Source organism: Oryctolagus cuniculus, chromosome 13 (assembly GCF_964237555.1).
Source record: "Oryctolagus cuniculus chromosome 13, mOryCun1.1, whole genome shotgun sequence".
Lineage (NCBI taxonomy): Eukaryota > Metazoa > Chordata > Mammalia > Lagomorpha > Leporidae > Oryctolagus > Oryctolagus cuniculus.
Window position 1 is genome coordinate 1870292 of NC_091444.1, and position 52915 is coordinate 1923206.

At 60.2% G+C, this 52915-nt stretch overlaps 2 long non-coding RNA genes across 3 annotated transcripts; one reads left to right on the top strand and one right to left on the bottom strand.

Moving 5' to 3' along the window:
- Positions 1-11550: 11550 nt before the first annotated feature.
- On the top strand, positions 11551-31053 carry LOC103346431 (uncharacterized). The gene is made up of 3 exons (XR_011381810.1): positions 11551-11951; positions 28321-28387; positions 28900-31053. It is a non-coding gene; the product is annotated as an uncharacterized lncRNA (long non-coding RNA).
- An 8473-nt stretch (positions 31054-39526) lies between these two features.
- On the bottom strand, positions 39527-42653 carry LOC138844908 (uncharacterized). 2 transcript variants are annotated; one of them, XR_011381322.1, is made up of 2 exons: positions 42384-42653; positions 39527-39920 (listed from the first exon to the last, which is right to left on the bottom strand). It is a non-coding gene; the product is annotated as an uncharacterized lncRNA (long non-coding RNA). The 2 variants fall into 2 exon arrangements; XR_011381321.1 differs by lacking the exon at positions 42384-42653 and adding an exon at positions 40589-40934.
- Between the last annotated feature and the right edge of the window lie 10262 nt (positions 42654-52915).

The window sequence follows — 52915 nt, forward strand, 5'->3', positions numbered from 1 at the left end:
GGCATGGGCGATTCATCCGGGACCGTGGCGCACTGCGCAGATGGCTCTTGGAGATCCTGGTTTCAATTCTCCGGACAAAGGCTGGACCCTACGGCAGTCCTGTTCTTAATCTTGTGAGAAAACTCGTGTCGGTTTCTCCGTGTCCTTACAGTCTTGTGTACATGGAGCTCCTCGTGTGGTCGCTGTCCTACAGGTGGGAGGTGACAGTCATTGTGGTTTGGTGTCTTCCCAGTGCCCACAGGCCAGTTGCATGACAGAGAAATGTCCATTCGTGCTCTTGGCCCATCGATTTTTTTTTTTTTTTTTTGCTATTGAGTTGTGTGAGTTCCACGTGTGTGTATGTGTGTGTTTGTGTGTATTTAAAAAATTTATTTATTTGAGAGTCAGAGTTACAGAGAGAGAGGTCTTCCGTCCGCTGGTTCCCTCCCCAGATGGCCACAACGGCCAGAGCTGGGCCGATCTGAGCCCAGGAGCCAGGAGCTTCTTCTGGGTCTCCCAGGCGGGTGCAGGGCCCTGGCACTTAGGCCGCCTCCACTGCCTTCCCAGGCGCATCAGCCGGCAGCAGGATCAGAAGTGGAGCAGCCGGGACTTGAACCAGTGCCCCCGTGGGATGGCGGCGCTGCCTGCGGTGGCTTAGCCTGCCGCACCGCGGTGCCAGCCCCCAGCCTCTCACCAGACACCTGGTCTGCAGACACCTGCTCTCCTGTGCAGAAGCCCGCAGCCTGACGTCGCCCGCCTCTCGATTTCTGCTGCCTGAGCTCTTGGGCTGCCTCCCAGAAATCATTGTCAAGTCCAGGCTGCACAGCTGACCGTTTCCTTCTGGCGTTTCACAGATTCAGGTCTTAGCTTTCAATATCTTGTAAAAAGTTACTCATTTATCTTTTTTTTAAATTTTTTTTGACAGGCAGAGTGGACAGTGAGAGAGAGAGATAGAGAGAAAGGTCTTCCTTTGCCGTTGGTTCACCCTCTAATGGCTGCCACGGCCGGCGCACCGTATCTATTGTCCTGGTGCAGATTAATCAGCCTTTTTTTTTTTGACAGAGTGGACAGTAAGAGAGAGAGACAGAGAGAAAGGTCTTCCTTTTGCCGTTGGTTCACTCTCTAATGGCCGCCACGGCCGGTGCACCATGGCTGGCGCACCGTATCTATTGTCCTGGTGCAGGTTAATCAGCCTTTTTTGTTTGTTTGTTTGTTTTTTTGGACAGGCAGAGTGGACAGTGAGAGAGAGAGACAGAGAGAAAGGTCTTTCTTCCGTTGGTTTACTCTCCCAGTGGCCGTTGTGGCTGGCGCTGCACTGATCCAAAGCCAGGAGCCAGGTACTTCTCCTGGTCTCCCATGGGGTGCAGGGCCCAAGCACTTGGGCCATCCTCCACTGCACTCCCGGGCCACAGCAGAGAGCTGGCCTGGAAGAGGGGCAACCGGGACAGAATCCGGCGCCCCGACCAGGACTAGAATCCCGTGTGCTGGCACCACAGGAGGAGGGTTAGCCTAGTGAGCCGCGGCGCCGGCCTCATTTATCTTTAATTCACTTGAAAGGCAGAGAGAGGGAGGGAGAATGCGCCCATCGGCTGGTTTCCCTCCCCAGACGCCCACAGCAGCCAGGGCTGGGCTAGAGGCCTGAACTCCCTCCAGGTCTCCGTGTGTGTGCAGGGACCCAGCTCCCCGAGGCACCACGGCTGCCTCCCAGGTGTGCGAGCGCAGGAAGCCGGAGTTGGAAGCAGAGCTGGGACTCGAAGGCAGCTGCCCCCGTATGGGTACAGGTGTCCCAGGCAGCCGCTGAAGCCCCGTGCAAATGCCTGCCCCTTGACTTCCTGTCTCTAACTGCTGTGTGTGATGGGCAAACCGCTTTTAAAAGGTCCTGTGACCTGTTCTTGCTCGGTGGTCAACACTGCCCCGGGTCCTGACGTCCCCTGGGCCCAGCCCGTGCCCTTAGGCTGCCTGCCCTCCCCTCGCCTGGGCTCGGGCTGAGAGTGTGGCTCGTGCCGGGTGGTCCCGCTCCTCGCCGAGATGCCCACCGCAGCTCTTCGGGGCAAACATTTGTATTCGTATTTGTTTTCAACTTGGACCTTGACTCCTCTCAAGCTTAGGTGTGAATGCTGCCTTAGCTTTGTCCCCAGGGAGCCACCCTGGCCAGTGCCAACCTTACTTTTCCCCACATCGGGGCAGTGATTGGTGGACCTGAAGACAGTCCACAGCTCGTGCAGAATGTGCCCCTTTGGCACAGGAAGAGTTGGCCTCTTGCGTGTAGGGGTGTAGAATTTCCGGAAGCGCCGTCGGCCTTGCCGCTGGGACGTGACGAGCCTGCCTTCCCACAGGCGCCCACAGCAAAGCCCCCACAAAGGCAGCGGCCCCTGACGGTGGCCGAGCGGCCCCGGCACTCGAGGGTGGCCTGACTGGAGCAGGCCCAGGATGGGCATTGACTCCATGGAAGTGTACAACACGGGCGGGGGCCAGGGACGGAGGGGAGATGCGGGTCCCTGGGACTCAGGGGACAGCCAGGGTGCGCCCGTCGTGTCCCCGAGCCCAAGCCAGGACCAGGCCCTCTGCGTCTCGGAGAGGAGGGAGGAGGAAAGGGCAAAGAAAAGCCAACGCGTCTGCTGACTCAGCTTTCTCTTTCTGCTGACTCAGCTTCTCTTTCTGCTGACTTACCTTCTCTTTCTGCTGACTCAGCTTTCTCTTTCTGCTGACTCACCTTCTCTTTCTGCTGACTCAGCTTTCTCTTTCTGCTGACTCACCTTCTCTTTCTGCTGACTCAGCTTTGCTTTCTGCTGACTCACCTTCTCTTTCTGCTGACTCACCTCTTTCTGCTGACTCAGCTTTCTCTTTCTGCTGACTCACCTTCTCTTTCTGCTGACTCACCTTCTCTTTCTGCTGACTCAGCTTTCTCTTTCTGCTGACTCACCTTCTCTTTCTGCTGACTCAGCTTTCGCTTTCTGCTGACTCACCTTCTCTTTCTGCTGACTCAGCTTTCTCTTTCTGCTGACTCACCTTCTCTTTCTGCTGACTCAGCTTTGCTTTCTGCTGACTCACCTTCTCTTTCTGCTGACTCAGCTTTCGCTTTCTGCTGACTCACCTTCTCTTTCTGCTGACTCAGCTTTCTCTTTCTGCTGACTCACCTTCTCTTTCTGCTGACTCAGCTTTCGCTTTCTGCTGACTCACCTTCTCTTTCTGCTGACTCAGCTTTCTCTTTCTGCTGACTCAGCTTCTCTTTCTGCTGACTCAGCTTTCGCTTTCTGCTGACTCAGCTTTCGCTTTCTGCTGACTCAGCTTCTCTTTCTGCTGATTCACCTTCTCTTTCTAACTCAGCTTTCTCTTTCTGCTGACTCAGCTTTCTCTTTCTGCTGACTCAGCTTTCTCTTTCTGCTGACTCACCTTCTCTTTCTGCTGACTCACCTTCTCTTTCTGCTGACTCAGCTTTCTCTTTCTGCTGACTCACCTTCTCTTTCGGCTGACTCAGCACAGAGAGGCCCACCTTGGTCTCCTGCGTACACAGTGTCCGCATTGTGCAGGGGAGATGTGGATTGGGAATGGAAGTCCCCCTAGATTTCCCCCTAGTGCAAATGCAACTCCAGCCATCAGGGAAGCAGAGCACGTGTTTGCGTTCCTGCCTCCTGTCCCTCCTCTGCTGAACCCTGGAAGAGTCGCGACGGGGGCTCAGTGCCGGGACCGTGGTCAGAACGCAGTGCGCAGGGACCGTCCGAACCTCGGCCCACGCCGGGTGTTGGGACCGAATCCCAGCTTCTGCTCGTGCGGGACGCTCCGGCCGTGACCCAGCTGTGGCGTCACTGCAGGTGTACACCCAAAACACAGGGTCCCCCACAAACACACAGGGTTCCCCACGGACAGACAGGGTCCCCACAGACACACAGGGTCCCCTCAAACATGCAGGGTACCCCACAAACATGTAGGGTCCCCCACAGACACGCGGGGTCCCCACAAACACGCAGGGTCCCCCACAGACGTGGAAGCCACAGCAGAGAAGGAAGGAGCTGAGGCTGTTGTACCGAGGCCCAAGGGTCGGCCCCGGGCCAGGTGCGCTCTGCACTGCCCCCGTCCACACCCAGGGCCCCCACGGGGTGCTGGAGCCCGGGGCAGGGAGAGAGAAGAAGGCGGCAGCTGCCTGGCCGTCTGTGCTGGGCTCTGTCCTCATTCAACCTTGGTCATTCAGCTGTGTTTGCTGAGGGCCTGGACGTGTGTGTCCACGTGGACAACACACAGGCCGCCCTGCCCTAGGAAGCTCTATTGGAGGTGACGATGACGCTGGCGCGTCCCTGACGGTGAACGTGAGGCTGCAGCGGAAGCCAACGGGCGCTCCCGGTACGGCAGGCCAGGAGTCGGTGTGGGCTCGGGGCTGGGCCTCCCTGGGGAGGTGACCCCGAAGCCGGTCACACGGTGCCGTGCGGCGCAGACTCCGTGCCATGCGGAGACTCCGACCGGCGTGGCTTCCGAAGAGGGCGCGTGGCTCCTGTGTCGGGGCCGCTGCAGCCTCCGGGCGCTGTCTCCGTGGATGCACCGGGTTTCTGAGGCTCCCAGAACGCCCGAGGGACGGGGACGATGGGGAAGCTGAGAGGCAGAGCCAGGAATCAGACGCCAGGCAGGCGCTGTCCCACCTCGAGGCCGGGGCTGGAGCCTTCGGAAAGCTCTTGGGAGCTGAAATTAGGGACCTGTATCCAGTGCCAAAACGGACTTTGCAATTCACACGCGCAGAGGGCCGTGAAGAAGCTCACGGGAAATGTGTCCTGTGAAACAGCTGGCACAGGCTTTCCGAATACTTTGCGCCAAAACGTTCCGTTCCACGTTCCCGCCAACCTCCTCCCTTACGGCTGTCGGGAGAACAAGCTCTGGGTGCCGCGTAGTCCGCGGTACAGGGACGCAGGTGCCCCGTGCAGTTAGAGGCCCAGCGGTCACCAGCTCCACGCGCGAGGGCGGCGGGACCTCCGACTCTCCGACTCGCTCAGCAGGACTGCTCCGTTCCTGCTGAGTCGGGGACACCGAACTCCCTGCAGCTCCGAGACGGGGATGCCAGGGGGCCACGGCGGGGGCGGGCCATGCGGGCGCAGTGGCGCGTCCCGCCTCCCACCTCGCTCACGGCCACCTGCTCACGCTTGCTGACCCAGGCGCAGTTCCAGGAAGGAAGACTTCAAGGAGCTCCCAGGGAAAAGCAGGGTCCCGCTCCACGCCTCCTCCCTGCCTCCCCGTTCCACGCCTCCTCCCTGCCTCCCCGCTCCACGCCTCCTCCCTGCCTCCCCACTCCACGCCTCCTCCCTGCCTCCCCGCTCCACGCCTCCTCCCTGCCTCCCCGTTCCACGCCTCCTCCCTGCCTCCCCGTTCCACGCCTCCTCCCTGCCTCCCCACTCCACGCCTCCTCCCTGCCTCCCTGCTCCGCACCTCCTCCCTGCCTCACCGCCAGCTTCGCCTCTTCGCTGTGTTCTGTTCTGTGAGGGTCACAGGGGCCCCCGGGGGGTCCAGGAGCCGGCAGGGACGGAGGCTGCCTGTGCCTGGGGCCTCGGAATCTGTTTTGTAGCGCCTGTGAGTCTGTGTGTGCATGCGTGTGTGCGTGTGCGTGTGTGTACATGAATGTGTGTGTCTCCATGTCTGTCTGTGGGCATGTGTGCCTGCGTCTCTGTGTACATGGCCATGGATGTGCGCATGTCTCTGTGTGTGTGTGTCTGTGTGTGTGTGTCCTGTCTGTGTGTGTGTGTCCCTGTGTGTGTCTGTGTGTGTGTCTCTGTGTGTCTCTGTCTCTCTCTGTGTGTCTCTGTCTCTCTCTGTGTGTCTCTGTCTCTGTGAGTGTCTCTGTCTCTATGTGTGTGTCTGTGTCTCTGTCTGTGTGTGCCTGTGTGTATTACATTCTCCGGGTGCTGCCAGGGCTCCCCCCGTGAAGTGCGTCCAGGGGAGGCGTGCCCTGAGAAGCGTGCCCAGCGCAGCCTGGTGCCGTGGGAGTCCATGCCCTTTGGCCACAGGTGTATCAGCTAACTCTTGACTCTGTTACTGATTCACAGCCCTGGGGACTCCTCCAGGCGTCCATCCCAGGCTCCCTGCCGACAGCCGGTGGGGCGGCGCTGTGCGGTGGGGATAGAACGCAGCCACCTGGCGCCAGCGCGTGATTTGCCCTGGACTTGCAGGGCTGTTTCTGTAGCCCGCCACCTCCCCATCTAAGCTGGCGGCGGTGCGGAGCGCTGGGCCGTTGGGACAAGCGAGCCGCCTTCCCTCCGAGGAGTGACCTGGAGGCCTGGCCGCCGGCCTTGTTTATGGTCCCTGCGGACGGGAGGGGCAGAAGGCTGGGGACCCTCGAGCTCCTTGCTGCCCCCCCACACTGGTCCCATCAGCAGCCTCACCCCAGGGATTACAGAAATATTTGCTGTTCCCAGAGCTTGACGTGGGCGCTGTCCCAGGAGGGCTGGGTATCCAGTGGCTGCGCCCTCGGCGGCCTGGCCTCAGCCTCTGCGAGCCGGGAGGAAGTATGGCGGGCAGCAGCCCCTCCGAGGGCCACAAGCACCACGGTCAGTGGTCACCAAGCCTTGACTGAGCACGCCCTCCCCTGGGCCACGTGCCAGGGGCCATCCTTGGGGTCAGCGTGGTGTCCACGGATGCCTGCTGCACTTGCCATGGTGGCTGACACCCCGGGCCACGGCGCTTTGACAGGAGACAGCAGGGAGGTGGCAGCTGCGAGGCGAGGGACCACTGCCCCACCGCCAGCCCCGCCCGTGGCCTTGAGGGAGAAGTGGAGCCTGGCGCCCAGCAGGGCTGTGAGGTTGCCCTGGCCTCCAGCCGGGGAGCACACAGGGGTGGGCGTGGGCCCGCAGGGGGGTCTCCTGTGGATGATTCGTCCGTTCCCCAGGGGCTGTGGAGGACAGCAGGTGAGACGCGGGTGGGTAAGGGGATGGAACGTGTGTGGTGACCGGCAATCCGGCACCCACGGCCTGAGGCACGGGTAGCCACTTGCCCCGTTCTCGAGGGGGTCAAATCCTATGCACGGGGTTGCAGCTCCGTGGGGTCTGGGAATGAGCAGGTACCTGAAGGCTTTGTCGGCAGGTTTGTAACCCTGCCAGGGCCAAGGTGACCTAACTGCAGAAGAAGCCCTGAGCCCCGGGTGCCGGGTCAGCCGCAGGGGGGAGCCAGGGGCCGTCGCTGGCCAGCCTGGGCGAGGGCGAGGCAGGGCCGTGAGTTGGGACCGAGTGACTGGGTACCAGGGACGACACTGCCTCCCCACATCACAGCAGTTTCCACCATCTTCGTGCTGGGAACGCCTTCCAGCCGAGTCACCCCCTAGCCGGCGGCCGCATGCCCGGGCACAGGCCTGTCTCGCGGCCTGCGACAGCTGGCCCCATTCTGCGGCCCCGACCCTCCTCCCTCAGCAACGCGTTGGAGGAGCCAAGAGTGGGAGCAAGAGTAGAAAGAAAGTGGGGCCGTCAGAGACAACGCGGGAAAATGGAACCCCAGAGCCTCCAGCTCCGCCACCCCCACCCTGGGCCAAGTGTCCCGGAGCCCAGGCAGTGGCCATGCTGACACCCCACGGGACCGGCGCTCCAGGGCCGAGTGTCCACTGCGGGTAGAACTCCCGGCCCGAACCAGCGGCTTCCAGCTGTGGCCGAGCCATGGCTGGGGCAGCAGCCCCCACCTGCCGGGCTTCAGCCAGGATCTCAGGGGCTCCGGGACTAGACCACGCTGCGCGTCCAGTGGCAAGTTAATGTAGCACACACAAAACCGCTGAGAGCCACAGAGGCCTGCAGCTGACACTCCCACGTGCCACAATGCCGTTCCTCCAGCGGGCGTCCAGCCCACAGCCCCCAGGGGGCAGCTCGCCTGGCCCCTCCGACGCCCAAGGACCTGCAGGTCAGCTTCGTCACCAGGACACTGGGTCATTTGTCACGGGGCTGGCCCTCAGGAGGCGCTCAGGACAGCTCTGAGAGCCGACGGCAGTCCCGATCCTGCCCCAGAAGCGCAGCCCCGGCTGCTCCGGGCACTGGGACTTCCTTCACGCTCAGAATGCGGGGCGCACTCAGCGTGATTCCGTGTCCGTGGGGCTCCCGGCGGCACCGCATTTCCCTGCCCCATCCGTCCGAAAAACAAAAGCCTCGCTTTTGCGGTCCCCTGCCGGGAGTGGTCATCTCGCCTGTGTGTGCATCGCAGGCTACTTCCAGACCGACTGCAGGAGAGGGAGACGCCGACGGCGCGGTTGGTGGCGACTCCGGAGCGGGGCCTCTGACTCCGCTTAGCCCGGCAGTGACTCGGCCTGCTCCACAGCTCTCCCCCAGGTGTAGGGGACAGACAGCTCCCCCCAAGGTGTAAGGGACAGGCAGCTCTCTGCCAGGTATAGGGGACAGACAGCTCTCCCCCAGGTGTAGGGGACAGACAGCTCTGCCCCAGGTGTAGGGGACAGACAGCTCTCCCCCAGGTGTAGGGGACAGGCAGCTCTCCCCCAGGTGTAGGGGACAGGCAGCTCTCTCCCAGGTGTAGGGGACAGACAGCTCTCCCCCAGGTGTAGGGGACAGGCAGCTCTCCCTCAGGTGTAGGGGACAGGCACAGGTTACCAAGGCGTGGGGCCGCTGCAGAAGGCAAACAGCTCATGCCCAGGGCGCACTGCCGGCCCCACTCCCCACGGCTCTCACCCTGCCTGTCTGCTCCAGCGTCCGCCTCTCCCTGAAAGGCCTGGCTCACGCCGCCCCCGGCTATGCTGTAGGACCCCCCACCCCGCCCGGGAGCTTCCTCAGAGCCCTGTCCTGTGGTGTGTGCTGCCCTCCTCGGCCGCACCCCTCCCTGGGCCGACCCCCCGGGCTCACAGCACTCAGCGGTTCGGTTAATACGTTTCTGATCAATCTATGAACTGGACACATCACCGTCCAGCCAGCCTCCAGAAACACTGTTCTGAGAAGAGCGTTTCTCCTGTCCCCTGGAGGGGACCACAAAGGTCAGTCTGTGCAGGAGTTCCCGGCTGCGCTCTGGCTCCCTCGACTGCCCCGCTGCAAGCCCTGAGGCCGCCCTGAGCCTCCAGGCCCCGGGACTGCTTCTGCAGACCTTAATAGACGACAGGTTTGCTCTTGCAACGCGCTTGCTCGACAGCTGATGGCGGCTCCCTCTTATGTTGGTGTTTTACCTGAAATGCCTGTCAGGCCTCATCCGAGCCACTGCGCCCACAGCTCTTGGCCCTCTCCTTCCCGTTCCACCCACCCCGCGCAGACTGTGCACCCCGGTCCAGTCGGCTGTGCCACTCCCATGGCGCCCGCGCGCCACAGCCCCCGGCCCTCCCTGCCAGCCGCCACCTGCCCTCGGGGCTCGTCCCTGCTCCATCTCCGCGGCTCCTCCGCATTTATTTACTCGGCGGTGTCACCTGCCAGGGCGGCCGCAGCTGAGTCCAGGCCCTCGTGACACCTCGGAGGCTCCTGCCTTCCGCGCGTGGTCCCACGTGGCCTCCTGCAGGCTGCCCTCCGGGAATGCGCGCCACTGAACAGCCGCGCTGCCTCCGAAACCTCCAACCCAAAGGACACAACTTTCTCTCTCTTTATCTCTCTCCATCTCTCTCTCTCTCTCTCTCTCTCCCTCTCCCTTTCAAATAAACAAATCTGTAGAAAAATTTACCAAGTGTAGGCGGAGGAGTGGAAGGCGGGGAGAGGTGAAGCGGCGACCTTGACACGGCCGTGTCCCTGTAGCACCGAGCGGTCGGGGCCGCACACACAGCAGGCAGCCTGCATGGCCTCAGAGAACCCCCCAGGGCACGCTGGGTGAACGGGAGCCCCACCGTGGGCGCTGCGTCTGCAACCCCAGGGCCTGAGGCCCGGCTCTGTTGGCAGGCAGTGGTCCGCTGTGGCTGGTTTCCACGGCGTCTGAAGGTACGAGGTGCTCACCCCACCTGGGGCCCACGTGCATTTTCCCAGGAGATGGAGTCAATGTCACGTTTGTTTTGCTGGGAGGAATCTTTTTTTTTTTTAAATTTATTTGACAGAGTTACAGACAGTGAGAGGGAGAGACAGAGAGAAAGGTCTTCCTTCCGTTGGTTCACTCCCCAAATGGCTGCTACGGCCGGCACGCTGAGCCAATCCGAAGCCAGGAGCCAGGTGCTTCCTCCTGGTCTCCCATGCGGGTGCAGGGCCCAAGCACCTGGGCCATCCTCTGCTGCCCTCCCGGGCCACAGCAGAGAGCTGGACTGGAAGAGGAGCAACCGGGACTAGAACCCGGCACCCATATGGGGTGCTGGCGCCGCAGGCAGAGGATTAACCAAGTGAGCCAGGGCGCCGGCCCCAGGGAGGAATCTTTGAAATGCATGCGAGTGATTTGATGGTGTATTTTCCATGAACTTTTTGCAGAGCCTCGTCGTGTGTGGATTTCAACTTTTTCTGCACCGAAATGAACTTCGCTTTAATCATTTCCCCACAAGTTGAAGTGGCCCCTGTGTTGCTTCTAGGGGACATGGGGACTCCCGAAGGCGGGGTGGGAGGTGCGGGGATCCAGGGAACCGGGCCTGCCTGCGGCGGTGCTGTCGGAGTGGGCTGGGCCGTGGACTCGCCGTTGGGGCTGCTCTGAGTCTGTTTATTCGGGTCACTTGCCAGGCCGGTGCCAGCGCTTCCTCGCCTGCAGGAGAACAGAGGGGCGGTGCTGGCTGAGCAGCCGATCTGCTGCTTCCGAGTGCAGCCTCCTGCCGTGTGCACCTGGGAGGCCGCCGTGACGGCTCCGGTGCTTGGGTCCCCCACCCACAGGGCAGACCCGGGTGAGCTCCTGGCTCCCAGCCCAGTCCTGTTGCGGTCATCTGGGGAATGAGCCATCCAATAGGACTCCCCCCACCCCACCCCTGCGTTCCCCCTCCCCTTCCCACCCTCCTCTCTCTGCCCATCTCTGCCCATCTCTCTCTGCCAGATTCTGTCCCGGTTGCCCCTCTTCCAGGCCAGCTCTCTGCTGTGGCCCAGGAGGGCAGGGGAGGATGGCCCAAGTGCTTGGGCCCTGCACCCCATGGGAGACCTGGAGGAAGCACCTGGCTCCTGGCTTTGGATCGGCGCAGCGCGCCGGCCGTAGCAGCCATTTGGGGAGTGAACCAACGGAAGGAAGACCTTTCTCTCTGTCTCTCTCTCTCACTGTCTAACTCTGCCTGTCAAAAAAAAAAAAAATAGGATGAAAGTGTTGTGCAGATTAAATGAGTTATTACTTGCAAATGCTTAGAAGAGAGACTGGCGTATACTAAATTTTCAGTTAATGCTGCCTAGCACTCATGAGTTTCCTTAACATTTCTTTCTGGACTTGTAAAACGAATTTATAGACCGCTGCTTTCCGCTTCTTGGGAATTAGGAAAAGACATCTCCGTTAACTGAGCATTTATTATGTTCCCCTCTGGCTCTCGCCTAATTTGGTCTTCAGGATGACCCTGTGAGAAGGGGGTTATTATCACCAGTGTGAGAGTCAGTGTCTCGGCCACACGGAGGGGTCTGGCCTCCCACCGCAAGGCACCAGGGAAGCCGTGCTGTGTCCCAGCGTGGAACTGAGCTCAGCCGAAACAAGCGCACGGGCGGGACTGTCCCTGGACTCGTCGCTCAGGGGCAGACGGCTGCGTGTCCTGCGGGCTCTCTGCTTACCGCCCTGGGTGAGCTGGCGCCCTGACTCGCCCCTGGGCGTCTTCAACCCAAGTCACCGGGCGTCGCACTCCGCTGTGATGTCAGCGCGGGGCCTGCTGCTGTGTCCCAGCGGCCGCCGTGAGAACCGGGAGGGGCTGGCGCTGCTCCCGCTCCAGTGGGCGCCTCCTTGGAAGCCTCTTGGAACAGGAGGCAGATCTGGAACCTTGGCGGCTCGCCTGGCCCGGCTTCCTGTGGAACTGACGGCAGGGAGGGCCAGACACCAAGCCAAGAAGTTCCCGCTCCTGGGGTCTGCAAGCTAAATTTGGGAATGCGGACCAGTCCGGCCGAAGGCAGCCTGCCGCTCAAGCCTCGCTGGAGCCATGCACAAGCGCAAGTAGCAGCAAAAATAAGGTGAGTGTCAGAAACGCAGTAAAAAGTAGGCTACGCACACAGCCTTCCCACAGAGGAGGGAGAGAGCTCCCTCTGGGGGCCTTCGTGCCGATGGTGCCGTCGGCCGGGGCGGGTTCCTGGCCACGCGTGAGGATGCTGGATGCTCACTGCCCTTGCGGTGCTGTGCAGAGTGCTGACGGGCGCTCACAGCCCAGGGGCACGGGGTAGCCTGTGTCCAGCACCATGGTTTCCGTAGAGGGTGTCATTTTGGCACACGCTTTGCTGCCAGGAGCCACGGCTGTTCTTAGAGTTACACCGGCCCACCTGCCCGCCCGTTCCCTAGGCTGCAGCACGAGGGGACAAGTCAGGAGGCTGCACTGCCGCTGGCACGTCGGTGGCTCGGAGCAACCCCTCTCCCTGGCCGTGCGGAGCGCACCTTTGTGCACCAGGCCCTTCGGCAGGACACTCCAGGGTCTTCCCAGGGACGCCTCTGCTCCGCCACCACCCGCCAATCTAACCACAGCTCCCCTGTGGACAGCCCCCGCTGCCCGCGGGAGATGGGTGACGATGACCAAGGGGGTGGGGGGTGGGCTTTGTATGCGCAGATTCCGTGGGTGGCGGAGCCGCTGCATCTTATTGGCCAGAGTTTGGTCACATGCCCCCTGCCGAGTCCCGCACACGCGTGCTAAATCATGACTGCCATGGTTCTCTCAGGGTCGTGGGGATTGGCCCCTCTGCTGGGGGTGGGGTCGAGCCCAGCAGAAACAGAGGTCAGGAAGCAAGGGCGGGGGTCCGGCCAGGCCTCCAGCCCCGGCGGTTTCCTGAGCTGGACCTTCCTCCCCACTGCACGGCCCGACGAGGCCTGCTCTCCCTCCGCGTGGCCGCTCAGCGCTGCGCCGTGCTGCCCCGAGGGAAGCACCTGGCCCCTGCTGTGTTCCCAGCCACCGCGCTCAAGTCCCCTTTGTCCTTTCTGCTCTGATCTCTCGTCCTCTGGCCACTGAGGCCACGTGTGGTCCATTTTTCAAACGTTCAGCGTGTCACATAACTCATTTCCCGGAATGGAACGGACGCCTGGTGAGGGCTGGATGGATGGGATTCGTGAGTGCCTTCATGAAGGTGCATTTCTGCGTCCCCTGCACGATGAGTCTGAAAAGCGATGGAAAAGAACAGCTCTTGGTTTTTGGTGACTGTCTCCCCTGCCTGACTACAGCAGACGAGACCGTGGACGCACAGGCTCCGTGTGCCCCGCGTGCGTCGCCTTCCTGTGCACGCGGGGCACACGGGCTGCCGGCCGGCCCCCTCCACCCTGCCCCCACTCTGCACGGGCTCGGGCAGGACGCTCAGACCCAGCCCAGGCCACCGCGGCGCAGCAGGAACCAGCTGGGCTCTCGGCTCTGCGGACGGAGCCATCTGCTTCCCCAGCCCCCGTGAAAATACGTGCAGGAAGGGTGCCACGCAGCAAATCCACGGCTCGCGGAGGGCCCGCGGGGATACCGCCTGCTTTCGGGGTGAATGAAAGGCGAATCCAGCTCTGGCCACTGAGCAGGCACAGACGCCGCCTCCGCCCGGAACGCAGCCGCGCCGGTCCCGGGCCGCGCTGTCGCCGTGCCCGTGCGCGGGGCGCCGCATGCGTGCTGAGTGCCCGGAAAATTCCTGGGGGCCTCCGCCCCTCCCGCCGGTGCACCAGGACCTGGCCACAGAGCAGCTCTCTTCTGATACGGCCTGGCCAGCCCCGGGCTCCCACAGAGCCGGCCTGTGAGCCCAGGTGGCCAGCCACAGAGGAGTTCTTTGTGCCCAGTCCCAGCGAGGGGAGCCCCGCCCCTTTCCCACATGCCCCCCCACCCCCCGCCGCGGCTGCCACCCCGCATCACAGAGGGGAATTGAGAGCCGTCGCGGCTCTGCAGCCAACACAGGACAGTGGAGTCCACAGGAAAAGCCGACTAAATGGGGGTGCTGTTCCCCGGCCGCCCAGGTGCAGGCAGAGACCGAGCCGGGTCTGTCCCCCAGGCACTGGGCCCGCTGTCGCACAAACCTCCCTGGCAGGCAAAGGGCCAGCACCCCCCCCCCCCAGGGGCTTCTCGGACGGATCGGTAAACACAGCAGGGTGCGTGGGGGGCCACCGGCTGCCCACGAAGAAACAACACGGAGATTTTCTCCCTGGCGCCAGGCCCCAGAGCCCGTTCCGCACTCGTGCTCCCACCCTGGAGGGCACCTGGCCAGCCAGCCCGGGCTCAGGGGAAATTGTTTTGTTCTTGTGTCTATCCAGTGGCACACATACCTTCACCTCGGGACAAGGACGTTTTTCACAAGCCCTGGACCGGCTCGGAGACGCATTTCAGCCCGGTGTCCTCCTGACAAACGCACCCCAGTTAGGCCCACCCCCGCCCAGAGGCTGACGGATCCTCCCAGCAGTGGAGTGAGGGGGGATGTGCCCACCCTCTGTGGAGGGCCCACCCGGGGCAGCGGCTTGAAGGCTGATGGGTCAAGAGGTCTGGGGGTCAGGGCCGGAATCCAGGGGAAGCGAGGCAAAGGGGCGAGCCTTGGAATTCGAGTTCCTTCGAATGTTTGTTTTTTGCATCTACTCGAAAGACGGAGTGAGAGAGCGGGAGCTCACATCTCCCCTAAATGCAGGCAAAAACCAGGACCCGGAGCTCCACCCAGGCCTCCCATGGGGGCGACAGGGCCCCCCAGCACACGATCTGCTCCCAGCCACGTGAGCCCGGAGCTCGGTGGGGAGCCAGGCAGGCGACCCAGGATGGGGCGCAGGCGCCACCCGCGGTGCGTCAGCCGCAGCACCCGGCAACACGCCCAGCCCTCCCCTCTCTTTCCTTTGACTTTTTCGGCTAAGGTCCGCCTCCTGGCCCCGTGGAGCAGGAATGGTCTCAGGAAATTATCCCGTGTTCGGCATTAGCGCCGCGCTGGTTCCCTCTGCCTCTCACACGTGCCAGCCCCGGGCGGAGGAGGAGCGGCTGTCCGCTGACCTCCCCTATCGCCAGGCTCTCTGCTGGTCCTTGTCCTGCCTGGCCGCCGTGGCTCACCATGCCTGGGGCCTCTCTGTATCCCCGGCAAGTGCCAGGTCAGGAAGGCGAAGAACTTGATTTTACACATGAAGAGGAAGACGCTTTCTTTTTCAAAAAGTTGGGAGCCGATGAAGGGAAGGTTTTCTGAGCTGTAAGAGCAACCGTGAAGTGACCACGTTACTACGAGAATTTCTTCTCAGGCTGCCGCTCCGAGGCCGCGCTCCCAGGATTCAAAGCCGCAGGAGCCCGATGCAGCAAAGCCTGGCACCGAGCTGCACCCGGAGGCTCCGCCGGCCGGAGGTGACCCTACAGCCAGGCCATCCGGGCCGCAGGTGCTATGGGCCATCGGGCTCTGCTGAAGCTGTTGGGCTCTGTCCTGGTGGCTGATGGAGAGGAGTGGGTGCGTCTGTGTCCCGGTGACACCTTACTCACGAAACGGGCTGCAGATGACCGTGAGCCACGGCTGGCTGCCTCGGCCGAGGGGAGCCCTAACAGGCGCTTGGCTACGCGGTGACCGGGAGCACGCAGCCGTCACAGCGCGGCCTCATCCGAGACAGCAGCGGCCTGCAGGGATTTGGTCTCTCGTTTGCTTTCCACCACGGAGGTGACGCGTTCACTGCTATGAGCAGCTTACGGCGTGCATGGCGCCCGTTGGAGCACGCGGTTCCGGGAGCACAGGCGGAGGCGCTGACTGCCCGGATGCGTGTCTGAGCAGCAGTTACGTCGTGCGGGCTGAGTGGGACGCAGAGCGCCCTCCCCAAGAACATCGGCTACGGAGACCAGGACTTCCCGGCACAAAGGGGGGAACATCAGGCAGGGACGAAAGCAACTTCGCCCTGAGGAATTTTCTGATCCTGGAGAAGTGTCCACTCTGACTCCCTGGGGTACGCGGCCCGGGAGGCTCAGGGCCTGCGTGAGTGAGACGTCCGCACGGAGAAATCACCCCTCGGTCGGGGTTGGTGTTGAGAGCAGCCAGAAGCCCCTTCTGGGCTGCCGTGTCCTGTCGGACCCTGGTTTGCGTCTGAGCTACCCTGCTTCCCGTCTGGCTCCCAGCCGATGCGCACCTTGGGGAGCAGAGACGGCTGAGGACTGGGCTTCACGTGGGAGACCTGGAGGGAGCTCTGGGCGCCTGGCTTCAGCCTCAGCCCTGGCTGCTGCAGGGATTTGGGGAATGAGCTGATGGGTGAGAGATCTTCCTCTGTCTCTCACGCTGTCCCTTGGCCTGTCAAATAAAATGGCGGGGGCAGGGGAGAGGGGAGAAAGGCAGGCAGGAAACACTCTTAGAACAAACTTGAACCTCAAAGGAGTAACCGCGGGCGTCAAAAAGCCATGAGGCCACAGCCTCCCAGCAGACGAGCAGGTGGATCGAGGACCCTCAGCCTTGACCTTGGTGTGAGGTGACAGCTCTTCCAGACGTCCTTAGGAAGCTACCATAGATCCTCGCTGGACGCAGACACACAGTCAATTCATTCGGGGCCTTAAAGGCTCCTACAGATGATTTTCCGAGTGCAAGGATAAATCTAACAGTCAACAAAATCAGGTGCACGAGTAGACAAAGCACGACAACGGCAACCGAGACAGATTTCAAAGGATGGAGCTACTAGTTACCAGACACGGGACACAGAGCGAGAGCAAAGGGCGGGTGGGCAGCAGACTCCAGAAAAACGACAGCCAATTCTTCTTCTTTTTTTTTTTTTTTTTTTTGACAGGCAGAGTGGACAGTGAGAGAGAAAGACAGAGAGAGAAAGGTCTTCCTTTGCCGCTGGTTCACCCTCCAATGGCCGCCGCTGCAGCCGGCGCACCGTGCTGATCCAATGGCAGGAGCCAGGTACTTATCCTGGTCTCCCATGGGGTGCAGGGCCCAAGCACTTGGGCCATCCTCCACTGCACTCCCTGGCCACAGCAGAGAGCTGGCCTGGAAGAGGGGCAACCGGGACAGAATCCAGCGCCCTGACCGGGACTAGAACCCGGTGTGCCGGCACCGCAAGGTGGAGGATTAGCCTAGTGAGCCACGGCGCCGGCCCCGCCAATTCTTCTTTTAAGATCCAGCAGAAGTCGCGTCTAAGAAGGGAAAAGGATACAACCAAAAATTAAAATTTAATCAGTGTTTTTAGTAGCAAATTAGACACGCCAAAGAGAATTAGACATTAGTAGCCCTGTTTCGGAAAAGTTCCTAATGTCCCACAATGAGCACGTGCCCTATAAATGATCCATGCCCGTGCATGATCAGCCCTGTGGCGATGTGTGGTTGAATCGCCAGGGCTGAGGGGAAACTGACCTTCCTTCTTCCCTCACTGCGCTGAGAATTCTCCGCCCGTGTTGGGGACTGCCCAGCACTGCTGACTGCTAGGCCAAGTGCCCACCCTCCGAGTCGCGCGTTTGGTTTGATTCCATTTTTTGACGTTAAAGATGCCTTTGCCTTTCGTTCTGGCTTGTACGCTCCTCCAGGTACTCACTGATGCCCCCTCCAGGTACTCACTGACGCCCCCTCCAGGTACTCACTGATGCTCCCTCCAGGTACTCACTGATGCTCCTCCAGGTACTCACTGATGCCCCCCCCAGGTACTCACTGATGCCCCCTCCAGGTACTCACTGATGCTCCCTCCAGGTACTCACTGATGCTCCTCCAGGTACTCACTGATGCCCCTCCAGGTACTCACTGATGCCCCCTCCAGGTACTCACTGACGCCCCCTCCAGGTACTCACTGATGCTCCCTCCAGGTACTCACTGATGCCCCTCCAGGTACTCACTGATGCTCCTCCAGGTACTCACTGACGCCCCCTCCAGGTACTCACTGACGCCCCCTCCAGGTACTCACTGATGCTCCCTCCAGGTACTCACTGACGCCCCCTCCAGGTACTGTCTCACTGATGCCCCCTCCAGGTACTCACTGACGCCCCCTCCAGGTACTCACTGATGCTCCCTCCAGGTACTCATTGACGCCCCCTACAGGTACTCACTGATGCCCCCTCCAGGTACTCACTGATGCCCCCTCCAGGTACTCACTGATGCCCCTCCAGGTACTCACTGATTCCCCCTCCAGGTACTCACTGACGCCCCCTCCAGGTACTCACTGATGCTCCCTCCAGGTACTCACTGATGCCCCCTCCAGGTACTCACTGATGCCCCTCCAGGTACTGTCTCACTGACGCCCCCTCCAGGTACTCACTGATGCCCCCTCCAGGTACTCACTGACGCCCCCTCCAGGTACTCACTGATGCCCCCCCAGGTACTCACTGATGCCCCTCCAGGTACTCATTGATGCTCCCTCCAGGTACTCACTGACGCCCCCTCCAGGTACTCACTGATGCCCCTCCAGGTACTCATTGACGCCCCCTCCAGGTACTCATTGACGCCCCCCTCCAGGTACTCACTGACGCCCCCTCCAGGTACTCACTGATGCCCCTCCAGGTACTCACTGATGCCCCTCCAGGTACTCACTGACGCCCCCTCCAGGTACTCACTGATGCCCCCTCCAGGTACTCACTGATGCCCCCTCCAGGTACTCACTGATGCCCCCCCAGGTACTCACTGACGCCCCCTCCAGGTACTCACTGACGCCCCTCCAGGTACTCACTGATGCCCCTCCAGGTACTCACTGACGCCCCCTCCAGGTACTCACTGATGCCCCCCTCCAGGTACTCACTGATGCCCCTCCAGGTACTCACTGACGCCCCCTCCAGGTACTCACTGACGCCCCTCCAGGTACTCACTGATGCCCCTCCAGGTACTCACTGACGCCCCCTCCAGGTACTCACTGATGCCCCCTCCAGGTACTCACTGATGCCCCTCCAGGTACTCACTGATGCCCCCTCCAGGTACTCACTGATGCCCCCTCCAGGTACTCACTGACGCCCCCTCCAGGTACTCACTGATGCCCCCCTCCAGGTACTCACTGATGCCCCTCCAGGTACTCACTGATGCCCCCTCCAGGTACTCACTGACGCCCCCTCCAGGTACTCACTGACGCCCCCTCCAGGTACTCACTGATGCTCCCTCCAGGTACTCACTGACGCTCCCTCCAGGTACTCACTGACGCCCCCTCCAGGTACTCACTGATGCCCCCTCCAGGTACTCACTGATGCCCCCTCCAGGTACTCACTGACGCCCCCTCCAGGTACTCACTGATGCCCCCTCCAGGTACTCACTGACGCCCCCTCCAGGTACTCACTGATGCCCCCTCCAGGTACTCACTGACGCTCCCCTCCAGGTACTCACTGATGCCCCTCCAGGTACTCACTGACGCTCCCCTCCAGGTACCCACTGATGCCCCTCCAGGTACTCACTGATGCTCCCTCCAGGTACTCACTGATGCTCCCTCCAGGTACTCACTGATGCCCCCTCCAGGTACCCACTGATGCTCCCTCCAGGTACTCACTGATGCCCCCTCCAGGTACTCACTGATGCTCCCTCCAGGTACTCACTGATGCCCCCTCCAGGTACTCACTGATGCTCCCTCCAGGTACTCACTGATGCCCCTCCAGGTACTCACTGACGCTCCCTCCAGGTACTCACTGACGCCCCCTCCAGGTACTCACTGATGCCCCTCCAGGTACTCATTGACGCCCCCTCCAGGTACTCATTGACGCCCCCCTCCAGGTACTCACTGACGCCCCCTCCAGGTACTCACTGATGCCCCTCCAGGTACTCACTGACGCTCCCTCCAGGTACTCACTGACGCCCCCTCCAGGTACTCACTGACGCCCCCTCCAGGTACTCATTGACGCCCCCTCCAGGTACTCACTGACGCCCCCTCCAGGTACTCACTGATGCCCCTCCAGGTACTCACTGACGCCCCCTCCAGGTACTCATTGACGCCCCCCTCCAGGTACTCACTGATGCCCCCTCCAGGTACTCATTGACGCCCCCTCCAGGTACTCACTGATGCCCCCTCCAGGTACTCACTGATGCCCCCCTCCAGGTACTCACTGACGCCCCCTCCAGGTACTCACTGATGCTCCTCCAGGTACTCACTGATGCTCCTCCAGGTACTCACTGATGCCCCCTCCAGGTACTCACTGATGCTCCCTCCAGGTACTCACTGACGCCCCCTCCAGGTACTCACTGACGCCCCCTCCAGGTACTCACTGATGCTCACTCCAGGTACTCACTGATGCTCCTCCAGGTACTCACTGATGCCCCTCCAGGTACTCACTGACGCCCCCTCCAGGTACTCACTGACGCCCCCTCCAGGTACTCACTGATGCTCCCTCCAGGTACTCACTGATGCCCCCTCCAGGTACTCACTGATGCCCCTCCAGGTACTGTCTCACTGACGCCCCCTCCAGGTACTCACTGATGCCCCCTCCAGGTACTCACTGACGCCCCCTCCAGGTACTCACTGATGCCCCTCCAGGTACTCATTGACGCCCCCTCCAGGTACTCATTGACGCCCCCCTCCAGGTACTCACTGACGCCCCCTCCAGGTACTCACTGATGCCCCTCCAGGTACTCACTGATGCCCCTCCAGGTACTCACTGACGCTCCCTCCAGGTACTCACTGACGCCCCCTCCAGGTACTCACTGACGCCCCCTCCAGGTACTCATTGACGCCCCCTCCAGGTACTCACTGACGCCCCCTCCAGGTACTCACTGATGCCCCTCCAGGTACTCACTGACGCCCCCTCCAGGTACTCATTGACGCCCCCCTCCAGGTACTCACTGATGCCCCTCCAGGTACTCACTGACGCCCCCTCCAGGTACTCACTGACGCCCCCTCCAGGTACTCACTGATGCCCCCTCCAGGTACTCATTGACGCCCCCTCCAGGTACTCACTGATGCCCCCCCAGGTACTCACTGATGCCCCCCCAGGTACTCACTGATGCCCCTCCAGGTACTCACTGATGCCCCCTCCAAGTACTCACTGATGCCCCCTCCAGGTACTCATTGACGCCCCCTCCAGGTACTCACTGATGCCCCCTCCAGGTACTCATTGACGCCCCCTCCAGGTACTCACTGATGCTCCCTCCAGGTACTCACTGACGCTCCCTCCAGGTACTCACTGATGCCCCCTCCAGGTACTCACTGACGCCCCCTCCAGGTACTCACTGATGCCCCCTCCAGGTACTCATTGACGCCCCCTCCAGGTACTCACTGATGTCCCCTCCAGGTACTCACTGATGCCCCCCTCCAGGTACTCACTGACGCCCCCTCCAGGTACTCACTGATGCTCCTCCAGGTACTCACTGATGCTCCTCCAGGTACTCACTGATGCCCCCTCCAGGTACTCACTGATGCTCCCTCCAGGTACTCACTGACGCCCCCTCCAGGTACTCACTGACGCCCCCTCCAGGTACTCACTGATGCTCCCTCCAGGTACTCACTGATGCTCCTCCAGGTACTCACTGATGCCCCTCCAGGTACTCACTGATGCCCCCTCCAGGTACTCACTGATGCTCCCTCCAGGTACTCACTGATGCTCCTCCAGGTACTCACTGACGCCCCCTCCAGGTACTCACTGACGCCCCCTCCAGGTACTCACTGATGCTCCCTCCAGGTACTCACTGATGCCCCTCCAGGTACTCACTGATGCTCCTCCAGGTACTCACTGATTCCCCCTCCAGGTACTCACTGACGCCCCCTCCAGGTACTCACTGATGCTCCCTCCAGGTACTCACTGACGCCCCCTCCAGGTACTCACTGATGCTCCCTCCAGGTACTCACTGACGCCCCCTCCAGGTACTGTCTCACTGATGCCCCCTCCAGGTACTCACTGACGCCCCCTCCAGGTACTCACTGATGCTCCCTCCAGGTACTCATTGACGCCCCCTCCAGGTACTCACTGATGCTCCCTCCAGGTACTCACTGATGCCCCCTCCAGGTACTCACTGATGCCCCTCCAGGTACTGTCTCACTGACGCCCCCTCCAGGTACTCACTGATGCCCCCTCCAGGTACTCACTGATGCTCCCTCCAGGTACTCACTGATGCCCCCTCCAGGTACTCACTGATGCCCCTCCAGGTACTGTCTCACTGACGCCCCCTCCAGGTACTCACTGATGCCCCCTCCAGGTACTCACTGACGCCCCCTCCAGGTACTCACTGATGCCCCCCCAGGTACTCACTGATGCCCCTCCAGGTACTCATTGATGCTCCCTCCAGGTACTCACTGACGCCCCCTCCAGGTACTCACTGATGCCCCTCCAGGTACTCATTGACGCCCCCTCCAGGTACTCATTGACGCCCCCCTCCAGGTACTCACTGACGCCCCCTCCAGGTACTCACTGATGCCCCTCCAGGTACTCACTGATGCCCCTCCAGGTACTCACTGACGCCCCCTCCAGGTACTCACTGATGCCCCCTCCAGGTACTCACTGATGCCCCCTCCAGGTACTCACTGATGCCCCCCCAGGTACTCACTGACGCCCCCTCCAGGTACTCATTGACGCCCCCTCCAGGTACTCACTGACGCCCCTCCAGGTACTCACTGATGCCCCTCCAGGTACTCACTGACGCCCCCTCCAGGTACTCACTGATGCCCCCCTCCAGGTACTCACTGATGCCCCTCCAGGTACTCACTGACGCCCCCTCCAGGTACTCACTGACGCCCCTCCAGGTACTCACTGATGCCCCTCCAGGTACTCACTGACGCCCCCTCCAGGTACTCACTGATGCCCCCTCCAGGTACTCACTGATGCCCCTCCAGGTACTCACTGATGCCCCCTCCAGGTACTCACTGATGCCCCCTCCAGGTACTCACTGACGCCCCCTCCAGGTACTCACTGATGCCCCCCTCCAGGTACTCACTGATGCCCCTCCAGGTACTCACTGATGCCCCCTCCAGGTACTCACTGACGCCCCCTCCAGGTACTCACTGACGCCCCCTCCAGGTACTCACTGATGCTCCCTCCAGGTACTCACTGACGCTCCCTCCAGGTACTCACTGACGCCCCCCTCCAGGTACTCACTGATGCCCCCTCCAGGTACTCATTGACGCCCCCTCCAGGTACTCACTGATGCCCCCTCCAGGTACTCATTGACGCCCCCTCCAGGTACTCACTGATGCCCCCTCCAGGTACTCACTGATGCCCCCCTCCAGGTACTCACTGATGCCCCTCCAGGTACTCATTGACGCCCCCTCCAGGTACTCACTGATGCCCCCTCCAGGTACTCACTGATGACCCCCCTCCAGGTACTGTCTCACTGATGCCCCATCCAGGTACTCACTGATGCCCCCTCCAGGTACTCACTGATGACCCCCCCAGGTACTCACTGATGCCCCCTCCAGGTACTCACTGACGCTCCCCTCCAGGTACTCACTGATGCCCCTCCAGGTACTCACTGACGCTCCCCTCCAGGTACCCACTGATGCCCCTCCAGGTACTCACTGATGCTCCCTCCAGGTACTCACTGATGCTCCCTCCAGGTACTCACTGATGCCCCCTCTAGGTACCCACTGATGCTCCCTCCAGGTACTCACTGATGCCCCCTCCAGGTACTCACTGATGCTCCCTCCAGGTACTCACTGATGCCCCCTCCAGGTACTCACTGATGCCCCCTCCAGGTACTCACTGATGCTCCCTCCAGGTACTCACTGATGCCCCTCCAGGTACTCACTGATGCTCCCTCCAGGTACTCACTGACGCCCCCTCCAGGTACTCACTGATGCCCCTCCAGGTACTCATTGACGCCCCCTCCAGGTACTCATTGACGCCCCCCTCCAGGTACTCACTGACGCCCCCTCCAGGTACTCACTGATGCCCCTCCAGGTACTCACTGATGCCCCTCCAGGTACTCACTGACGCTCCCTCCAGGTACTCACTGACGCCCCCTCCAGGTACTCACTGACGCCCCCTCCAGGTACTCATTGACGCCCCCTCCAGGTACTCACTGACGCCCCCTCCAGGTACTCACTGATGCCCCTCCAGGTACTCACTGACGCCCCCTCCAGGTACTCATTGACGCCCCCCTCCAGGTACTCACTGATGCCCCTCCAGGTACTCACTGACGCCCCCTCCAGGTACTCACTGACGCCCCCTCCAGGTACTCACTGATGCCCCCTCCAGGTACTCATTGACGCCCCCTCCAGGTACTCACTGATGCCCCCCCAGGTACTCACTGATGCCCCCCCAGGTACTCACTGATGCCCCTCCAGGTACTCACTGATGCCCCCTCCAAGTACTCACTGATGCCCCCTCCAGGTACTCATTGACGCCCCCTCCAGGTACTCACTGATGCTCCCTCCAGGTACTCACTGATGCTCCCTCCAGGTACTCACTGACGCTCCCTCCAGGTACTCACTGATGCCCCCTCCAGGTACTCACTGACGCCCCCTCCAGGTACTCACTGATGCCCCCTCCAGGTACTCATTGACGCCCCCTCCAGGTACTCACTGATGCCCCCTCCAGGTACTCACTGATGCCCCCCTCCAGGTACTCACTGACGCCCCCTCCAGGTACTCACTGATGCTCCTCCAGGTACTCACTGATGCTCCTCCAGGTACTCACTGATGCCCCCTCCAGGTACTCACTGATGCTCCCTCCAGGTACTCACTGACGCCCCCTCCAGGTACTCACTGACGCCCCCTCCAGGTACTCACTGATGCTCCCTCCAGGTACTCACTGATGCTCCTCCAGGTACTCACTGATGCCCCTCCAGGTACTCACTGATGCCCCCTCCAGGTACTCACTGATGCTCCCTCCAGGTACTCACTGATGCTCCTCCAGGTACTCACTGATGCCCCTCCAGGTACTCACTGATGCCCCCTCCAGGTACTCACTGACGCCCCCTCCAGGTACTCACTGATGCTCCCTCCAGGTACTCACTGATGCCCCTCCAGGTACTCACTGATGCTCCTCCAGGTACTCACTGATTCCCCCTCCAGGTACTCACTGACGCCCCCTCCAGGTACTCACTGATGCTCCCTCCAGGTACTCACTGACGCCCCCTCCAGGTACTCACTGATGCTCCCTCCAGGTACTCACTGATGCCCCTCCAGGTACTCACTGATGCTCCCTCCAGGTACTCACTGACGCCCCCTCCAGGTACTCACTGATGCCCCTCCAGGTACTCATTGACGCCCCCTCCAGGTACTCATTGACGCCCCCCTCCAGGTACTCACTGACGCCCCCTCCAGGTACTCACTGATGCCCCTCCAGGTACTCACTGATGCCCCTCCAGGTACTCACTGACGCTCCCTCCAGGTACTCACTGACGCCCCCTCCAGGTACTCACTGACGCCCCCTCCAGGTACTCATTGACGCCCCCTCCAGGTACTCACTGACGCCCCCTCCAGGTACTCACTGATGCCCCTCCAGGTACTCACTGACGCCCCCTCCAGGTACTCATTGACGCCCCCCTCCAGGTACTCACTGATGCCCCTCCAGGTACTCACTGACGCCCCCTCCAGGTACTCACTGACGCCCCCTCCAGGTACTCACTGATGCCCCCTCCAGGTACTCATTGACGCCCCCTCCAGGTACTCACTGATGCCCCCCCAGGTACTCACTGATGCCCCCCTCCAGGTACTCACTGACGCCCCCTCCAGGTACTCACTGATGCCCCCCTCCAGGTACTCACTGATGCCCCTCCAGGTACTCACTGATGCCCCCTCCAGGTACTCACTGATGCCCCTCCAGGTACTCACTGACGCCCCCTCCAGGTACTCACTGATGCTCCCTCCAGGTACTCACTGACGCTCCCTCCAGGTACTCATGACGCCCCCCTCCAGGTACTCACTGATGCCCCCTCCAGGTACTCATTGACGCCCCCTCCAGGTACTCACTGATGCCCCCTCCAGGTACTCACTGATGACCCCCCCAGGTACTCACTGATGCCCCCTCCAGGTACTCACTGACGCTCCCCTCCAGGTACTCACTGATGCTCCCTCCAGGTACTCACTGATGCCCCCTCCAGGTACCCACTGATGCTCCCTCCAGGTACTCACTGATGCCTCCTCCAGGTACTCACTGATGCCCCCTCCAGGTACTCACTGATGCCCCCTCCAGGTACTCACTGATGCTCCCTCCAGGTACTCACTGATGCCCCCTCCAGGTACTCACTGATGCTCCCTCCAGGTACTCACTGACGCCCCCTCCAGGTACTCACTGACGCCCCCTCCAGGTACTCACTGATGCTCCCTCCAGGTACTCACTGATGCCCCCTCCAGGTACTCACTGATGCCCCCCCAGGTACTCACTGATGCCCCCCCAGGTACTCACTGATGCCCCCCCCAGGTACTCACTGATGCCCCCCCAGGTACTCACTGATGCCCCCCCAGGTACTCACTGATGCCCCCCCCAGGTACTCACTGATGCCCCCCCAGGTACTCACTGATGCCCCCCCCCAGGTACTCACTGATGCCCCCTCCAGGTACTCACTGATGCCCCTCCAGGTACTCACTGATGCTCCCTCCAGGTACTCACTGATTCCTCCTCCAGGTACTGTCTCACTAAGCCCCCCTTCCTGTACTGTCTCACTGATTCCCCCTCCAGGTACTCACTGATTCCCCCTCCAGGTACTCACTGATGCCCCCTCCAGGTACTCACTGATGCCCCCCCCAGGTACTCACTGATGCCCCCTCCAGGTACTCACTGACGCCCCCTCCAGGTACTCACTGATGCCCCTCCAGGTACTCACTGACGCCCCCTCCAGGTACTCACTGATTCCCCCTCCAGGTACTCACTGATGCCCCCTCCAGGTACTCATTGACGCCCCCTCCAGGTACTCACTGATGCCCCCTCCAGGTACTCACTGATGCCCCCCTCCAGGTACTCACTGATGCCCCTCCAGGTACTCATTGACGCCCCCTCCAGGTACTCACTGATGCCCCCTCCAGGTACTCACTGATGACCCCCCTCCAGGTACTGTCTCACTGATGCCCCCTCCAGGTACTCACTGATGCCCCCTCCAGGTACTCACTGATGACCCCCCCAGGTACTCACTGATGCCCCCTCCAGGTACTCACTGACGCTCCCCTCCAGGTACTCACTGATGCCCCTCCAGGTACTCACTGACGCTCCCCTCCAGGTACCCACTGATGCCCCTCCAGGTACTCACTGATGCTCCCTCCAGGTACTCACTGATGCCCCCTCCAGGTACCCACTGATGCTCCCTCCAGGTACTCACTGATGCCTCCTCCAGGTACTCACTGATGCTCCCTCCAGGTACTCACTGATGCCCCCTCCAGGTACTCACTGATGCCCCCTCCAGGTACTCACTGATGCTCCCTCCAGGTACTCACTGATGCCCCCTCCAGGTACTCACTGATGCCCCCTCCAGGTACTCACTGATGCTCCCTCCAGGTACTCACTGATGCCCCCTCCAGGTACTCACTGACGCCCCCTCCAGGTACTCACTGATGCTCCCTCCAGGTACTCACTGATGCCCCCTCCAGGTACTCACTGATGCCCCCCCCCAGGTACTCACTGATGCCCCCCCAGGTACTCACTGATGCCCCCCCCAGGTACTCACTGATGCCCCCTCCAGGTACTCACTGATGCCCCTCCAGGTACTCACTGATGCTCCCTCCAGGTACTCACTGATTCCTCCTCCAGGTACTGTCTCACTAAGCCCCCCTTCCTGTACTGTCTCACTGATTCCCCCTCCAGGTACTCACTGATTCCCCCTCCAGGTACTCACTGATGCCCCCTCCAGGTACTCACTGATGCCCCCCCCAGGTACTCACTGATGCCCCCTCCAGGTACTCACTGACGCCCCCTCCAGGTACTCACTGATGCCCCCTCCAGGTACTCACTGATGCCCCCCCCAGGTACTCACTGATGCCCCTCCAGGTACTCACTGATGCCCCCTCCAGGTACTCACTGACGCCCCCTCCAGGTACTCACTGATGCCCCCTCCAGGTACTCACTGATGCCCCCCCCAGGTACTCACTGATGCCCCTCCAGGTACTCACTGATGCCCCCTCCAGGTACTCACTGACGCCCCCTCCAGGTACTCACTGACGCCCCTCCAGGTACTCACTGACGCCCCCTCCAGGTACTCACTGATGCCCCCCTCCAGGTACTCACTGACGCCCCCTCCAGGTACTCACTGATGCCCCCTCCAGGTACTCACTGACGCCCCCTCCAGGTACTCACTGATGCCCCCTCCAGGTACTCACTGACCCCCCTCCAGGTGATCGTCTCTGTCTCTGGGTGCTTTGTGATCACGGCTTACAGAGAGTTAATCATCAAAGAGCCTACCTTGGGGCCCCTCGTGTTCACCCCGTGTGGAGTTCGTAGAACTTCTCTGACAGCTTTCGCCAGTCGTGGAATCCGAGCCGGCGTCTCCTCAGACTCTGCGGCCGCTGCCCCTCCCCCCGCCTCCCGGGACCCAGCGTGCGTGTGCTCCCGGCCGCCTGTGCTGTCTGCATGCTTCATGCCTGACGTGTCCCCCAGCCCAAGACCCTCTGGTTATGTCTCATACGCAGCAAACCCCCGCGAAGGTCTTCGATTCTGCACGTTCCGTCTGGTGCTTCACAGATTCCGGTTCTCCAGGTATCTATTGTCCTGGTGCAGGTTAATCTGACTTTTTTTTTTTGACAGGCAGAGTGGACAGTGAGAGAGAGAGACAGAGAGAAAGGTCTTCCTTCCGTTGGTTTACTCTCCCAATGGCCGCTGTGGCCGGCACTGCGCCGATCCGAAGCCAGGAGCCAGGTGCTTCTCCTGGTCTCCCATGGGGTGCAGGGCCCAAGCACTTGGGCCATCCTCCACTGCCTTCCAGGGCCACAGCAGAGAGCTGGACTGGAAGAGGGGCAACCGGGACTAGAACCCGGTGCCCATATGGGATGCCAGCGCCGCAGGCGGAGGATTAACCAAGTGAGCCACGGCACCGGCCCCTAATCAGGTTTTTAAGAATATATGCCTAATCCTGAGATCTGGCCTCACTATGGATGTGTTTCTATTGTTATTTTTAATTCTGCTCACAAGTCTAGTAATATTTTATCGAACACAGAGTATTGCTTAGGAAAAATTGCACATCTTTAGGCAAATGTTGACTTTCTCCACAGAGGACCCACCCCATCTTCAGACGGCCGCAGCCAAGATCACCTCCACGAGCCGGGCACTGCGCTGACCCGGAGCTGTAATCTCGCCGCGAGGCTTCGTGTGCACCTGCCAGCTGAGCACCTGGGGTCTCCCCAAAGCTGCCCTCCTGGGGGACTCTGAGCGGCGTTGTGCATCGCCTCCCCTCCAGGACGCTGCCCCAAACCCCACCTCCCTTTTCCCCTTCTTTCTGCTTTATTTGGAAGCCCCTTGCCTAGGTGCCCCAAGAACCCAACGAAACCAGAGTGCCCCCGCAGCTCTCCTCCCTGGGGCCGGGGCCGCTCAGGCTCGGGCTGCCCGCGGTCCTGAGCTCCAGTGTTTGGCTCCAGAAACTGTGACGCAGCGGAAGGCCCCGTGGCTCCCTGCGTCTCAGCATCCACCCTCTGCTCAGTCTTGCTTTCATGCCAACAGCTGGAAAAGTCCCTGAAGGCGGCGCAGAGTACGGGGCTCATCTCCATGAGGTCCTGCCCTCCCTGGGATCCTGATGCTGCAAACTCTGGCCATCCTGGCCGCTCTTGGCTGCCTTGTGAAACGTAGTTTGCGTTTTGTGTCCCGGATGGGTTTTCCAGGTGTTTTTGGAAGAGGACTTGTTGCAACATATTCCAGCATAACCAGAGTGGGTGCGTTTCTTCTGGTAAAAACATGCGCTTTTCACCTTTCACTGGGCTCAAGGGAAGTTGGCTCTCGGTCCTCTCAGACACACGCGCATCTCGGTCCAGTGCGGCTCGGTGATCGGTGGTGCCGGGAGCTCAAGGCCGAGTCCGCCCCCATTCTGGCTGTCTCGGCTCTTCAAGGGAGAGCGTGTGGCGTCGCCTCTTCCCTGGGCTGCCAGCGTCCCGGCTGCCAGCGGGCGACCTTTCCCTTCAGTCGGATTCAAACTTCACGATCGCATCTGCGGACTTCAACAGTTTTCTGTTCGGGAGTGGGGCTTCCCTCTTAGCCCATAAACATCTCTTTGGCCCGAAACGTTTCTCGGTGAGAACCCGCGCTTGTGTGCAAATGCCTCGAACCGAGGCGGGTGCGAGACGGCTCCGCGTGGATCAGTTATGCCGGTTGCTACCTTTTCCTTCCCTTTTTGTGGTTCCTTTAAGAAATATCTATCAACTATATTTAGCATCCATCAGGAAGGCCCATCTATGATGAGCCCATTAGGCATCAGTTAGTCAATTCAAATACATCACTCAGCCGACATCGCACGGAGCCTGATTTAAAATGCATGTGCTGGGGCCATGATGGATGGCGCCTGTCAGACACCTCGGCTCCTCATCTGCTGCTGATCAAGACGGAACTGGTTTTGGAAAAGTAGAAGCCATCTGCAGCTGCTTCTCAAAGTCAACTGACATTTCGTTAATTAGCATTTATTTACAGCCGTTGAATAACGGTATCAAGCGCCAGCGAGGAATGAGCAGTTAACGTTTCTGCAGAAAGCTGCTGGCCCCAGGTTCCATCACTGGCACCGAGCTGACGGCACACATTCTGAGAGGAGGGGAAGGAGAATGCGACGGAGACAGGGGGCCGAGGTGTGGCTCCGGGCTCACGCGCAGCAGAGGGGCGGGCCAGCCCAGTGGCCAGGACCACGCAGACCACACCACTTCCTTTCAACCCCCACCGGCCGTCCCTGGGATCCCGGCGGTCGGCCGACTGTGGACGACTTCGCTGTGGTTCTGCTCGGGTCCCTGACTCGCCGGCAGCCTCTGCTGCGACGTGGGCAGGGGAGGAGGGAAAAGAGAGGAGCGTGACTTCCTTAGAGGAATTTCAACTCGGAAGAAGTAGATTCCGGGGAATCGCCCACAGTCTGCATTTCCGGCTCCCCTTCCTCCCTCCCTCCCAGTGACTCCCGGGAGTGGGATGTCCCTACTGGAGACGCCTTCACAAAACTCCGGTCGCAGTCAGCCTGTGGCCATCCGTGGCGCCAGCGGCTGCTCCACTTCCCATCCAGCTCTCTGCTAAAGGCCTGGTAAAAGCAGCAGCAATGCCTCAAGTCCGTGGGCCCCTGCACCCACGCGGGAGGCCTGGAAGAAGTTCCTGGCTCCTGGCTTCGGCCTGGCCCAGCCCTGGCTGTAGCAGCCATCTGGAGAGTGAACCAGCAGATGGAGGGTCTCTCTCTGTCTCTCCCTCTCTCTCTCTCTCTGTGTGTCTCTAACTCTTTCAACTAACTAAATAAAACCAGCCGACGATATGGTATCAAACTCCCCGCTTATGCTAAGTGCTTCAACCAGTGAGTACATAAACACAGCCACGTCCCGCCCGGCCCATCTGGAAGTCCCCCTGCCCGCAGTCTTCGCCTCCTGTAACTGGCACTGATGCTACACCTCCACCGACCGCGGAGGGTGAAGTTCTGTGTTGTTCTATCTCGAGGGAGAGACGGGGTCTGAACTCCACGCGGGAAAGAGATGGCCCGCACTCACCACCCTCCGGAGCCCGATTCTTTACTCCAGGAGGGCGACACCGCGGGACGCCGAGCGTCCACAGCCAGCGACCGCTCGGCCCTGGAAGGAGGAGACCACCAGCAGCTGGGCGGAAGCAGGGACTCGGCCTGTCTCAGCGCGTGGACAAACAGGCGCACACACCAGAACGTTTTCCTAAGAACAGAGAACGTGAAGTTGTCTGCTCTGCCTGGCCCTCCCCCTGGGTGTAACATCGACTTATGTGCCAGCCACGGCTCCACGCTCGTTCTCTGGAAAGAACAGTTACGAGGGGCTGCGCGGCCGGGTGCCGAGTTCTCGCTCCACCGAAGCCGCTCCTTGTCGCTGTGATGGGCACAGGCACTGTGGTACAGCAGACTAAGCAACGGCCCGCGACAGCGGCACCCCATGTGAGTGCTGGTTCGAGTCCGGCTCAGCCACTTCTGAACCAGCTCCCTGCTAATGCACCTGGGAAAGCAGCAGAGGACGCCCCAAGTGCTGGGGCCCCGGCCTCCACGGCAGGTGCAGATGGAGCTCCTGGCTCCCGGATTTGTCCTGACTCAGCCTGGCTATTGCAGCCATTCGGAGAGTGCAGCACTGGATAGAAGCTCACTCTCTCCTGCTCTCTCTCCATTGCTCTGCCTTTGAAATAAGACAAATCTTTGAGAAACAGTGGCTGTGGGGCTGGCACTGTGGCGTAGGAGGCTGAGCCGCTGCCTGCAGCACCAGCATCCATAGAGGGTGCTGGTTCTGGTCCCAGCTGCTCTACTTCTAACTCCCTGCTAATGGCCTGGGAAAGTGCAAAATGGCCAAGTGCTTGGGCCCCTGCACCCACCTGGGAGACCCGCTTGCAGCTCCTGGCTCCTGGCTTCAGTCTGGCCCAGTTCCAGCTGTCGAGGCCATTTGGGGAGTGAACCAATGGATGGAAGATTCTCTCCTCTCATTCTCTGAGAAGAATTCTCTCGCTTTCTCTCTCACTCTGCCTTTCAAATAAAATAAATAAATCTTTTTAAAAGCAGCGACTTTGTTTTAATTCTTAATCTCACTTTCAGCAGACGGGTCCTCGGCGTGCTGGCCAACAAACTGTGCTCAACAATTAGATTTGGAGAATGGGCCCAGCAGGGTGTGTTCAAAGCTGATTCACCAAAAGCATTTCTAAACTGTGTGTCTATCGAGGTTACGTCAGCGAGTGCATGGAAAAATGGAATTAAAAGATGATGTGGAGGAGCGGTGCTGTGGCACAGGCATCCCATGTGGGCTCCAGTTCTAGTCCCGGCTGCTCCACTTCTGATCCAGCTCTCTGCTGTGGCCTGGGAAAGCAGTAGAAGATGGCCCAAGTGCTTGGGCCCCTGCTCCTGCATGGGAGACCCAGAAGAAGCTCCTGGCTCCTGGCTTCAGATTGGCTCAGCTCCAGCCATTGTGGCCATCTGGGGAGTGAACCAGTGGATGGAAGACCTCTCTCTCTCTCTCTCTCTCTCTCTGTGCCTCTGCCTCTGCCTCTCTGTCACTCGGCCTTTCAAAAAATAAATAAATCTTAAAAAACACCCAGCCCAGGGTGGGGACGCAGCTGGAGCTTCAGGAATACTCTTCAGTGGAGACAATCCTGCTCCTGGCAGAGCAGCGGGGACTTCGGTGCACGAGGGGGCTTTCTGCGCCACGGCGCTCCCGTGCGCGTCCCCTGATGTGCCCAAAGCGACGGAGCACTGCACGGGCCCCGGGGCTGCCAGCCCAGAAGGGGCTGGTGATCTTGAATAGGCTGAGGGGCCTGTGTGGTTAGAATGATGGGAAATAATTGAGTCCTTCCCAATGCTAGCAGATTTGTAAGCATAAAACCCCAGGAGACAGAGCCAGCTTCACCACCTACACCAGTGCAACACCACGTACGGGGGACAAGGCCATGGCCACCTACACCAGTGCAACACCACGTACGGGGGACAAGGCCGTGACCACCTACACCAGTGCAACACCACGTACGGGGGACAAGGCCGTGACCACCTACACCAGTGCAACACCACGTACGTACGGGGGACAAGGCCATGACCACCTACACCAGTGCAACACCACGTACGTACGGGGGACAAGGCCATGGCCACCTACACCAGTGCAACACCACGTATGGGGGACAAGGCCATGACCACCTACACCAGTGCAACACCACGTACGGGGGACAAGGCCATGACCACCTACACCAGTGCAACACCACGTACGGGGGACAAAGCCATGACCACCTACACCAGTGCAACACCACGTACGTACGGGGGACAAGGCCATGACCACCTACACCAGTGCAACACCACGTATGGGGGACAAGGCCATGGCCACCTACACCAGTGCAACACCACGTACGTACGGGGGACAAGGCCATGGCCACCTACACCAGTGCAACACCACGTACGTACGGGGGACAAGGCCATGACCACCTACACCAGTGCAACACCACGTACGTACGGGGGACAAGGCCATGGCCACCTACACCAGTGCAACACCACGTACGTACGGGGGACAAGGCCATGGCCACCTACACCAGTGCAACACCACGTACGTACGGGGGACAAGGCCATGGCCACCTACACCAGTGCAACACCACGTATGGGGGACAAGGCCATGACCACCTACACCAGTGCAACACCACGTACGGGGGACAAGGCCATGACCACCTACACCAGTGCAACACCACGTACTGTCGCTCCCCCTCTTCACGGAGGAACGACACTAAACCCTGCCTAGGCTTCATATCCGAGTCACGGCACCATTATGTCGCTCCCCCTCTTCGTGGAGGAACGACACAGGACCCTGCGCTGTTCTTTTGTCTGCTGGGCCCTTCCCGGGTTTGCTGCTGGTTCTTCCCGGGTTGGCTAGCGACCCTTCCACCTCCGTGGAAGGGCGGTTCCCCCTAGCCACTTTCCCCACTTCCGCGGGGGAGCGGCACACCGCCGGCCGGCTCTCTCGGGGGCTGCACAGGTATTCCTTCAGATAGATGTTCCTCTTAGATGTTCCTGGTGCATGTTGTCTCTCTCCTCCTTTATAGTCCTCTTCCACCAATCCCAACTCTGCTACCCACACGCCGAGTACGCTGCTCTCCTCCAATCAGGAGCAGGTCCTACAGTTTATTGGTTGAACTGGAGGCAGCTGTGTAGAAGCTGTTACTCCCTTCTCAGCGCCATATTGTGGGAGAGCAGATGCATAGAATAAGTCTTAATTCCAGTAACTTAGTCTAGTCCAAGTTGCTCTCAGTTGCTCCCCACAACGTACGTACGGGGGACAAGGCCACGACCACCTACACCAGTGCAACACCACGTACATACGGGGGACAAGGCCATGACCACCTACACCAGTGCAACACCACGTACGGGGGACAAGGCCATGGCCACCTACACCAGTGCAACACCACGTATGTACGGGGGACAAAGCCATGACCACCTACACCAGTGCAACACCACGTACGTACGGGGGACAAGGCCATGGCCACCTACACCAGTGCAACACCACGTACGTACGGGGGACAAGGCCATGACCACCTACACCAGTGCAACACCATGTACGGGGGACAAGGCCATGGCCACCTACACCAGTGCAACACCACGTACGTACGGGGGACAAGGCCATGACCACCTACACCAGTGCAACACCACGTACATACGGGGGACAAGGCCATGGCCACCTACACCAGTGCAACACCACGTACATACGGGGGACAAGGCCATGGCCACCTACACCAGTGTAACACCACATACGTACGGGGGACAAGGCCATGGCCACCTACACCAGTGTAACACCACGTACGTACGGGGGACAAGGCCGTGACCACCTACACCAGTGCAACACCACGTACATATGGGGGACAAGGCCATGGCCACCTACACCAGTGCAACACCACGTACATACGGGGGACAAGGCCTGGCGTCCCTGGGCCTGAAGTCACACGCCCACGCCCATCCCATCCTGGGCGGGCAGTTTGAGAGTGAACAATGGGGGTTTACCCTGGGGGCTGTGGGGAGTGGGGACCCCAGCCTCTTGCCCTGGGATGAGTGCAGGTGAGGGAGACGGGCTAAGAGGGAAGCAGAGTGCGGGCCGGGCCTCCGCAGGCCCGGGGGCCGAGTGCAGCCTGTGCTGGGCCGTTCCTCTTACCGAGAAAGAAGCAAACCCAGATGATGGCGTACGAGGGAGGAGAAGGCCAAAGACCGGGATTTCTTCTCTCCACGGCGTGGGAATGAAAACACACACAGTCATCCAGGGGTGCTTTGGCAGGAGCAGCGTCTCAAACCACACGGCCCCTCGTTCTAAAGCCACCTCGCCCCCCGCACTGTCCCCCCACCCCCCGCTCCACCCCTGCTCCCCGTGGCCTCCTGCCCCCCTGAGCCATTGCCTCCAAGGAAGGAATCCCCACTAGAAGCCCCTACCCCTGAGGAGGAGGGCTGCAGGAATGCGGCCCGGCCCCCGCAGGCAGCCTGCCCCTGCGCCCCCGTTCCGGGCAGCCCGGAGAGGCACCGGTGCTGTCTCTGGCTTTGGCGACTTTGCCCCAAGAGAGGGGGTCCTGTGCATGTGCCGGGACCCTCGGGCGTCCTGTGCGGCAGGGCTGGTGGGTGCTGAGCTGCTCACAGGAGCAAGTGCCCTGGAGGAGCTCCCCGCCCAGTGCAGCCCTGCGCCGTGGCCATGGCTCTGTGGTGGAACTGCTCCGTGCTGATTGAGAGGAACAAACACGCCAAACCCTTGGCAGCTGTTCGGCAGGCCAGGTAGAGAACAAAAGGAGCGGGTCGGTGGGGCCCCCGGTGACGGAGCCAGCATGGAACACACACGGCTAAACCCTGCGAAGCCGGGAGCCGGGCGAGGCGCTGGCCACTTCTTGTTCTCCTTTCGTCTGGGGATACCGGCGCCAAAATTAAACTTCCAGGATGGGGGGAGGGTTACATTGCTTCTCCTTCTGCCCCAAACCGCAGCCCTCACGCCAGGAAGCAGCTTGGGCTCTCAGCACCTGCCGGGCCCCCTGCCCCGCCTCCCTCCGGCCCCTCTGTGTGTCTGGTGCCACTTCCTCCTGGGTCCCTGAGACGGAGCTTACGGGCAATCCGCGGCTCCTCTCCTCCCTCTGCTGTCCGTCGGGTGGACGGGCCCCAGGAGCCCTTCCCAGAGCCGGGGTGCTGACCTTTGACCCCGGAGGGAAACCACTGGCCTCATCAGCAGGCGCTGGGTCAGGCGGCCAGCAGGTGGCTCTGGTTGGAAGCACCCCCTCCCCGACAGGCCGATTATTCTAGAGAGGTCCCCTCCCCCACGTTGGCCTCAAGAATCAGGTGGATGCTGTCGGGAGGCGCGAGGTGCGGACAGAAGCGAGCTTGCTGGGGCGCGGGCGTGGGCTGTGCGGGTGGGCGGCCGGCAGGGGGTGTGAAGAAGCAGCCTGCGGATGAAGCGTGAGACGTGGCCCACGGCGGAGGAGGGCCCCAGGCAGAACCCGCCACCCCCCCACCCCCGGCCTCCAATCCCCGGAGACTCTTGCCCTGGCGATCACTGGCTCCCACCCCACGCGTTTCCGGCAGCAGGGCTGCTCCAGGGCCCGCCGCGCGCTAAGGACCCTCAGTCTGCATCCAGGATTTAGGTGACAACTGGACGGAGGAATAAGGACCTCCTCAGCAGGTCAGTGACACCTGGCAGGGTTAGGCTGCCACGAGCCCCGGCTGTGCAGGTGTGGGAATGGTGGGGAGGCAGGAGAGAACGCAGCCCGGGGAAGGCCCTTCTGTGTGGCCTGCACTGGCCGCAGGGCCGCCGTGGAGACGGATTCACGAGAAAAGCCCACCCCTCTGGCCACGCCCCTCCCCCATGACCGAGCCTGGACTGAGGGCGCGCGGGGCCCAGCAGGGTCCTGGGAGGCCGCCCATCCCGAAGAGCAAGCGGGTGGTTCTAGAACGTCCGGAGCCCCCGCTTGACCCCCTCGTCTGGGAGGTTCAGGAGTCCCACAGGGCCCACGTCTCAGGCCTGAGACAGGAGGGCAGCTTTCTGTCTTTGCTTCCTGTCCTTGTCTGAGCGTCCATAGTGGTCCCACCCTGAACCAGGCTCTCCAGCCTGGTCATGTCCGCCCGTCCTTCCAGGCTCCCACCACTCGCCCCCGGCCCAGAGGCCTGCCCCCAGCCTCATGCTAACGCAGACCCCGCGGGCCGCGGTGGGGGGGGCCTGGGTCCCTGCTGCCCACGTGGGGGCCCTGGACCGGGTTCCCAGCCCCCGGCTTCAGCTCCACTGCTGCAGGCTGCTAGGGCGTTGGGTCCTCGTGAGAGCACTCTGTCTCTCTGTGTCTCTGTGGGGATACAACAGGAAATAAAGTATCACTCGGTACTGAAGAGTTGGAGTTGGGAATTCAGAACTGTGTCCTTCATGCCGGCAGAATTACCTGCAGGGCGGGCAGGCTGGGGGAGAACGTGGGGGATGTGAGACGAGGTCTCTGTTCCTGTGACGGATGCAGCAGTGGGCGTCCTGAGGCCGTGGGCGTCCTGAGGCGTGGGGGGCGCTCTCTCAGTGCCCTCAGGCAGAATTCCGTGCCGGCAGTTCCGGAGTGGGTCAGCTCAACGCATTCTGATTGGTGAGAGCCTGGGCTCTGTGAAGTGTGGCTGGGACCCACAGGGCATCTGATAGATTGCAGAATCTGTTTTAAGGTTGGGGGCTGCGCCAGGCTGCAACTTCTGATCGCGTCCAAAGTAGCCTTGTCGGCCACAGCATCATGGTGTCGTAGCATTGTCAGTTGTAGCGTCCTGGTGTTGTAGTGTCGTCAGCCGTAGCATTGTGGGTTCATGGTGTTGTTGGCTGTAGTGTCATGGTGTTGTAGCATTGTCGGCCGTAGTGTCATGTTGTCGTAGCGTTGTCATCTATAGTGTTGTGGTGTTATAGTGTTGTCAGCTGCAGTGTTGTGGTGTTGTAGCAGTGTTTGCCATAGCATTGTGGTGTTGTGCTGTTGTCCTGTAGTAGTGTCGTGGTGCCATAGTAACGTGGTGTCGTAGCATTGTGTTGTAGCATTGTTGGGTCGTAGCGTCGCAGTGTCGTGGTGTTGTCGGCCATAGTGTTGTGGTGTTGTAGCGTCGTGCTGTCGCAGCATTGTTGGCTGCAGTGTTGTGGTGTTGTAATGTTGTTGGGTCATAGCATCATGGTATCGTAGTGTTGTCAGCCACAGTGTTGTGGTGTTGTAGCATTACTGGGTTATAGCGACGTGGTATTGTAGCGTTGTCGGCCACGGCGCCCTCCTTGGGAAAGCCTGGGAAGTATTCTGCTCCTCCTTGAATAACCTCTGGAGTTTGCCGGAAATTCCTGTGCTCGCGCTCCCCGATGGCGCTGCTCTATCCCGTGTGACTTCTGACTTGGCTGCGTTTGGAAGAATCACTAACTACGTAAAGCACATTGAATTGCACTGCTTCTCCGTGTGCCGTGTAGACCTCCTGGGGCCGCGTCCTCCGACACAACTCACGATTCCAGCCATTTCCGCACCCGCGAGGGCTCTGCCACGGGCTGCCCCGCAAACGCCAGTGAGTACGTGAGGACCCAGCACGTGGGGTCTAGCAGACAGCTGCACTGGAATGACTGTGCGCCTGCGTTTCCAGGCCAGCGTGCCACAGCTGGCTTCACCTCCTGGCTCGGCACTGCGGAGGCACAGGCCCCTTTCGCTGGATCCCACCCACCTCAGGCAGAACGGCCTCTGGGGATTCGTGCCGCGCCGTCAGCTCTGACTCTGTGCCCTGTGACTTGCTGAGTTTCGCGGGCGCGCGATCTGCCTCCTGGGGGAAGGCCCTGATGCACGTGTAAGATCTGTACCTTGGGACCGGCACTGTGGTGTAGTAGGTAAAGCTGCTGCCTGCAGTGCCGGCATCCCATATAGGCCCCAGTTCAAGTCCCGGCTGCTCCACTTCCGATCCAGCTCTCTGCTATGGCCTGGGAAAGCAGTAGAAGATGGCCCAAGTGCTTGGGCCCCTGCACCCATGTGGGAGACCTGGAAGAAGCTCCTGGCTTCGGATTGGCACAACAAATCTTTAAAAAAAAAAAAAAAAGATCCTTACCTCACACCACGCACCAAATAAATTCCAGAGGAATTTCAGGGGTAAGTGCAGAAAACGTAGCAGTGATTTTAGAAATTAAAATAAAATTCAGAAAAATATTTATCTTACATTTGAGAAAGGAATCTGACCATAAATTACAGATTCTTATTTCATAAAATGTAAACTTTTCTGCACATAAAAAATCCAAGTGGTATTTTATTAACGCGTAAAGATTTAACAGCCTTCGCTATGTCGCGTTCATATGATCAATAAGGAAATCAGTTCCTTCGTAGGAAGAACAGCAAACATTACTGACGATTTGAAGAGATAAAAACATGCATTGAAGGCATTAAGAAATGGCCAGCGTTCATGGCGGCCCAGAAAGGGACATCGAGATGCGATACTCTGTTTGCTCCAGCACATCCGTGTGTCTCTCAGGAGGAGCACCGCTCACAGCAGCCGGCGTGGCTTTCCGAAGGCGTTTCCACGATTTGTGCCAGACTTCAAAGGGGCACGGTTGCATTTCTCACACCATTTGCGTTAGTCACCATGGCCAAAGCTGGAAAAAAATCTAGATATCTGAAGAGAAAGGAAATAGTTTAAAAAACATGTTGTTGAAGAAATTTTGATGAAATGGTGAAGCCATGAAAAAATTTATATAAAAATGTTAAAACCAAACCATGCAAAGCAAGATACGCAGTGTGATTCCACTTACTTAAAAATCTACATATTTGTATATAGAAAAAGTTTAGGCGAGCACAGACTGAAATAGTAAAATATTAGCCCTGGGTTCTGCTAACACAGGGAGGCGCTTCAAAACGTTCATGAGAAAATGCAATTAAAAATGTGAGGGTTTTTTGCACAACACATGAAAAAGGTGCATATGAGAAAATGCGTGCATTTCAAAAGCGATTTCTTTGGCAGCAAAATAAACTCTTAATTCCATTTATCCAACTTCTAAGTGACTCCCTTGGAGCCGCCTTCTGCTCTCTTGGTTTCCGGGTTTTCTGCGATTCTCGCCTATTGCTCTCCCAAGCTTTGCGCGCTGGCGTCAGAGCCACAGTGCAATGGCTGATGGAAACGGTAGCTTCTAGAATGCGTCCCGTAAACACCGGCTCTTTCTGGCCGAGTCATCTCCCCAGGCACTCTCTGTGCAGCCCTGCCCTCAAACAGCTCCCAGCTCCCTGGGGGGCAGGTGCACTTCAGGGCCGGGTGACACAATCCCTCTGAGACCCAACAAAACCTACTGGAAGCCAGATCAGGTCCGACCTGATGGGGCAGGTGTGTGGCTTGCAGGAAGAAGAAGAAACGGCGACAGCCGAGCAGTGAGCTTCCTGCCCGCACAGCCGCCCCCCAGAGCCTGCCTTGGGTGCCTGCGGGCTGGGGCCTGGCAGCTGATCCCGGGGAGCGGGGTGGGGGCTGCTGGCCCTCCCAGGTGATCTCAGGCAAGGAGAACACTGGTCTCATGGACAGGCCGGCAGCCCAGTCACGCGTCTCTGAGATAGGCCGTCTCAGCCATCCTGCCCGGACGCGGCCGGAGGAAACCCAAGCCAGTACCCCTCCCTCGCGCCCTCCGCCCGCGCAGACCGAGCACGGCCTTCGGTAAGCAATGCTTTTAATAGCTCTGCTTGGAAATGACTGTGTCAAACCCGAGACCAAGTTGGAAGTTTCTGATTTCACAGGACTTGGACGGACCTGCACTGCGACACGCTGAGGGCTGTGGTCACCGGCCAGCGGGGGCTGCGCCCTGTCGGAGGCCGGCAGCCTGCAGGGAGCGCCAGTGCGGCTTGCGTGGCTGGCACACCGGGCCACACCCCGTGGAGCCCCCTGCCCCCACCTCTGCACCTTGCAGGGACCCCCGGGCCTTGAGGGCGGGGAGAAGAGTAGACTGTGCTTAGCGTGGTGGCAGAGGCACAACCAGCCGGGCCTACCCTGAACCACTAGGGACAGAGGCGCTGCTAGCTGCTCCGTCTCAGACTCCTGGGCGTGCCGGCCGCTTCCCAACAGAACCCAGGCTTCTCCTGGACGCGGGTGGCAGGTACCCTCCAGCAGGCTCCCGGCTCTGCGTACCAGCAGGCCGCCAGTCTCGCACCTCGGAGTTCTGATCTGTGAGGCCGTGCCCCACCGAGGGAGGGGTTCTCCTGCCTTCCAGGGGTCCCCCTTTCTCCCTCGCGGTCTGTGCGTGGTCGCCGGTACCTTTTCATCTAAGGCCCGAGGGGGCGTGCGAAGGCGTGCACGCGCTTGGCTGCTGTCGCCGCCCTTTGCCGCCAGCTCTCTCCAAGCTCTCTGAGATAGGAAGCTGCCCTTAGCTCCGGGCCTCCAGAGCCGACAGGGCCGCTGGCCGCCGGCAGCAGCAGCAGACCTGGGCATTTGTTTGAAACGCGAATTCTTGGGTCCCACCCGGACCTGCTGAGTCAGGGGCTGTGGGGGGAGGCCTAGCTGCTGGGTTGTAGGGAGCCCCGGGTGCGTCTGGGCAGGGTCTTCCAAACAGGGTTGTACTCCACAGCCAGCCGGAGGCTCCGGCACGGGAGGGCGTCCCAGCCGGAAGTGCAGGCTGAACCTGGAAGGTGGCGGCTGTGTGTCCAGAGGCTCAGCACCGCTAACAGTGCCGCCGACACGAAGCTCGGAGCCCATGGCCGTCGCCAGCCACCGTGGCCAGGGGCTGCACCAGCCCTCGGCTATTCTGCGCCGAGTAGGTGGCAGGGTGCTCTGTTTCTCTCGCAAAGCCACGTTCTCGTTCCCATAAATATTCCATGGAGAAGCCTTTGCATGGTTTCAAGCGGGTGGATAATTCTAGAGTGCCACGTTTGACAAATGACATCAGCTCGCCGGCCCTCGCCATAAACCAATTTAGAACTCTTATGCATCATTTGGCTTCAGGTCAAGGTGGAGTAATACGACCCAGGGAGGATACGGCACAGCACGTCCTGGGCAGTGCGCTCTGGATCAGCCCGGCTCAGGCCGGCAGGACGAGCGCCCCCGGAGGCGGGGTCAGGTCCCCTCCCCCCTGCACTGCCGCCTTCCCACCTCCCTCCTACCGACCTACGATGGCCCTGCGGTCCCGTTTTTCCAGGAACCACACGTGTCCTCCAAGCCCGGGGCTGAGTCACCGCGATCCCATCTCCTGCGTCGGGCGCTGGCTGGGGAGCAAGCGCAGGACTTGAATGCAGGCGATGGAGACCCCGGAGGAAGTCTGCGGGGGGCGCTTCCGGGGAGTTCTTGCTACAGAGAGGCCAGGGGACATTGTCTGTCCCCTGAGGGCGCCTGCAGCCGTGAGCCAAGGAACATGTCCCAAGCAAAGCCCAGTGAGGCGTGGCCGGAGGGTGGGGCCTCCAGGTTCTGCGTGGGCCAGGACTGAGGGGGTGTGGGGGGCTGTGTGGGGGATGTGACAGACTGGGCCTGTGCAGTCACCAGGGCCACTAGCTGGAGAGCCGCGGTGCCGGCCCGGCGTTCCCCGGCCGCGGCTGAGAGCCTCAGATCGCGGGGCCTGAGCACCGGCATTCCCCGGCCACAGCTGAGAGCCTCAGATCGCGGGGCCTGAGCACCAGGAACGCTGTGGGGTCCCGGGCGGGAGGAGGCAGGGGCCGCAGCGCGGGGACTCGGAGCTCGCCTGGCTATGGGGGACCCAGGACGCCTGCCCTGCCGGTGTGGGCGGGTCCTCCTCGGGGTCCACTGAGCCCCCTCACAGACACCCCCAGGAATGATGCCGGCCAGCTCTCCACACAGCCCTTAACCAGTGGAGTGGATGCAACAAGTGAACCTTGGCAGGGGGCAGGAAGTCGGTCCCTAGGACCCGCGGCTGGGTTAGAGCCCTGGGGCCCCTGCCCTCCGGGCAGCCCTGCCCCGCAACTGGGCGGAAGCCCATGGTGGGCACCGGTTCTGCTGCCACCTAGCCAGGAACGAGCGGGCCCACGTCACCCCGAGCACCAGTGCCCGCCAGGATATGCGTGCCAGCCCCGCAAAGCCCACGTGAGAAGACCGTTTCCTATTATTTTGGCTGAGACCTCGCTCCCACACAGGCTGGAGCTCAACGAGGCTTTCTGTATACTGCTGGGTTTTTTTTTTTTTTAAGTTATTTTTTAATTTGAAGGGCAGAGTTACAGAGAGAGAGAGAGAGAGAGAGAGAGGGAGGTCTTCCATCCACTGGCTCACTCCCCAAATGGCCACAAAGGCCAGAGCTGGGCTGATCCGAAGCCAGGAGCCAGGAGCTTCTTCTGGGTCTCCCGCACGAGTGCAGGGGCCCAAGCATTTGGGCCATCCTCCACTGCTTCCCCAGGTGTATTAGCAGGGAGCTGGGTCAGAAGTGGAGCAGCCGGGACTAGAACCGGTGCCCATATGGGCGCCGCAGACGGCAGGCAGCTTAACCCCCTGTGCCACAGCGCCGGCCCTGTCTGCCACTCTGATGCCTGAGGACCCCATGGAGCCATCAACTCCAAAGCTACGCCTGCCTGGCGCAGGGGAGGACGCACGCTCCGTTCCCACGCGTGTTGCCGTCACGCCCACCCCCAGTCCGAGTGTCTTGTGCCCGGCGCGCCCCGCCCTGCCGGGAAGGCCCTCCACAAAGGTTCGTTCCTGGAATGTAGGCGTGAGCTCTGCGTGCAGGCGGAAGCCGAGGACGACTCGCGGAGCCCGAAGGTGTTCTTGACTGCGCCTGGAGAGAGAAGCCCCAGCAGCCTTTCCCTGCCGCGAGGCTGCCGCGGCGCGTGCGGGTGGGGGGAGCACCTCTGCCCCCGCCCCCTCGGGTTGGCAGGCTCGCCCTCCCTGGAAGGCTGGGAGGCTGGGTGCTGTGCTCAGGTGAATACTGTTAGACTTTCGTGCCTGCAGGGGTCTTTCTTTGAAGCCCACGGAGCTCGCTGGCTGCTTATTACAGGCTGCTGCTCTGCCGCGGGCGCGCGTGGGTGCACTGTGAGGGGGCAGCTGCGCCAGCCCCGGGGCCCCCAGTTCACGGGCCACACACAGCACGCTCGGAAGTAGACAGGGAGATCGGCTGCGGTCACCTCCTGTGTCCTTTTCCCAAAGACACGACAGGGGGTGTGGGCTCCGGGGGCTGCCCTCTGGCTTCCTTGTGTCTCAGGGACCGGGGCTGCTCCGTGCTCAGAGTGACTGGCTCGACAACCAGCTGCCCCCCTCCTGAGAGAGAGTGGACAACTCCATGGGCACCGGCCTCGTGTCCTGAGAGAGTGGACGCCCCTGTGGGCACCAGCACCACACCCTGAGAGAGTGGACGCCCCCGTGGGCAACAGCCTTGTGTCCTGAGAGAGTGGACGCCTCCGTGGGCACCAGCCCCACACCCTGAGAGAGTGGACGCCCCCGTGGGCACCAGCCCCACACCCTGAGAGAGTGGACGCCCCCGTAGGCACCAGCCCCACACCCTGAGAGAGTGGACGCCTTGTGGACACCAGCCCCTTCTCCTGCACCCTGGTCACCCGCACAGGAGGTGAGATCTGTTTGTCACCGTCAGAGCTGAGCCGCCTCGCCGGGCCCCACCGCCCCTGGCGCTTTCTCGCACAAGTGTGCGTGCCCGTGTCTGCCTCTCCTCACCATGCTCTCGGCCAGGAACCCTGGGCCTGGAACACTTACAGTAGCAGACACTCGGTAAATATTTTGAAAGGGAACTGAATCATTATGTAATGGTGAGCAGGCCCGGGCTCCGCTGGCTGACAGATATTTACCCAGCTCGGAGCAGCAAGGTGTGTGCTTACGTAACCGGGAGAGCCGGGAGGGGAGCCAGCCAGCCGCACCTCCGAGCCCAGCCTTGTCGCTCTGGCTGAGCCATTGACGCTGTGTGGAGTGGAGTGACAGCAAATCCTTCAACCGTTGTGGGGACGTTAAATGAGGGGACTTTAGGGGTGCATTGTGCCTCCCAAATTCACATGAAGTCCTAGAGCCCAGAGCCTCATGTGGAAGCAGGGCCACCGCAGAGTGTGGGTCGCCGCTGTCCTTCTAGAAAGGGGAGAACTTTCCGTCAGCCAAGGGTCCACGGGCCAAGGACCCCAGGGTCGGCCCGCAACGAGTAGCGGCCGGGAGGGGCATGAGCGGGTGCAGCAGCCTGAGCCTGGCCTCCCACGGTGCCCTGGTGCCCTCCCAGCAGACACACACGGCGAGGGCAGCACCCGCAGCTCACACGCAGCCGTCTCTCTCCTTTTGAGCTAGACTTCCCCAGACGATGGCGAGCGGCAGGCTGGTGACCAGGCCTGGGCGAGGCTGACCCGCAGGTGCCACGCCACGGGGGGAGGGGCAGGTCTGCTGTCCCTTTGCACAGCTCCGTGACTTCAATGATCATGTCCTGCATATCTCTCTAAAGTGAAAAGTGGCCGGCGCCGCGGCTCACTAGGCTAATCCTCCGCCTTGTGGCGCCGGCACACCGGGTTCTAGTCCCGGTCGGGGCGCCGGATTCTGTCCCGGTTGCCCCTCTTCCAGGCCAGCTCTCTGCTGTGGCCAGGGAGTGCAGTGGAGGATGGCCCAGGTGCTTGGGCCCTGCACCCCATGGGAGACCAGGAGAAGCACCTGGCTCCTGCCATCGGATCAGCGCGGTGCGCCGGCCGCGGCAGCCATTGGAGGGTGAACCAACGGCAAAGGAAGACCTTTCTCTCTGTCTCTCTCTCTCACTGTCCACTCTGCCTGTCAAAAAAAATAAATAAATAAAATAAAAAATAAAGTGAAAAGTATAAGAAAGGATTTTGAATGTTTTTGTCTTAAAGAAATGTTCAACGGGGGCCCGTATTGTGATCTAGTGGGTAAAGCCGCTGCCTGCAACCCCAGCTCCCCATATGGGCACCGGCTCGAGTCCCAGCTGCTCTGCTTCCGGTCCCGCTCCCTGCCAGTGCACCTGGAAAGGCAGCAGAGCCCGGGCCAAGTTCTGGGCCTGCACCCCCATGGGAGCCCCGGAAGAATCTTTTAAAGATTAATAAATCTTTTTATAAAAAGGATGATTAATGTCTGAGGAGGTAGATATGTCCACACTGATTAAAACATTCACAGTGTATACCTATATCAGAACATCACATATGTACAACGTTTGTCAGCTAAAGGTTTTTTTATTATTATTATTATTTGACAGGTAGAGTTACAGCCAGTGAGAGAGAGAAACAGACAGTTGGTTCACCCCCTAAATGGCTGCTACGGCCGGCACTGCACCGATCTGAAGCCAGGAGCCAGGTGCTTCCTCCTGGTCTCCCATGCGGGTGCAGGGCCCAAGCACTTGGGCCATCCTCCACTGCACTCCCGGGCCACAGCAGAGAGCTGGCCTGGAAGAGGAGCAACCGGGACTAGAACCTGCACCCATATGGGATGCCAGCGCCGCAGGTAGGGGATTAACCAAGTGAGCCACGCCGCCGGCCCATCCAGCTAAAGATTTTTGAAAGTCTCATTCTAGTACAGTTAACATGGTGAGTTACATGGATGAATATTTCCACTTTCTTTTTTAGGATTTGTTCATTTATGGGAAAGGCAGAGAGGCAGAGACACACACACAGGGAGAGAGATGAAGCTCCCATTCCCTGGTTCACTCCAGTTGCCCGCAACAGCCAGGGCTGGACCAGGCTGAAGCCCAGGAGCCAGGTGCTCCATCTGGGCCTCCCGTGAGGGTGGCGGGAGCACAAGCAGAGCCATCACCCACGGCCTCCCAGATGCATCAGCGGGAAGTTGATCAGACGTGCACAGCTGCTGGGACTGGAACATTCTGGCAAGGGACGCGGGCACCTGGGCTTAACCTCTGTGCCACACGCCCTCCCCGAACCTTCCACTATTAGACCAGCCTTGCACGTGCCGAACACATCACTGGTGCAATTAAAAAAAAAAAAAAAAAAAAAAAGAATGCCTTTGGCTGAGGGTAGACTTTTTTTTTTTTTTTTTGACAGGCAGAGTGGTGGACAGTGAGAGAGAGAGAGAGAGAGAGAGAGACAGAAAGGTCTTCCTTCCGTTGGTTTACCCTCCAATGGCTGCTGCGGCCGGCGCACCGCGCTGATCCGATGGCAGGAGCCAGGTGCTTCTCCTGGTCTCCCATGGGGTGCAGGGCCCAAGCACTTGGGCCATCCTCCACTGCACTCCCTGGCCACAGCAGAGAGCTGGCCTGGAAGAGGGGCAACCGGGACAGAATCCGGCGCCCCGACCGGGACTAGAACCCGGTGTGCCGGCGCCGCAAGGCGGAGGATTAGCCTAGTGAGCCGCGGCGCCGGCCGGAGGGTAGACCTTTGATGGTAGTGGCAGGCACATCTGGAAACAGTAGCGAGTGCCGGTTTAGTAACTGTTCGCGCTGAAGTGTAGACGTCGGCTTTAAAGTCAGAATAGAGAGGCGAGGGAAGGGGTCGTCGTAAGGTTTTAGTGAAAACCCCTCTCCGCAGAGCGATCCTAGGGACGACGCGGAGAGGTTTCCTTTTCCTCGTGGTTCTCTTGCTGAACCTGGCGCTGACGCCGACTGGGAACGAGCTTGTCCCTGTCTGCGTTCTGTCGCTGTGACAAAGCCCCTGAGGCCGCACCCCGGAAGGAAAGGTTGCTGAGCTCCTGGTCTGGAGGTGAAGGGCGAGGCCCTGGTGGTGGTGGCTTCACAGCCCACACAGCAAGGCCCTCCCACGAGGGCGACCCCAACCCCTGCCAAGCACCGCACCTGTACTCCGCCCATCCCCCCAGGTCCCAGCCCCTCTCAGCCTCACCACCCTGGGCACCAAGATTCCAACACATCACCCTAGGATGCAAACCTGAGCAGTCCCAACCGCAGCAGTCTACACGGGGCACCTGACAGCCGTCGGCGACCAGCGAACCCAGCCTGACGCTGCACGGGGCACGGGCGTCTGCCAGAGCCGCCCTTCCTCTGTGGCTGCGTGGGGCTGTGCAGCAGCCCCCCCGCGGCTCCCTGAAGCCCAGAGACTACCCCCTTCCCCCAGCCGGGTCAACAGCAGTGGCCCATTCCCAGCCACTCGCCTGCAGCAGCGACTCTGCCAGGAGCTCCCAGGGCAGCGAGAGGAGGCGTCCAGGCGAGCCCTGCACAGGGACCCCTGCCCGAGACAGAGGAGGCCTCCAGTGCGGCAGCGACGCTCTGTCTGGGGGGCTGTGTGTGAGCTGGGGAGCGTGGCCCGTGGGGGCCTCGTCGTGGCTAGGCCATCCTGGGCCACGGAGGTGCCTCTGGGCAGGCTCAGCCATCGCGGTTGTGCCCTACTGGCCGCAGAGCAGAGCGCGTAGCGTGCTGAGATGTGCTTCCCATAGGGTGCGCCGTTCTGAGTCTGTGTCACGGACACGCGCGACGCGGACGGCCATCGCCACTCCCCACGTCCATTACCTTGGCATCACCCCGCGTGGGGACTGCCCAGGAGGCACTGCTTCCTCACCCCGCCCCCGGGGCCGGCTCTCCGTCCCCGCGAGCTGCCTGCCCTAGCACTGCAGACAAGGGACAACGCGACACTGCCCACGTGCTCCCTGGGCACTGCCGGTGGCCGTCCCAACGTAGCTCCCACACTTACTGTGCCAGCGCCCGGCTGCCGACCGGTGTGTGAGTTGTGACGCCTGCTGTCACGGACACGGACGTGCGGTGATTTCTTGAGTCCCTGCTGTCACTTTTGGCGTGTGCATGTGTGTGGACAAATTTTGAGGAGCACGTGGTAATTCTACATCAAATGCTCTTAGGAATGGTCACGGTCCTCGCAGCCGCTGTACGCCTTTCGGCTCCCAGGAGCTAAGGACAAGGCTTCCACTCCGCACAGCCTGGCCGATGCTTGTCATTTTCCACTTGGGGGTTTTGACAGCAGCCATCCTCACGCGTGTGAGCTGGGATCTTGCATGGTTTGTTTACGTTTCCCTGGTGATGAGTGGACGCCGAGGCACTCTGCCCGTGTTCTTGGCCATCTGTGTGTCTTCTGTGGACAACTCTGAGTTCGCGGCTTTTGCCCGTTTGTCGGGTCGGCGGTTTCTGCTGCTCAGCTGTAGGACATCTGTATCTGTGCTGGCCACGCGTCGTTTATCGGATTCGTGACTTGCACATATTTCCGCCCGCTCCCGGGCTGCCCTTTCGCTTTGGCGGTCTGTGCTGGGGTGTAGGAAGAGGCAGAGGCCGTGTGAAGCAGAGGAGCCGTATTTTCCTGCTGGCGCGGAGGGCGGATGTGGGTGTGGCTGGGGCAGGGGGCAGGGGGACAGGACGGACCACCAGGATGTCCAGGCGCGAGGCTGGAGGGGTCCAAGCTGAGCAGAGAGGACGGGGAGGGACTCAGTCAAGAGGCGGAAAGCAGCGGACTCCAGCAGCGGCGCAGACGAGGAAGAGAGAGGCGGGAGCAGCAGGTGCTGGGGACGTCACCGTGCAGTGGGGCAGGAGGAGCCCGGGGCACCTCTGAGGGGCAAGAGGTCCCAGCGACAGGCAGAGCAGGAGTCACTGCCGGCCCCGCGCTGTGCAGCCCCGGCCAACACCACTGCACTCCCCGGGAGCTATGCACGCTGGTCCAGGAAGCCACTCGGGGTCAGCCGGCTGGAGCCTGCCCTGGATGTCTGGGCCGCCCACACGGCCTCGCTTCCCACAGCAGCTGCTGCTGAAAACCCCAGCCCCACATCCCCTTGAGAGCTGACAAATCAATGTAACAGGGCGGATCTGGGTCAAACGTTCAGACGCTGGGACCTTGAACAACTCGCCTGGTCCTCATCCGCTCAATGGGTATAATAAGAGCAACCCCGCCCGTGCCCCATGGGGATGTGGGGAGGATGGACAGGACTGAGGCAGCTCTGCCTGTCTATACACACAGAGAGAGCTCTGCCTGTCTATACACACACAGAGAGCTCTGCCTGTCTATACAGAGAGAGCTCTCCCTGTCTATCCAGAGAGAGAGCACAGCCTGTCTATACACACGCAGAGCTCTGCCTGTCTGTACAGAGAGGTCTGCCTGTCTATACACAGAGAGAGAGAGAGAGCTCTGCCTGTCTATAAACAGAGAGAGAGCTCTGCCTGTCTATACACAGAGAGAGAGAGAGCTCTGCCTGTCTATACACAGAGAGCTCTGCCTGTCTATACACACACAGAGAGAGCTCTGCCTGTCTATACACACACAGAGAGCTCCGCCTGTCTATACACACAGAGAGAGCTCTGCCTGTCTATACACAGAGAGAGAGAGCTCCGCCTGTCTATACACACAGAGAGAGCTCTGCCTGTCTATACACACACAGAGCTCCGCCTGTCTATACACACAGAGAGAGAGAGAGCTCTGCCTGTCTATACACACACAGAGAGAGCTCTGCCTGTCTATACACACACAGAGAGCTCCGCCTGTCTATGCACACACACAGAGAGAGAGCTCTGCCTGTCTATACACACAGAGAGAGCTCTGCCTGTCTATAAACACAGAGAGAGCTCTGCCTGTCTATACACACACAGAGAGAGCTCCGCCTGTCTATACACACACAGAGAGCTCCGCCTGTCTATACACACACACAGAGAGCTCTGCCTGTCTATACACAGAGAGAGAGAGCTCTGCCTGTCTATACACACACAGAGAGCTCTGCCTGTCTATACACACACAGAGAGCTCCTCCTGTCTATACACACACACACAGAGACAGAGAGCTCCGCCTGTCTATACACACACAGAGAGCTCCGCCTGTCTATACACACACAGAAAGAGCTCCTCCTGTCTATACACACAGATAGAGAGCTCTGCCTGTCTATACACACACAGAGAGCTCCGCCTGTCTATACACACACAGAGAGCTCTGCCTGTGTATACACACACAGAGAGCTCCGCCTGTCTATACACACAGAGAGAGCTCTGCCTGTCTATACACAGAGAGAGAGAGAGCTCCGCCTGTCTATACAGAGAGAGAGAGAGCTCCGCCTGTCTATACAGAGAGAGAGAGCTCCGCCTGTCTATACACACAGAGAGCTCTGCCTGTCTATACACACAGAGAGAGAGAGCTCTGTTGTCTATATACACACAGAGAGCTCTGCCTGTCTGTACACACACAGAGAACTCCACCTGTCTATACACACACAGAGAGCTCTGCCTGTCTATACACACACAGAGAGAGCTCCGCCTGTGTATACACACACAGAGAGCTCCGCCTGTCTATACACACACAGAGAGAGCTCTGCCTGTCTATACACACACAGAGAGCTCCGCCTGTCTATACACACACAGAGAGAGCTCTGCCTGTCTATACACACACAGAGAGCTCCGCCTGTCTATACACACACAGAGAGAGCTCTGCCTGTCTATACACAGAGAGAGAGAGCTCCGCCTGTTTATACACACAGAGAGCTCTGCCTGTCTATACACACACAGAGAGCTCTGCCTGTCTATACACACACAGAGAGCTCCGCCTGTCTATACACACACAGAGAGATCTGCCTGTCTATACACACACAGAGAGAGCTCCGTCTGTCTATACACACAGAGAGAGAGCTCCGCCTGTCTATACACACAGAGAGAGAGCTCTGCCTGTCTATACACACACAGAGAGAGCTCCGCCTGTCTATACATACAGAGAGAGCTCCGCCTGTCTATACACACACAGAGAACTCTGCCTGTGTATACACACACAGAGAGAGCTCCGCCTGTCTATACACACACAGAGAGCTCCGCCTGTTTATAAACACAGAGAGCTCCGCCTGTCTATACACACACAGAGAGAGCTCTGCCTGTCTATACACAGAGAGAGCTCTGCCTGTCTATACACACACAGAGAGGAGGGCCTTTGAGGTGACGTGAAGAGTTCGTGGAAATTAGAGTAAGAGTTTTCTTTCGTGCAGAAGAATCTGAGTTGCATGAATGGTCTTGTCATGGTTTCCCTGAACATTTAGAGGACATGCATGGCCGTGTCATGGTTTCCATGAATGTTTAGAGGACATGAACGGCAGTGTCATGGTTCCCATGAACACTTAGAGGACATGATCTGCCGTGTCATGGTTTCTATGAGCACTTAGAGGACATGAACGGCCGTGTCACGGTTCCCATGAACACTTAGAGGACGTGAACGGCTGTGTCACGGTTTCCATGAACACTTAGAGGACATGAACGGCCGTGTCACGGTTTCCACGAACATTTAGAGGACACGCATGGCCGTGTCATGGTTTCCATGAACACTCAGAGGACATGCATGGCCGTGTCACAGTTTCCATGAACATTTAGAGGACTCTTCGTATGCATGGATTTCCAAATATTTTGACCAAAATCAACTTTAATTTCCATTTTCCCTGAAGTTCTCGAAGCTTCCTGCGGAGCGTGTGTTGTTCAGGTTGGGGGGGGGGGGCGGACGGAGGGAGAAATAAGCAGAGGTTAACAGTCTCTACTCCAAAGCCACGGTTTGCGCACTTCTGGGCAGGCTGACTGGGACAGTGAGGAGCGTGACGTGCCCCCATCACCCCCCCCCCAGGCAATACGGGTGCGTCCAGGATTTTGTGTTTAATGCTACTGTCCATGTGAATGAGCTTCTTGCTGTACTTCGAGTGGCTTCGAAGGGGTCACACACGGCGACCGTACCTGTCACAGGTGTGTGTGCCACAAGCCAGCCCCAACCCACACGTTCTCAATCGAGTCACTTGCTGACGTTAAACTTGGAAGACATCACATAAGATTCTGGATGTTTGGCCTCTCCTGATGCAGCCCA